The 71,419-nt window shown below is 44.4% G+C and overlaps 3 protein-coding genes and 1 pseudogene across 6 annotated transcripts; 1 reads left to right on the forward strand and 3 right to left on the reverse strand.

Annotated features, from left to right (window-relative positions):
• The first annotated feature begins 9,131 nt into the window (after nucleotides 1-9,131).
• LOC136468530 (cycloartenol synthase-like) lies at nucleotides 9,132-15,292 on the forward strand. The gene is made up of 12 exons (XM_066467068.1): nucleotides 9,132-9,192; nucleotides 9,670-9,692; nucleotides 9,778-9,891; nucleotides 10,055-10,177; nucleotides 10,265-10,319; nucleotides 10,377-10,387; nucleotides 10,510-10,569; nucleotides 10,722-10,820; nucleotides 11,400-11,446; nucleotides 11,525-11,668; nucleotides 11,743-11,921; nucleotides 15,267-15,292. The coding sequence occupies exons 1-12, from the start codon at nucleotides 9,132-9,134 to the stop codon at nucleotides 15,290-15,292; spliced, it is 942 nt and encodes a 313-aa protein (XP_066323165.1).
• A 3,311-nt stretch (nucleotides 15,293-18,603) lies between these two features.
• LOC136475645 (aspartate--tRNA ligase 2, cytoplasmic-like) lies at nucleotides 18,604-21,604 on the reverse strand (annotated as a pseudogene).
• A 2,275-nt stretch (nucleotides 21,605-23,879) lies between these two features.
• On the reverse strand, nucleotides 23,880-28,949 carry LOC136475650 (squamosa promoter-binding-like protein 3). 4 transcript variants are annotated; one of them, XM_066473231.1, is made up of 6 exons: nucleotides 28,709-28,836; nucleotides 28,332-28,560; nucleotides 27,269-28,003; nucleotides 26,983-27,125; nucleotides 26,121-26,381; nucleotides 23,880-24,606 (listed from the first exon to the last, which is right to left on the reverse strand). In XM_066473231.1, exons 3-6 carry the CDS (start codon nucleotides 27,946-27,948, stop codon nucleotides 24,239-24,241), a joined length of 1,452 nt encoding a protein of 483 aa, XP_066329328.1. In that variant the 5' UTR covers nucleotides 27,949-28,003; nucleotides 28,332-28,560; nucleotides 28,709-28,836; the 3' UTR covers nucleotides 23,880-24,238. The 4 variants fall into 4 exon arrangements, with proteins under 4 accessions (XP_066329328.1, XP_066329326.1, XP_066329325.1 ...); XM_066473229.1 differs by lacking the exon at nucleotides 28,332-28,560 and having other exon boundaries at nucleotides 26,989-27,125; nucleotides 28,709-28,949; XM_066473228.1 differs by lacking the exon at nucleotides 28,332-28,560 and having other exon boundaries at nucleotides 28,709-28,949.
• Nucleotides 28,950-31,146: 2,197 nt separating this feature from the next.
• LOC136475651 (glucan endo-1,3-beta-glucosidase 6-like) lies at nucleotides 31,147-35,847 on the reverse strand. Its single transcript, XM_066473232.1, has 3 exons — nucleotides 35,241-35,847; nucleotides 34,767-35,161; nucleotides 31,147-32,778 (listed from the first exon to the last, which is right to left on the reverse strand). Exons 2-3 carry the CDS (start codon nucleotides 35,114-35,116, stop codon nucleotides 31,662-31,664), a joined length of 1,467 nt encoding a protein of 488 aa, XP_066329329.1. The 5' UTR covers nucleotides 35,117-35,161; nucleotides 35,241-35,847; the 3' UTR covers nucleotides 31,147-31,661.
• Nucleotides 35,848-71,419: the final 35,572 nt, after the last annotated feature.

Consider the following 71,419-nt stretch of genomic DNA (forward strand, 5'->3'; position numbering starts at 1 on the left):
GCAACTATCTTCCGTAATTTTGCAATTTGCAACTACAACTCATGTTGCAACACGGATTACACACTAGTTGCAATTGAACAGTAATCAGTGTTGCAACTAATTATCATTGTAAGTTGCAACTCGGGTGGACACACCGCACATGGGTCGTGCGCGAGTACATAATATATTCTCTCTCACACACACACGCACACGCCCACACGCACACCCACCCCCACCCTTAATACACATATCATTCTATAGCTGGCCACAGAATAACTTATTCTATGGCTACTTTGAGTTACGATAACTACTATACTAATTTATGATATTATTATAACTCTCTCTTAAAGTGGTTTACTATAACATTATGGTAAATATCATCATGGATTATAGTAACACACACTCCTCCTGCCTAGCCTATTTTCTTCTTTCTTCTGTAGTCTGTGTTTCAGTGCTCTGCTTCCCTATAAATTTGGAATATTTGCTCTCTCCCTACATACTGCATGCAGTTCGCCAAAGAAAACCCTCTTGAGTTGGACCTTCCGACGATCAAACTAGATGAACATGAAGATGTTACTGCTGAAGTTGTGTACACTACCTTGAAAAGGGCAATCAACCGTTTTTCTACTGTCCAGGCACACGATGGGCACTGGCCTAGGGATTATGGTGGTCCTATGTTCCTCATGCCAGGCTTGGTACCTCCTCTAACTCTACAGTGATATGCAACTTGTTTACTTCACTTGGATATGCATTCCTAGGACTAATTCTATGATTAATCTTGTCATGTGTTTAAAGCAAAGTTGTGCTATTTCTTTTCTTTCTCACTTGTGCATTATGTTGTCTGTGACCACCAATACTTTTTTGATTAAATGTGAATACCAACTTAGATGCTTTCTAAGAAATGTTTAGATTATATGGATGTTTCATGTTTGTTGGTTTACAAAACAGCTACTAATTGTGTTTATCCTTTACCCAGATCATAACATTGTATGTGACTGGAGCACTAAACATTGTTCTGTCACTAGAACACCAGAAGGAGATCCGTCGGTATCTTTATAACCATCAGGCAAGGATTCAATCCTAAATTTATCATCCGTACAGTAGCTAAATGTGATCTATTTTTTGTCAATCCAAGTGTACGTAGAATGAGGATGGCGGTTGGGGCTTGCACATTGAGGGTCCAAGTGCCACATGCTTGGCTCAGCACTGACCTATGTTATTTTGAGATTGCTTGGAGAGGGACCATATAGCAGAGATGGAGCCATGGAAAAAGGTTGAAACTGGATATTAGACCATGGTGGAGCAACATATATAGCATCATGGGGAAAGTTTTGGCTCTCGGTGGGGAATTAACTCTCATTTATTTGTTTATTATCATCAGCTTCTACTTTCTTGGATCTGCTTTAATTCATTTAATTACCTTGCTTATTAAAGGTACTAGGTGTATTTGAATGGTCTGGTAACAACCCGGTCCCACTAGAACTATGGCTACTGCCATATCTCCTGCCATTTCACCCAGGTTCTGCTTTTTTTCTCGATGTGCATAAATTTAGTATGTTATAGGTGTATATATCAATTAATCTAAATCTCGTAATATTTTTTGATCTATTTGATAGTCGCCAATTAAAAGGAGACATTTTCGCAATTTTTGTTATAGCCCTTGCGGCTGCTGAAGCAGCTATTGGACTATCCATTCTTTCTTCCATCCATCGTAACAGGAAATCAACTCGTATCAATCAATCCAATTTTTTGAATAATTAGACATAGAATCCTCTAAACAAAGGCACATATATAATAATAAGAAACATTAAGATGAAATCATCTTATTTTCTTATTAGTGTTTAATAATATCCATTTTTGAGTAGGTTACATTCTACCACTCAATGGTAAAGATTGATAATTGATCATAAAGGTTAAATATAATATGCCTTAATTGAATATTCCAATCACCAACGATCTTATATCATAAAATTCATCATTTATCTATCATCCTATTTTTTCATTTTTAATTGGCCAATTGGCCAGCAATCAAACTACTCAATGGTATAAATGTTGCCATGTTTTTTCTTGCCGATATGCTAGTGCACTTTGCAATGTCTTTGTAGGGAGGATGTGGTGTCATTGTTGAACGGTGTATTTGCCTATGTGCTACATTTATGGGAAGAGGTTTGTCGGCCGAATCACACCACTTGTGTTGGACTTGAGAAAGGAAATTTTCAAAGACCCTTACAACGAGATTGATTGGGACAAGGCCCGCAATCTATGTGCTAAGGTTTGTTAACTTTTTGCTTAACATTTTTTTATGGGCATTGATGCACATGGACCAAATTTTTCACGAGTTCATTGCATGAGGTGCCACAAAGTTATCTATTAGTCTGCAAGTTGATCTTGTTTAACCAAGGTTGTCCTTACTTCTTGTTCAGAAATCACACTACCAAAAAAGTATGTTTAGTTGCTGGCACGACCTTGCTATAACACTGTCTATGCTAAGGGCCTTTTTGGCAAAGCTTTTGAGTGGCTTCCTTGTGGCTTGAAGTGAGAAGCCGTGCCAAACAGCTTCATGAGAAACGACATTTCACGATCAAAGAACTAGAGAGCAAAAGCCATTTTTCACATGTAGAGGTGAAGCCAGCATAACATGGTTTCTCTGGCTTTAGTGGCTTTTTGGGCTTATGGGATGAAGGCCCATTTTGGCTTCTTTTCCCAAAGAGGGTCTAAATAATATGTTTTCAAGAAACTTTGTGGGTAAACAAGCCTTTTTTGTTCAACAGAGGAGAAAGGATACTTTCCCCGGATGATTTTTTCATTGCATAGGAGTGCGTACTAAATAGCGCCACTCGAAAGAGTAACAAACCATGGAATCTAGAAAGAGTTGCCCAAGATACAAGCTGAGGTGGATTACATATTTGAAATTATAGGTAAACATCAATCTTCACTAATAGTGACTTCATTTACTGAACATTGCTTTGACTCATACTAAGTATTTAGAATATATAAATTGCAAAAAGCTTAAAGAGGTTTCTTTCAATGTATTCTCATACTTAGAAACTCTCTGAAGGACCGAATAGGTGACCATAGGGGGTGAATGGGAGCTTCAAAATTTTCTCACTGAGGACACGAGTGATATTTAAGCTATGTCATAAACACAAATCCAATCCTCTAACTCTCGCCAAGGTCACAGTCACAATAGACCTACTAACCTTAGGAAAGAGACTAGGAAAATGCCAAGTCGAACGAGCAAAGAATGTCAAAATTGGCAAATTCTTTAGAAAAGTCATCTAGTCCGGTTTCATCAGCCCAATGGAAATGCCAAACATGGCTAGGCCGGTTTTCACATATTTTAGTCTGGAAACTTTGTGCAAAAAGGCAAAACCCAATTAAATGAACTCTAAAATTCTTGATATTTTGTGCATAGTTTGCCTACCTATTGGAAAGATATTTCCAATAGATCTTGCCAAAAATATCAGGGCTTCACCATTGAATTTAGAATTCTCTCTCGATTTGTGGTTTTCAATAAAACTCAATTTCAAGAAAATAAAGTTCTCATGAAAAATCAATTGAAGGCAAGACTAGATATGTTCCCTTGAGGTCATAGCACCAAGATTGAGCACAAGAATCAATAAAAGATGCCCAACTCAAATAAATCACGAAAACAAGGATTTTAGCGAAGAAAATGAAGGATTTTTGGAAGCCAATCATGGGTAGTTTGGTGCTAGGGTTAACCATATCATGTACTCATGTCCAAAGGCTCTAAGAATCACCTCAAAACCATCCAAGTACTAGATCCATTGCTCCTCAAAAAATTACCAAGAAAAGGTGACAAAAATCCACAAAGGGGCAAAACCAAAGTATTCAAAGGGACGGGGGCACATTTCAAACAAGGTTTTTTCACTTGAAATCAGCCATAAATTCATATATACAATAGACTAGCCTTCCTCCCAACATTCTCCCACTTTTGTGAGAATCTAGCCTAAGAGGGAATTACACCTCTCTAGCCTAGCTCCTCTAATCTTTAGAGCACTTATCTAACCAAGGAAATGAGCAAAATGGTAGAAGGATCATTGTCTTGGGCAGCCTCCCCTCTTATTTATAGAGGGCTATTACCATTCAAGAATACACCTCTTAGACATGACGCACTTAGCCACTACGGGCAAAATGGTCCAAATTGGTCTTCCATGCATCGAACGGCCATGGGACCTTCATGAGGTCGCCTTGCCTCGATGCAAGCTCTCTAATGATGCCTCGCTTTGCCTCCTAAGTTTTGAGGCTCAAACCCAAAAACCACTCCACCATCGGTTTTGAAAGAGAAACTAACAAATCCTCTAGGGCCATGTACCTGATACGTAGCCCCTCCAATGTCAACGTGTGTCCTCCATGTCCTCTACCCAGCAGTCCACCAAGTGCTTCAAATGCCTCACCTTGATTTGGTCCAACTCTGGCCTCCACTTTGGTCACTGATGCCTTCATCACCATCTTGCACATGCTCTTGTTTGTCACCGCTCCAAGTGCTAGTCCTCCTTAGTCCATCCTCCTGCCTCTTAGTCCCTTGGTCTAAGCCTTCATGCTCAGTCTTCACCACCCATGTTTCATCAACCCAAACCCCTCGCTTGACCTTCTCGATTATTGCTGACTATCTTGATGCACTCAACACCTGCACATTCATAAGCCAAGAGACATGTTCCACAACACACACCAACTCGACACCTATGCTAGTTCAAATCATGCTAGAACCAACTGAACCAAAGCTCAATCATCTTGCCTTAACAATCACTCATCATCCATGACACGGGCACATATCCACCATGTCATCTTGCTCTCTTCCTCCTATAAAAACCAAAGGGCCTAAGAGGAGGGTGAATTAGGCTCTAAAAATTTAAAGCAATAACATTAGTCTATGCAAAGTCTAAATCCCCATAGCACTGTGGCACCTAAGAATACTACAAAAGCACATAGGACACCCTTAGGGCCATCAAGCTAAACAAGTCCTTACCAAGAGTTTGCACTAAGAGTACTATCCTTAGTAGCAGGAAAGAAATCTATGCTAATCAATCTATCATGCAATCCTAGTTGTTACTCAACAAGAACTTGCACACAACAAGCTAAACAAGAGCTAAACAAGAAGTAATGCAAGAATAAGTGAAAAGCGGAGAGACAACCAGATTTTTCCCATAATATGGGGTTGTTGCCACAACCCCCTAATCCATGTTGGAGCACCAAAAGTCGCAAAAACTTGGTTACGCTCTCTTCCACTAGTCAATACCCTTTCTTCACTTGGAAATGGTGAGTTTCAAACTATGTAGACATTTTGGAGCCTCCTCAACAAGAAATCCATAAATGAAGGTCACCAAGTCCTCCATCGAGGCATCTAGGTGATGTTAATCACCAAGAGTAACAAATATTTATCTTTGACTTGAACAAATCCAAACAAGAACACCAATAGAACTTAAGGCTAACTCTAAAAAATTCGCTACTTGGCTTGGATGGCTCTTCAATTGCTTCACTATCATCTCTATAAGTGCTAGCAATAATGGGGTGGAAGAGAAGCTCCAAATGAGCCAGGGGTTTCACTTATATAGTGGGTGAAGGGGCTACTAGCCACTAAAAAGTAGACCGACCTAGACACTGCCGATGATCCATCGACCACCACTACTGATGCCAAATTATATGGTGTTGTTGATCTGGCCTTTTCAACTAACAGCTAGTATGAAATATACTAGATTTTTCCCTAACGTACGATGCGATGGTGTGTCATGGAGGAACACTTGAACATATGGTGCAGTCTAGAGACCTGGCTAATCTTTTCAAAGAGTAAATGTTGGACCGCGGATGATTCGCTTGATAGAGTTTTCATTAGATCATACAGCGTACTCTAGTAACCTGGACAACTTGTCACGAAGTCAAGTTGTACTCATCGGATGATCTGTCGAGGTGTTACACAGTCACCAATGGGTTGTACGACGCACATTAGAGAGGTAGCGACTTAACCAAAGTTAAGGAATAGGCCATGGCATATGATCTACTATGTGTCACAAAGTCACAATGAATCATACGGTGACCACTTAGTACTGAGGCTAAGTCATTAACTGACTAGGGTACAAGGCCATCGGACCATCCATCGAGTTTCAACCCTATCATCCAGCCCACACTCCGGTGCATTTTTTTAGCATATTTCAAATCGGATTTCAACCAATTTTACATCTTTGAGATCCTTGACTTGAAACCAATCAATGGGGCCACTTATGCCTCGGTCTTGAATGAGAGTAAGCCTTTTGTGCATACAAAATGCTCTAACTTGAACTTCCTCAAGATGCATGCCTTGGACCCCTGCCTTATAGTATAGCCAAACATGAAACAAAGCCCTAATACACCCTATGTCATGTGTCTATGAGCATCAAGCATACACATGACCCTATGAGTCCTTAGTCTTCATGAACATCCTTTGCTTCATACAATTCACAAGTCTCCAGGGCGAAAACACTGTGGCCATTTGTGTGACTAACCAATGTGAATATCCACTACAAAACACACATTAGTTCACAAACACTTGTGCTCATCAATCACCAAAACCCCAAATCACCAAATTGGGGCCTAGATGCGTTCACTTCCCTTATTTCTAAATAGTAAAGTCAAAATTGATAATTAATTTTAAATGAACGTAGTAACTTCATGAGAGCATGTAAGGTACCACCATGATGGGGCCAATTGGTATGGATCTGTACTTATGTAGTATGTATGGGATCCATCTTTCACATAATGTATCTTGAATTCCCTTTTTTTATAAAAGTTAAGGATGAGTGGCTACCCAATGGTGTTTTGTGGGTCAGCTACCTTAGTTCATTTCTCCTCCTAAATTAATTATGTAGCATGCCATTCTAGTTCATTTTAGTAAGTTTTGAGTTGACCCAATTAGATGAGAGCATTTTGAGGACCGGGCTCGGGCCAGGCCAAGAAAATCCTAGCTATTTTGGGCTAAAATAATTTCACCCATGACCATCCCACTGGGAGTCTGGGAGAGTTGGTCCTATTTTTTTGGGCTGAGCCTAGGCTTGGGCGGGCAGACCGTGTAGTTTATATTGTAAAATAGCTAAAATAAACATTTTAGGCTAGGCTTGGGCCAAGATTTTTTTTTGGCAGCGGGATCTCTGTCCAGGCCCTATCCACTAAGGCTCATGGGTGGGCTAAATCCCGTCGGGCTCGGGCCGGACTCATTTTGCTCAAGTCTAGACCCAATGACCCACACCATGTGGAACTTACGTCCCTAATAGCACTCATTAACTGGCAAGTGATGCTATTTGAAAAGTTGCTTAGTTTTGCAAGCTTAAAGGAATTTTTATGTTTATCTTCCTTGTTCTATGAGGAGCCCATTTGGATCCTGATTGTTCTGTCTGAAGGAGTTTTGATACATTTATGTTGCAGGAAGATTGTATCATCCGCACCCATTCGTTCAAGATGTCTTATGGGCAACTCTCCATAAATTTGTTGAACCAGTTATGATGCACTAGCCTGGTTGCAAATTGAGGGAGAAAGCTCTAGAAACTGTAATGCAACATGTTCATTATGAAGATGAGAACACTCGATACATTTGCAATGGTCCTGTAAACAAGGTAAATTGAAGGCTATGTTTGCTTGTTGAATCTTTGCAAAAGAAGATGGAGTTTTATTTTGCCATACTCTTTCTCACAACATGGCCATATCCATATGCTAGAGACTTTAATATAGATTTATTTACTCTTCAATCAGAAATAAGAGACGAGGCATTTTGTGATTTTAGTGCTTCCTTTAACTTTTAACTTCTACGGGCTTAGACAACTATGTCATTACAATAATGAACCCCCCATACCACCTTCACTTTTTTTCCACGTTACTTCCCTCCTGAATTATCTAGGAGAACTAAAACAATTATTGCTGATTCTGTGATTTGTCAGTTCTTCCACCACCTCATGCATTATGGTTGTCCTGTGATCTATGTCATGTAATTAGCGAAAATGTATTATGTGACACAAGCCCACAAGTACTCATGATTTTGCTAATTGTACCCACTACATGTAAAAACTATAGTGCTTTGTAACATAATAGGATTATGCCAAACAAGATAGTACTTGAGTGACTATTGAAATCATGGAATTACTTTTTCTCTTCATTCTCCAACATTTATGTAATCCCACCGTCCCAAAATAAATCAACCTTTAGAATTCTCCTAAGTCAAACTATCTTAAGTTTGACTAAATTTATAGAATTATGGCACCAAATTATGTCATGTGATAAACCATAGAATTTATTTTCATACTTTTCTTATTTAGCGCCATAGATGTCGGTAGTCTTCTCCATAAATTTGGTTAAACATTGAATTGTTTTACTTAGGACAACTTTAGAAGTTGATTTGAGTTAAATGCACCAACAACCCTTAAACTTATAAGGGCGTGCTACTTAGATCCATGAACTCTCAAATCGCATTTCTAAGCCCGTTCTATAGTGTGTTAGTGGTGCCAGAAATAAAAAGTGATCCACCGTAGAGAATGGACATCGCTCCTCTTGAGCTGCAGTAGTAGGCATCACTCTAATAGATGCAGCAGTACAAGTGATGAAACAAATAAACAATAAGGCAATGATGGCTTGAGCAAGAGGAGAAGACAAGGACATGCAAATTTTCTCATTTTTTAGTCAATGGGCATCGGCGCCTGTAAGTTCATCGCTCCCAATATTTTTGGTTTGGGCATCGATAGTTGTAGTGTGTAGAGTGATGTTTAAACCCTGTATTTCTATTTGGAGCACCACTTCAAGCCAACATGTTGATTTTTATGTTGATTTTTGGTTCATTGTAGGTCAATACCGCTTCATCAATGGTACTTCACTCACGTGGCATGCCAACATGTCAAGGGCCGACGTGGGGCATTGCGGGTCTAGGCTAGGGGCGGGTGGCGTGTGGTGGCTCTAGGTGCGTACGTGGGTAGCGGCTAGAGGCATGGCAAACGACGATTGGTGGTGCGAAGAAGGGCCAGGCGGCAGGAGACGCATGGAGTAGGAGGCACGCAGCATGGAGCGGATTAGGAAGTTGTGTGGGAGTCTCGAGCTACCGCATAAGGGCTACAAGCGGGCGTGAGCTCAGCCACAGGGGATGGTGTGACCTCGGCCACCGACGTGGATGAGCCGCCATGGGTGTGGCCTTGGGCGATGAGCCATCACGGGCGGGCATGAGCTTGGCCGCTGGCGTGGGTGAGTTGCCATCGTTGTGGCCTGGCTGTGGCGCAGGCAGGTAGGGGACGACGAGCTTGTGCAGTCGTGGGAAAAGAAGAGAGTAGGAGAAGAATGATTCCATTCTTAAGAGACGAGAGAAGAGGAAGGGTTAAATGCAATAAACATGACATGTTGGTGTTCCACATGAGCACAGTGATGAAGCAATATGAACCTACGGTGAACCAAAAATCAACATAAGGGGCTCAGAAATGCAATTTGAGAGTATGTGGACTTAAGTGATACTCGCTTACAAGTTCAAGGGCCGTTGGTGCATTTAACTCTTGATTTATTTTTGAACAGAGGGAGTACTCTAACAAAAAACAAAATCCTTAGTGCCTTGATATGTCCAGGCTGGATTCCTCAGTCTTAAGTATAGTTTATTTCTGACTATGTTAGCCACTTCTGTTGACTTAAATCACTTCTGCAAATTTGATGATGTGTGATTTATGCTTGTAGGTCGTGAAACTTTTATGGAAAGTGTATACCATGTTATTAAATAATCATATTATTTCTTGATTATATCTTAATATTATTCAGCTGATTGCAGCAAGAAATTCTATGCAGGTATTAAATATGCTTGCTTGCTGGATTGAAGATTCAAAGTCAGAGGCATTCAAACTCCACATTCCACGAGTCTATGATTACTTGTGGCTAGCTGAAGATGGCATGAAGATGCAGGTGATTATTGCTGTTCAGTGGCCCATTTCCTTTTTACTTATTTAACTTCCTTTTAGGCAGCCACTGCAACAACAAACCTGTCAGCATATAATATTTTGTTGTGTCTTAATGGGATTGGCAATTGTTTTGGCATCTTCAATCCAACCCGCCCTTTCTACTGTAGGGCTATAATGGTAGCCAACTTTGGGATACAGCTTTCGCAGTTCAAGCCATTGTGGCTACTAACCTTATTGAAGACTTTGGTCCCACCCTTAAACTAGCACACAACTACATCAAGAATTCACAGGTACATTTGACGTGCCTTTTTGTCTATATATATGGATCAACCTTAGGTCCATTTACAGTACTGATAAATGGCTATTCATTACAAAAGGTTCTTGACGACTGCCCTGGTGATCTGAATGACTGGTACCGCCACACATCTAAAGGTGCATAGCCATTCTCAACTGCTGATAATGGTTGGACTGTATCTGATTGCACTGCAGAAGGATTTAAGGTGAACTCGGTCACTAGCATTACCAATAAGGAATTTTACTTTAGGTGTTTAAATTTTTTTCTTTTAAGATTTAGGATCCTTTGTTCTTACAACATCTATAAACTCTTTCCATATTAATCAAGCTATATGGCAATGCTGAGAGTGACAAATTTGCAAATATTTATGCTCACATAGCTAATAAGGTTTAGTTTTGTTCCCTGGCATGTATGTGCTAGTATTCTTGACAGTATTATAGTACAGTGTCTAGCATGTTGTCATAATTATATGGTTTAAATATTTAATTACTTCTTTTCTTTTTTTCGAAAACCTAATTGCTTCTTTTCTTTGACTACAGGCTTCATTATTGTTATCAGAGATTTCTCCTGAGATTGTTGGTGAACCGGTGGAAGCTAATAGGTTTTATGATGCTGTCAGTTGTCTGATGTCTTATATGGTAAGTATCCTAAATTTTTTCTTTATGAAGAATGAAGAACTTCTAGAGTTCTCTGTATTGCTTGTATTGTTATATACATATACATTAGGTTGGGCTAGGCCCATTACACAAATATGGCCCAACACTTTATCTTCACACAATTGTTGCAATTGAATCATTTTTTTAACAAAATGGTAGGTGTAAATTTGTAAACATTGTGTACATTGTGGAAAACAAGACTCTTGAACTGGCAGCAGCCCTCTCATTTAAATTCTATGTAGTTTTTTTATCTCCATTGTTCTTGGGTGTTTTGAATAAATCCATTAGAGGGACCAAGTCTCATCTGTTTGTGCTAACCTTTGCAGAATGATAATGGTGGTTTCGCGACAAATGAACTCATAAGATCTTATGCCTAGCTGGAGGTAGGTGGATGAACTTCTTCGACCCCTCAGGCCACTTGTGGAATTCTTAATTGTTGCCATTGAGTAGAAATACATGATAAGATATTAGCTTTGTTTCAAAATAGTATATATAATTCATCAGCATTCCTTGAATCTTTCACATTTCATCTATATTGACATTCTTTCTTCAATTATTCAGCTTATCAATCCTACTAAGACCTTTGGGGACATTATGATTGATTACCAGTAAGATGCAGTAACTTTTTCATTGTGCTGATCGATTCTTATAAAACAAACTGAGACAACATAAAACTCATTTTGTAGGTATGTTGAATGTACATCAGCAGCAATTCAGGCCCTAGCATCATTCAAGAAACTCTACCCTGGGCATTGTAGGAAAGAGGTGGACAACTGTATCAGCAACACTGCCAATTTCATCGAGGATGTTCAGAGAAGCGACAGTTCATGGTTAGTATCTGGACTCCATGCGAACAAAAAATACCAATTAATCCTCTACATATATGTTTATCAGTTTCCAACAGGTATGGCTCTTGGGCTGTTTGCTTCACGTACGGCACTTGGTTTGGTGTGAAGGGACTAATCGCTGCTGGTAAAACATTAGAGAACAGTCCTACAATCAGAAAGGCATGCGACTTTCTGTTATCAAAAGAGCTTCTTCCTTCTGGTGGTTGGGGAGAGCTATTTATCAGCTCAACACCAGGTAAAATTCACTCCTGTCAATTTCTTTAAAATAACAGTGTTAGACTATTAGGATCGTCTAGGTAGGGATTCAGATGGGGTGCATGATAGATCAAAGACCTAGAACTAGTTCAGGGATCCAGACGGGGTGCATGATAGATCAAAGACCTAGAACTAGTTCTAGTACTGCCAGAGGAAAAACAGAGAGGGGCAGTTGAGGTCTTAGGACTTGACACCGCAGAAGGGGTAGATCCATAGGCCTCCATCGGGTTCGCTAGTGTAGGCTACGCACGGGCAGCGACGGTCGGGGAAGAGGGTGTCGGTGATGAAGATGACGACGGCACAGTGCTATGGTGGAGGTACTTTCCGTCACTGGCTGCATCCCTCACTTAGATCGGGTTTAGGGTTTGTCGGTGGGGAGGTCGGCTCAGGTCAACCTCGTGATTAGAGCCGCTGGTCCCCACCTCTTTATATAGCGCAGGGTGACAGGGGCCCTCCAGCCATGGTGGGCTGGACGCCCCCGATCAGGGCGCATGATCAAAGGCCCAACTAGGCCGTTGGGTCCAGTTAGGTTAGAGATCAAACTAACAATCTCCCCCTTGATCTCTTTCCATCTTTCACTTTCATTTACTTTTGTTCATCCTATTACAGATTAGCGCATAGAGCATGTCTCATCGTCATGGTCCATTGCTGATAGATTTAACAGCTACAACACACTATTCTATTCTGAAATAGATACTTATCTTTGGGTCTTCTTTTGTCCAAGAGTCATAGGCTTTCCTTTAAACCCATGCCGGCTACATGTTCTCTAAACACGTTGGGTGGTAAGCCTTTTGTAAGCGGATCCGTGAGCATCTTTACTGTACTTATATGCTCGAGACTTATAGTCTGATCCCGGACTTTATCTTTTACAACATAATACTTTATGTCAATGTGTTTGGCAGCACCACTTGACTTATTGTTGTGAGCATACTGTACTGCAGGATTATTATCGCAGTATAACTTTAGTGGTCTATAGATGTCGTCAACCACCTTTAAACTGGGTATGAACTTCTTTAGCTAGTTCACCTACCCCGTTGCCTCATAACACGCTACAAACTCGGCATACATTGTGGACGATGTAGTGACGGTTTGCTTTGAGCTTTTCTATGAAATAGCTCCCCCTACGAGAGTGAATACATATCCAGACGTGGATTTTCTATTATCTCCCGCATAATCAGAATCTGAATATCCAACTATATGGAGTGAATCAGATCTTCTATACGTCATCATGAGACCTTTCGTTCCTTGTAAATAACGCAAGACTTTCTTTACCAATTTCTAGTGTTCTATTCTAGGATTGCTCTGGAATCTGCCAAGTAACCCGGAAACAAATGCCAAGTCAGGGCACGTGCACACTTGAGCATATTGCAGGCTTCCGACAGTCAAAGCATATGGAACCACTTTCATTTGATCGATCTCATATTAGTTCCTGGGGCATTAAAAATCCCCATATCTGTCGTCCTTAACTATAGGAGCAGGTGAGGGACTACATTTGTGCGTACTGAATTTCTTTAAGACTTTTTCTATGTATGCCTTTTGTGACAGTCCTAATACCCATTTTCTTCTATCTTAGTGAATCTCAATCCCTAGAACGAATGAAGCTTCACCAAGATCTTTCATATCAAATTTTGAGGATAAAAACTTCTTTGTCTCCAGTAGTAGACTGACATAACTACTAGCAAGTAAGATATCATCCACATACAGAACAAGGAAGATAAACTTTCCATTCTTAAATTTTATGTAGACACAATTGTCCTCAACATTATCTTTAAACCCAAAATTTTTTATTGTCTGATCAAACTTCAAGTATCACTATCTTGAAGCTTGTTTTAATCCATAAATAGATTTCTTTAGGCGGCATCCCATTCGTTCTTTTCCTTCTATGACAAAACCTTTCGGTTGTGCTATATAAACATTTTCCTCCAAGTCTCTGTTGAGAAATGTCGTCTTTACATCCATCTAATGTAATTTTAAATTGTAATGTGCCACTAATGTCATTATGATTCTGAAGGAATTCTTACATAAGACTGGAGAAAAGGTCTCATTATAATCAATCCCTTCTCTTTGCGCAAAGCCTTTTGCCACAAGTCGGGCTTTATATCTCTCTATATTCTCTTGAGAGTTAAGTTTTATTTTGTAGACCCATTTACAGCCTACTGTTTTGGCTCCTTTAGGAATTATCTCCAAATCCCAAACTTTATTTGCATTCATTGATCTCATTTCATCTTCCATGGCCTCAAGCCATTTTGATGAATGATCACTTTTTATGGCTTCTTCAAATGAGGTGGGATCATCCTCCATTTGAAATTCCTCAGTGTTGTACACTTCATAATCAGCAGGAATAGCTGATTTTTTAACTCTTTGAGACCTTTTAGGGGCCCCCACATTTGGCATATTTTCTGTTTGAGGCTGTTGTTGCCCCCTTCATATGTGGCAATAGGTTCTATAGGATCCTGAAGAACAGGTTCCACATCATCATTCATTGTTGCCACAGGTGGAATAACAACAGGTGCTGGCATCATAGTATCTTATACTGTTGGTGCAGCGACAGCTAGTAGTGAGAAAAATGGCTTATGAATTATCGGAGTGGGCGCATACACCCGCTTCTCTTCAAGGTCAATTTCTCGAGCTACCATGCTCCCCCTCATTATTTCATCCTCTAGGAAGACAGCGTGTCTCGTTTCCACAAACTTTGTATGTCTGTTAGGACAGTAGAAACGAAAACATTTTGACTTTTCTGGGTAGCCAATGAAATGGCAACTCACTGTTTTGGGATCTAGTTTCCCAATGTTTGGGTTAAATACATTAGCCTCAACAGGGCTCCCCCACACACGCAAGTGGTTTAGTGAGGGTACTCTTCCTGTCCACAACTCATACGGTGTTTTGGGCACCGACTTACTTGGTATTTTATTGAGGATATGAATGGCTGTTTTTAATGCCTCTATCCACAGACTCATCGGTAAGGTGGAGTAACTTATCATACTACGCACCATATCCATCAGGGTACGATTGCGCCTTTCAGCCACTCCATTCTGCTAAGGTTCGTCCGGTGTAGAATACTGGGCTACTATGCCATTTTCCTGTAAGAACCTTGCAAAAGGTCTAGGAACTTGGTCATATGGGGTATGCCGACCATAGTACTCCCCTCCACGGTTGGACCTGACTATCTTTATCTTTAAATTATGTTGGTTTTCAACTTCTGCCTTGAATATCTTAAATTTATCGAATGCTTCTATTCTTTCTTTGATTGGATAAATATAGCCATATCGGGAGTGATCATCTGTGAATGTTATGAATGAATCATAACCATCCATACTCTTTACAGGAAACGGACCACAGATGTCCGTGTGAATGATCTGTAGAATTTCTGTGCTTCGTTTGGCATCTTTCTTAATTTTCTTTACATACTTTTCTTTTATGTAATCTCTGCATTGTTCTAAGTCTGTGAGCTCTAATGGAGGAAGAATATCATTATTAACTAGTCTTTCTATTCTCCTCCTCGAAATATGGTCTAAACGACAGTGCCATAATTTTGACAATGCATCGTGAGCTCTCTTTCATTTTCTGTTTACATCCATAGACGAGGATACATTCACATTGTCGCACGCAACATTCCCATTATCGCATACAACATTCACATCATCATATAGTGATAACAAATAAAGCTCATTCTGTAAGATAGCAATACCAACACATGCATCATTAAATATTATCTTACATTTGCCATTTCCAAAATGGCAATCATAACCATCGTTGTCCAAACATGACACACTAATCAAATTTCTCTATAGGGAGGGAACATAAAGAACATCTCTCAGTATAAGTTTGAAACCATCAGCAAGCTCTAGAGCAACATCGCCAACGGCTGCAACATCTGCTTAGACTCCATTTGTGACTTTAACGTGTCTTTCGCTTCTTTTCGTAGTCCTCATCGAACGGAATCCCTGTAAAGAATTAGCAACATAAACAGTTGCACCTGAGTCAATCCACCAAGTAGATTTTGAATATTGTACATACATAGATTCATTAATGAACGTAATAATGTTCTCACCTTTCTTTGCCATAATCATCTTTAGGTAATCAGGATAATTTTTCTTATAATGTCTCGTCTTTTTACAATAGAGACATTGGTCTTTCTCTACTGTAAACTGGTTTTGCTGAGGCTGATGCAGCATGGGACCCTTTCTCTTTGACTTTGAGGAGAAGTTGGTATTCTTTTTCTTATTATCTTTTAGATAATTAATAGTGCCACCATTGGTAGCTTTCATTCTTTTCTCCTCTTGCACACACATAGCCATGAGCCTCTCCATGTCCCATTTCTCGGGCTGAATGTTATAGTTGACAACAAAAGTGTCAAACTCTTTTGGCAAGGAAGCAAAAACCAGATGAATAAGGAACTCATCCTTGAGAGCCAGATCTATTGGTTTGAGCTTGGATGCCAAATGGCTCATCCTCAATATGTGCTCTCTTATGCCACCATTACCTAAGTATCTCTCTGTCACCAGCTGCTTTATCAGCTGGGTAGCATATGTCTTTGAAGAGCTAGTGAACTGACTCTTTATTCTTTCGAGATACTCAGTGACAGTGTCGCACTCTGGGATTGAGCCCACAATAGCAGGCTCAATCGTGTTCTTTATCACTGCCAAACACTTCTTGTTGGCAGTGACCCATTTCTTATGTTCAAGGTCATAGGACATTCTTTAGGATGCAAAATCCCTCTCTCTGGTTGCCCAGCCAGCATCAGCCTCGTTTGTCTCCCGCACCGATGCCACAGGCTCTGTGGGACACGATGTGGTGACTACCCAGTCCACCTCAGCGAGGATGAAAGCCAGGTTGATCTTTTTCTTCCACTCAATATAGTTATCACTTTTTAGAGTGGGTATTTCTTTGATACAACTCATCAAGTTGTATCCTCCTGAAAACACAATTCAAATGTGTGAGAACATAAATAATTACAATAACAATTGCATGTCTTATTTCCAACGTTGGTTAAAATTAAAACATACAACTGTTCTCTACACTAATTCTACATCACCGTTGAGCAGAAATAGAATTAATGGAAGACAAAACATTATAATATTGCCAAACAATATTATAATCAATTAAAACATATCTATTTTTAAAATTAAATTCTCCCGTTGGTTCGAATTTAATAATGAAAATTATATCTTTAAATACGCAGCAGAAAATCATTCAATTTGATGAATTTTACCCACAGGAAAATCCTCTTTTCTATTTTCTTTTGAGCCATTTTCTATTTTCCATGGAATAAAACTTTTACTGGAAAAAGAAAAAACAAAATTAACTCAAAAAGCATACTGTTCTTCAGCCCAGCCATTGAAAACGGCCCGGCCCACTGCCTTTTACCGCGCGCTGCCCGCACCCAGGCCGCAACCTGGGCCTAGGCCGGCGAAGCCGCTCGGCCGCGCACCCCGCCTGGGCCGCGACGCTGGCCCATTCGATCTGAGCCGTCTGTTCAGATCCGACGGCCGAGCGGTGATTTTGGACGATTAAAACCTGCCACGACCGCCCCGATCAGAAACCCTAGTTTCATTCTCATTCGCGCTCTCTCTCTCTCTCTCTCTCTCTCTCTCTCTCTCTCTCTCTCTCTCTCTCTCTTCGCCTCACAGCTCTCTCTTCTCTCCTCAGTACCACATCACCAAGTGACGAGCTTCGACGGCGAGAGCGAGCAGCGAGCCCCGGCGCCGTCGCCGGCCCCCTCGCCGACGTGCGCGCTCCCCAGCGGGTGAGCGCGCCGCCGTCGAGCGGCCTGGCCGCGGCGCCCCTGTGGCCTGTTCCGGTGAGCAGTTCACCCTCGGCCGACCCTTTCTTTTCCCCGCGCACCGACGTGACTGCAGTGCCGCGCAACGGCGAGGTAGGCCACCCCATTCCCTTTTTTTGATTCGTTTGTTCGGATTTCATCCGATTTCCCGATTAGGGTTAGGGTTAGGGTTTGGGATGGCCATTGTTTTTCTTTTTCCCGAATCGCTTTTGGGTTTTAGGGTTCGGTTTTGTCATGAAAACGAGCCCTCAATTTTTCTTTAACCCAGTTAGGGTTAGGGTTTATCCGAACCCACTGCTTTTCTCAGATCCGAAAGGATCGGAGTTATGGTTCAACTGAACGTCGGCCGAAACCCTCTTTTGCTTAGATCCGCACTGGATCTAATCAACTTTTTTTCTTTTCTAAACGGTTCACCCGTTCTAAACCAAAACCCTAGAAAAAACCATCGCTCTGGTACCATTGTTAGACTATTAGGATCGTCTAGGTAGGGATCCAGACGGGGTGCATGATAGATCAAAGACCTAGAACTAGTTCTAGTACTACCAGAGGAAAAACAGAGAGGGGTAGTTGAGGTCTTAGGACCTGACACCGCGGAAGGGGTAGATCCAGAGGCCTCTATCGGGTTTGCTGGTGTAGGCTGCGCACGGGCAGCGACGGTCGGGGAAGAGGGTGCCAGCGATGAAGATGACGACGGCGCAGTGCTGTGGCGGAGGTACTTCCCGTCACTGGCTGCGCCCCTCACTTAGATCGGGTTTAGGGTTTGTCGGTGGGGAGGTCGGCTCAGGTCAACCTCGTGATTAGAGCCGCCGGCCCCACCTCTTTATATAGCGTAGGGTGACAGGGGTCCTCCAGCCACGGTGGGCTAGACGTCCCCGATCAGGGCGCATGATCAAAGGCCCAACTGGGCCGTTGGGTCCAGTTAGGTTAGAGATCAAACTAACAAACAGCACTTAACAGCATTATGGGTATACTGGCAATGCTGCTTGCTGCGATATGTGGTAGCAGTTGAAATGGTAACATGCTAGTGAGCAAAACAGGGGTGCAGTGTTGATTTTTGGAACCGGAAAGACCTTTGCATTAACCATGCATCTTTTTACACACTGAATCAGGTTTACACCAATCTCAAAGGCAACCGAGCTCATGCAGTGAACACTGGTTGGGCCATGCTGGCACTGATTGATGCAGGACAGGTCTGCTACTTACTTAGCCTGTGGCTTTGGATACTCTGATTCGGTGTGCGCATTCAGAACGGTACTTAAATCTCGTCACATACTGCAGGCTGAGAGAGATCCAACACCCCTACACCGAGCAGCGAAGGTTTTGATGAACTTGCAATCAGACGACGGAGAATTTCCTCAGCAAGTAAGTAATTTAACAACCGGTCCACAGATCAGAGATACTAACATTAGTTCACTCTTCCAATAACTCATATAATCTAAGTTCAACTTCTCACCCTTTTATTATTTACTAGCTATAATTGCACTGCCTAACACATACAGGAGATCATAGGAGTGTTCAACAAGAACTGCATGACCAGTTACTCCCAGTACAGGAACATCTTCCCAATTTGGGCTCTGGGTGAGTACCGGTGCCGCGTCGTGGGAGCTGGCAAGCAGTAGTGCCCTGTGCCCCCACATCAGGAGTTGCGCTCCTAGTAGTTCCAATAATGTATATTGAAGGAGGTTTGTAATGACAGATTCAGGTCGCTTGATAGACTCTTTTTGTTCGTGTGAAAACTGATGTAGTCTGTCGAGTTGCACTTGCGAAATCCAATCGGCGATCGAGTACATACATGTTTGCTTATTCATTACAACAGCATCAGATCATCAGATGGGTGTCTCTGTCAGGGCGCCAGCCTCCTGGGGTCGCGCGGGAACAGCGACGTCTTCCTGCTTCCTGATGTTACCGAGGCCGCAGAAGAGCATGACGACGCGCTCCAGCCCGACGCCGAACCCGCCGTGCGGCGGCGCGCCGTACCGGAACGCGTCGACGTAGGTGGCGATGGTGGCGACGTCGATGCCCCGTGCCGCCGCCTGCGCCGCGAGCAGCTCGGGGACGTGCACCCTCTGCGCGCCGGAGATGATCTCCTCGCCCCGGACGAACACGTCGAAGGAGCAGCTGTAGCGCGGGTCCTCCGGGCACGGCATGGTGTAGAACGGCCTCACCGCCGACGGGTAGCGGCACAGCATGTAGAACTCCGTGCCGTACCTGTCCCGAACGAGGTCGCCCAGCTTCTTCTCGGCCTCCGTGTTGAGGTCGCCCATGGGGTCCACGTGTACCCCGGCTTCCTGCAGCATCCGGATGCCCTCGTCGTAGTCCATGCGCAGCGTCGTCCTCAGGTACTTCACCGGCTCGAAGGGGTACTGCCTCTGGATGGCCTCCAGCTCCTTGGCACACTTGTCGTTCAGGTGGTCGAACATGGCCACGAACAACTTGTCCACGACGTCGCACACCTGCTTTCCACAAACAAGAGGAGTAGGAGGAGGAGAAGCGTGTCAGTGTACATGTGAATAGCTAGCAGCTTTACCACAGACAGGCAGCAGAGACGGCCGGCCGGGCCGGGCAGGGCCGGCAGCAATGACCCTGACCTCGGTGTAGTGGTCCCTGAGCGCCATCTCGACGTCGAGGCCGACGAACTCGCACAGGTGGCGGTGGGTGTTGGAGTCCTCGGCCCTGAACACGGGGCCCACCTCGAAGACGCGGCCGAAGCCGCCGCACACGGCCATCTGCTTGTGCAGCTGCGGCGACTGCGCCAGGCACGCCGGCTGCCCGTTGTAGTCCAGCTTGAACACGGCGGCGCCGCCCTCGCTCGAACCGCCGATCAGCTTCGGCGTGTGGATGCCCACGAACCCTTCCGACAGCAGCACCTGCCTGAACACCTGTACATCGATTTGTGGCATGCAGCGGTGTCAGTCTGTCAGAGCAGAGTTACATACAGTACATACGTAGTATATCAAGAATTGGCTGAATTGGGCATATATATGCATCTTGGATCAAGTTCGTCTCCGGAGCAGATCAGCTTACATTTTCGACCTCGCATTGGATGCGGAAGATGGCCTGGTTGGCGGCGGTGCGCAGGTCGATCACCCGATAGTCCAGCCGCTTGTCCTGCCCAACATGAACCACCTGCTCCCCTGCCTATATGAACATAGTAATCCATTCATGCATGTTTCCAGTAAACCATTCATCTTCATCGCGCACATATATAGCTGACAGAAATCAGAATGTACATGAACGGCAGCAAGAGCAGCTTACAGCTTTGGCTCTGGCGACGTCCTCCTCGCTCCGCGCCGCGTCGTCGACGCCGATGGGGAGGGCGGGGACGGCCCTGCTGACGCAGTGGAGCTTCTCCACCTTGATCTCCACGAGCTGCTGGGTGGTACCGCGGACGGGCTCCCGCGGCAGCGACACGGCACCGGCGACGTCCACCACCGACTCCCGGCTCAGCCCGGCCGCGAACCGCGCCATCCCGCCGTCCCCGCCCGCGCCGCCGCCGGCAACCACGCACTGCACGGTGGCCCCGCCCTGCCGCAGCACGAGGAACGCCACGCGCCGCCCCACGGCGCGCACCGCCTGCGCCGCGCCGCGCACGCGCACGGCGTGGCCCGACGACTCCGGGCCCAGCGACGCCACGTCCGCCCAGGCGTACCCCGCGTACAGCGGCCGCAGAGCGCCTATGGTGGCGGCGTCGCCGTAGTATTCCTCCTCCTCCTCGTGGTGCTCGCCTCCGGACGCCATGGCGTTCTGCGTGCTGCGTGCTCTGGCTGGCTGCGGTGCAGGCCGGGCGGTGCCGCGCTCAACTGGTGGACGCTCTGGCTCTGGCTCTCTTTGACAAGCTCAGCGTCCGTCAGTGCGCGGAAGCTGCCTACGTTTGAGGGCAGTTGTATTGTAGTGCTCGGTGGGCGCCGCCGCTGGTAAAGTAGTAACTCCACTTGGCCGCCCATGTGACCGCGCCGTCGACGTCGTCCATGGTCCTTGACTTCAAAGGCTGACGGGTTGTTAAGAAAACGGGGGTCTTTTGCAAAAACAGTAAAAAATAAGTACGGCACTCTTCTTGTCCATGTGAAACTCTCGGAGGCCCGGTTCGCCGGGAGGAATTTGGAAGAATCTAGATATATTCGGAGGAATTTGTGAGAACATAAACAGTGTTTTTCATCCGCGCACATAGCCTCATAAACATATTGCTTTGCTACTTGATGGTGACGAAATACTAACATGACACTCCATGGGAGGAAGTGGAAAGCGGACAACAGGGGGTGGATAACGAGCCAACTACGTACACTTTTTTGAGCTTTTGTTTTTTAAAATTGACAACCGCCAATAATAAGATGTGGATATGGCCAGACAGACGTATCGCCACACGTGCGTGCTTTGCCTTCGCAAGTCCCTATGACAGCTCATAGGGACATCTGTATCATCGACCTCCTATGAGCTGGAGGAGAGGAAATGAGAGTACAAAGAATGACATATGAGCACAACCCTCACGTGGGACCCACTGGTCAAGAGTCAAGCCATGGGGATCTAGCATGGTATATTGGCATGTATGGTATGCGGTGCCGAGGTGTGGAGTAGGTCAGAGCTTGTTCGGACCGCATGACACTCCATGATAAGTGTGGGGAAGCCAAAAACGATACTTTAAGAGTTTTGTTGTCTAAATGATCCTTTAGCAAGTTTGGTGACGTGAAAAATGTGTTTTGAGTGTTTAAAGGCCTACTTGGTTGGGTTGCAAAACTCGCATAACCAAAATTAAGACAAACCTATAAAATTTGGCTATTGATTAGTTCAAAAAATTGGCACACCAATTTTTATGGCCCAAATCATGGGAAAACCACTAAAAAAAACTTCTTCACTCTAATATGAGGAAAAATGATCACTACTATGTCATGACACTCAACTAATTGTATTACTACATTTTTTGCCCTAACTTTTACAAGCCTTGATTTTGGCTTGCCATGATTTCAGTAGGGCAACCCAGGCCCTTTGACACCATGAGGCAAGTTCAGAAACCGTTCGTTTGTGTATTTTACTCTTGTGTGGGCAAGATTGCCGCCCGTCGCGATTAATCTCCTTCCAACAATTTGGGACGTGCTTTTAGAAGGTAAAAGCTAAAGCTCACTCGTGTGATTTGAGCCTTTCCCTCACTTGAATTTTTCTACCCAACCCAAGGACACCACGTGGTCTTCTCCAAATCCGGCGACCTTAGAAGGGGCTCGGGGGAGGCAAGCTGGTCAAGCGATGGGGACAACGGGAGGGTGACGTTAGGGTTCTTGCGACGTTCGAGGTGGCCAGGCAAGGGCGGGGCGAGGGTGCCCATGGCCATGGCGGCGGCGGGAGGGAGGAGGGAAGAAGGAGGCTGCTGTGAGCGTGGTAGGGTCTAAAGCAAGCTCCTTGGCCACGGTCCTACTGGGCACGGCGGGGCGGTGGGCATTGGGTAGCGACGGAGGGAGTATGCCCTCAATGTTGCAATCAATTAAAAAAATAAAATAATTCTGGTTGTACCTACTGTACTATAGGGATAAGAAAGTCTTTTATCAAACTAGTATCCTCTATTATCTGGTTGTAGATAATACGTCCAGCACTACTTTTCAACGAATAAATAGTATTTTTCTCTCACAGTAAATCATCGTCAGTCAAATTTCAGCGAAACAAACAGGGATTCTGGTTGTGGGATTTTTATTATGTCTCCCATTTATCCATCCCGTTTTGAAAGAACGCGGATTTTTTTTATCCAGTTTGCAGAATCCCAAGGGCATTAGAAACTTCTCTGGTACGGAGTAGGTTGCAGTTTGCAAAACTTCCTGCGACAGTTGTCGATCCGAACCGCACAGGAATAATCCAAAATTAGAGCGAGGGGTCCTTCGTTTGGCGGCCGCCGCGGAGGAATAGGAGTCTGGGTGGGCGGCCGGCGAGAGGTCGGCGCCGGGGTTCCTCGACGCTGATAGCTAGGCCTGATGCATCGCAGTTGCCAGTTGCGGGAAGGAAAGCTCCAAGCACGACCGCAGCCGGAGATGGGAGGAAGGCCGGTGCCGGCCCGCGGGCAACGAGCGAGGCGGGGCAGGGAGAGCCGTGCCCGCCCGGGTCCAGCGCCGCCGCCGCGGCGTCGTCCATTTGTTCTCCAGCCAGCAGTTAACGCCCTCGTTGCGCAAACAACAGCGGTTAAGAACTTAAGATCATCAATCATCATTCATCAGATGCAATAGTGTTCCATCCAACGCATCGAGAATTTGAGACAGGATCCGAACAAAAGCGTCCACCATCACTCTTCTGAAGCAATCAAGTTACATTACACAAATAAATAGCTAGCGTCACAAAACTGTGGATTATTCAAGCACACGGAGTTTCCATGGCGACAAGGCTCGGATCCAGATCGATCCGAGCCTAGGTTTGCAGGCCTTTTATTCTGTTCGTTCAGAGCAAACATGCACATTCAAAACTCCGAGTTCCAGAGTTCCAGAGACTCCGAAGCCGAGTCCGATCCCGCGCGGACCGTGCGCTCTGCCTGACGGAAGAAAGCATCAGCGCATCAGGTCATAGTGGGACGAGGAGCTGTCGTACGAGGACGGTGGCCTCGGGAGCTGGAGCAGCTCCTGAGCCGTTGCAATGGCGGCGCCACTGCTGCCCAGGGCATCGAGAGCCTGAAACCGTGCATGGGCATGATGGCCCAGGGCCACGCCGCCGTCTTGCCAGAGCCCTGGTGATGAAGCTTGCATCACAGAGCTGGAGCTGGCGGCGAGGGTGCTCAGGCCAGTGTGGTGGTGGTGCAGCTGAGCCGTTGGCTGCTGGTTGGTACCAGCACCAGCCGAACTGTTTGACAGAAGAGAGAGAGCACGCTGAAGATCCGGGGCTCCCTTCGGGTTGGAGACGACCGCAGAAGCTTCAACGCCTGGAAACACGTCAAGGGAAGGATGCATGTTATGTTACTAGGTATGTTCAGCGATAATCAAAATCCTCAAGTTTGTTGAAAATGCATATTTATTCGATACGATAAATGCCATGTATGCTACTGCAACTGTTGTCCAGTCTTAGTTGTTTATTTGGAAACAACCATTCCTGACAGGAGTATATGACTTATTATGAGATAAGAGTGCAGTGTTAAGTTCAGTTAATCTTATAGTTCATACTCCCTCCGTTCCAAATTATAAGTCGCTTTGACTTTTTTTAGTACATTCATTTTGCTATGCATCTAGATATAATAATATGTCTAGATACATAGCAAAATGGATGAGCCAAAAAAATCAAAACGACTTATAATTTAGAACGGAGGGAGTAGTAATTAAAACTAAAGCATAGTAGGATCAATAATTTTCCATATAGAGGATATCATCAATACCAAAATCAATGATGATTAGATCATTTACAGAAAAACAACATTCTGGCTGGGTGCCTCTCGAGGCTTTGCCTGCATGTGTAGCATTAGGAACCACAAGTTTTGAGCAGCACAAGCAAAAATCAATCAATCAGTTAAGTTATTCATGGAATCTGGAACCCAAGCATATTGTCTATGAGGATGACACTGTTGGCTACTTACTAATTTCCCCAACAATACAAGAAAAGGAATAACAAAAATTGGCAGTTGGAATCTACTTGGCAATGTACCAAATTTCAGAACCAACCATGAGTGCCATCTATCACAACATGCCAAATTTGGGAACCAACCATGATATAACCCCCCCCCCCCCACCACCACCTTACACAGAGATCAATACAAACCGTCCTAGGTCCCAATTATGGTGCAGTGAGGCCTGATTCTGAAAAGTTGGCTTAGCATGCTGTATCCTTTGGCCATGTTATGAAAGAGCCGAATCAAGGTTTAGGTGGCAGCTACTGATGTTGGCAATTCAGTAAAGTGGACAAGTTTCAGATGAGCCTGCAGGTCTTTGCTGACTCAGCACTTGCAAAACATAAATCATATGCTAGTGTGTTCAAGCCTTGAGTAAAAACGCTCAATCATGTTGCAATAAGCTAGTACAAAGGCAAGAAATAGATTACTTGGATGTTACTAAAAAAATGGTGACTGATGGTCATTAACTGACCAAGATAAAAACATGGAAAATATGGCCTAGCAGTCAGGCTCTGATCTCGTCCCTTCCAAAGAAAGGTTCTCAGACCGCAAATGCAAATTCAGAAACATGCTATATTCTAGTGTGATGCAAACGTATATGAATGATACAGGTACACAATATAAGTCCTAAACTTCAAATCAGGCGGTAACAAATTATGTACACTAACACAGAGACAGAAGAATCATCTAAAAGATAAATTTTATGAAAGGCTCCTATAATAATAAACACTATAGGTACACCTATCTACGAATTTTCCCTGGTTTGGAATTTCAGGAGAAACAGTTTTTCAAGCAAGTGACTGACCATCGGTTCATAAGTACAGATGAAAAATTACCTTGATCAAGGACCTTTGCACTAGTTCCTTTTGAAGCCATGAACCCATCAAAATCTTGATGGACACCATGTGGCATAAAGTTGTTCCACACCTGCTGACTTGATAGCTGCAACCCATCAACATCAGCAGCTCTTAACCAAGGAGCTTTTGTTTCTGCAAATTTGAAGCCTCCTACTGGGTTATCCCATGAAGAACTTGCACAGCTTCTCATTTGACCATAAGGACCTTGACCAAACAGAAGGCTTGTCTGTTGTCTTGTGTCTGTTTAAGAAAGGCAAGACAAATTCAGTGCTAAAGCTAACAGATTCAGCAATGGAACAAATTATTTGCATAGTATTAATGTTGAAGCTGCTTTCGTACAGACCACAAAGTGCTGAAAATATAGTGGTCATGGCATGGACTTAATAATTTGAACTAAGGCTTACTCAGCTTCCTAGTATCTCCAAAGCATCAATTTGTTTGTGCAAACGTAAATTGGGTTTTCCTGAAGTATAATGTGGAACATAACCATATCGAGAGATGGCATCAAGGCAGACAAAACTGAATCATGTGTTAGATATCTAAATTGAAAAGAACGGAGCAAATGTGCCCCTCTATACAAATCAAAATGGCACTCCCTCAGATGGAGTTCATCAGTTACCAACACTGCCAGAGTAACCATGTCATCTAATATCGTAAGTAAAAAAAATTGAATCACACCTTAAAAATCATGACACTGAATTGTGAAATAACAAGGAGATCAATTTCACAGATAAAATATGCAGCTTTGCATTCCTAAGATTCTTAAACATAATAGTTGCTAGAAGAAGAAAAATAAATAATGTGTTGGCTTCACAAAATGACAAGGCAACCAAAGGCTTACTACTACCATAGAACATTGCGGACAGCCTTGATGAGCCAGAAGAAAGTGCTTCAGGCTGTGGCTTCCGTCTGCGGGCATTGTGATCATTGAGGCGCCTGCGGCAGCTTTTTTTCTTCTGGTCAAACTCAGATAATCCATGGAACCTGTAAGAAATTGGATTTTCAACATAGCAGAACATTTTTCCTTCCTCTCAAGGATACCAAGACATGGATCCAAGCAAACGAACAGAAAACGTGTTTCTCCACAGAAAAGTGAGGCTCGGTTTATTACAGGCTAAAGAACTCACCGGCTACACTGTTGACAAAAGCGCTGCTCCAGACCAGCAACAACCACCTTGGGAGCCTTAGAATGAGGTTCACAGACTCTGTGCTTCCGATGGTATTCTTTAGCAGAAGAGAGATCAACCTTGCAGCCTTCAACCTGACAGTATGATTTATGCGTGTTTGGAGCCGGCTTTGCCTTCTTCACAGAAGCTGGAGGAGGAGTCACTGCACTTGTATCTGACGGCAAACTCTTGACACTCTGGCCTCCACTGACATCTTCAAAATATGTTCTCTTGCCAAGCTTCAGGCTAAGCACCGGCTCTCCACTGCTGATGGCAATCACCAACGACGGAGAGGTTCTGGCGTCATCAACCTTCCCCGAATCAGTGTTCTTGTCAGGCACTTTGGCAGGAGCAAAATTGAGCTCCATGCTGTTCCCCTTGGCCTTGGGCGAAGAATCAGTCGACGCGGATACAGAGCTCTTGGATGGACCATACCCCATCTCCGAGCTGGAAGAGAAGGTGCCGCAGGAAGAATGCACTGATTCATGCCTTGTGGCCTCAAGGCCTGCAAACTTGGCCTCACCCTGAGGCGCAGCAGTCATCCTGGGGTTCTCGCTCCCGTTTGCGCCTATGGGCAGCAAATTCTCCCAGTCCCACAACACGGAGGCCTTCTGGTTCCAGTCCATCCCAAAGGAGCCCATGCCAGGATCCAAAATCTGAGCCGCTGCTCCTACTTGTCTGCCGAAGCAGCTACCTCTGAAGCAACAAAATGGAAGAGGGAAGCAGGTTAAGAACAGAGAGAGTTCGGCTCATGGAAGTTGCAGAAACTGGACAGATTTGCAGGAGCATATCTGGGCCACTCAACTATGCTGCTATGCACCATCATTAAATTCACAGAGAAGTACGCAAGGTGATATCAGAACGGAGGGTGGCATGTTCCGGAGAGCAGCTGAAGTTTTACTAGAGAAATCGTCAATCATGGCAAGAACAGCAGCGCCATCATATTCTAGTCTAGCACCAAGAAAGGCAAGGAAAAAACCCACAAGTACGCCAATCAAGGTGCAGCAAAAGGCCAAGTACTCACCACTCCGCCGCTCCAAGAAAAAGGAAACGGACAGGACAACCTGCCCTCTCAATCCGCATCAGCACGCTGGACAGCCATGGTGGAGCTCGAGCCGTGGCGGCGGCGGCGCATCGATGAGCTCGTGGTGGCAACAAGCAAGAAGCTCAGCCCCGCGCACCGGGACACAAGCTCACCTTCATCAAGCCTCCTGAGATCTACACCCTATTCCTCTCCTCTCCTCCCCCTCAGCCTGGAAACCACAGCATCGCCAAGTCGTCAACAACAACTCCGGCGGCTGGACCCTACGCACATCATGGCAGGCAATTGGGAACCACCACTGACCACCCCCCGCACCGCAATTTTACTCCCTCCGTCCGATCTTTCAGCAAGAATCTCACCTCCTCGCTGTGGATGATGGAGAATCTGTGCCTCGTTGCAGCTCTTGCACAGCGACCGGCAAAGGGGGGCAAGCAGTGGGGAAGGGAACCAGGGCCTCGGAAACCCAAAAGACAGCAGCAGCGAGGAAAGGGGAGCAGATAAGAAAGACAAGACTCCCAATTATCGATACAGTACGCACGATATGGCCAGCCTTTTTATTTTGCATCCATCATCTCTCTCTCTCTCGCTCTGCAGTCTGCACGGCTCGGGGCTTCCCCAACGCTCCGCACTCCACGTTAGCAACTCATGTACTCCGTACACATCAGTCTGAATGGTAGCTCCGCAGACGGCCAGAGAGACCTGCAGAAGCACTGCTGCTTGTTCTGACAATTGGCCTTGTTTAGTTGGGTGGAATTTAGTAATTTGGTTACGGTAGTATTTTTGTTTTTATTTGATAATTATTATTTAATTATGGACTAATTAGGCTTAAAATATTCGTCTCGTGATTTTTAATCAAACTGTGTAATTAGTTTGTTTTTTTTTTACATTTAATGCTCCATGCATATATCGTAAGATTCGATGTAATGAATACTGTAGCACTTTTTGGATAAACTTTTTAAAACTTAAAAAAAAAAGGCCATTGTGGAAAAAAGTAAGGACCCGGTGACAGATTAGTACTGTACTGGAGAGAGAACCCGTGAATCCATGACGATACGATGCAACCATTAGCCTGCGTTGGGCAATTGGTGGTTTGAAGGCTGCCTCCTCCGCAACCACCACCACCGAGGTCCAAGGCAGAAGGCACATGGCCGTCCCTGACCCCCAAGCACAAGCACAAGCAGGGCTCACCACCAGTGACTGCTGTTTACTGCTGCTGCGGCTGCAGCAACCAACCACAACTGCCTCTGGGCTTCTTCCAGCTACTCCTCGCCGTCCTACGGCGTGCGGCCACTACGCCCGCCACGGGTGCCCAGTGCCGAGCCGTGCGACGAGCCCAGTGCCACGAAAGGACCCTCCTTTCTGTGCCGGATTTCCAGGACCCTGGTGGCAAAGCTCGTGTTGCCACATTTGGAACTTGGAAGGATGGTAGAATGGCCTCTCCGCACTGTACCGCTGTACTCCGCCAGAGCAAAAGAGTGGCGAACATGAGTGGATCGGAAACAGTGGCGCCCTCTCTCTCTCTCTTGCACTCTCACTGCGGATGTGGTGCCCTTTTCAAGTCGTGCTGCCATGCTCCGTTTGGCATTGCACTGCACCGTGCCACAGTGGTCAGTGGATAAACAGTGACAGCAACGGCCGGGCTGCTGGCGCCCTTCTTCTTCCTTTGTGTGCTCCTGATCGGCGTTGCACTTGCTGAGCAGCCGCCGTGCCGCCGCAACTTTTGCTGCCGCCGGCCGGGCAACAAGTAGTAGTGTAGTTGCAGCCTTGCAGCCTTTGCTAGGTGCTGTTGTGTGTGACTTCAGTACAGGTCTGGATCGAAGTATCGAACTGACCTTCGTGTTCGTGTGCTTGCTCTTGAATTGGCCGGACGCCTCTGCACGAATTTGGATCGAATTTGACCCGTCTCCATCCGTCCGCTGCGCAGGTCTGGATCGAAAAAAGAACTCGGCGTGTCGCCATCGCCCATCGGACACACACACACACACACAAATGCGAGCAGGAGAAGCCGCCGTTGTCGAAAACGACCGGGAAACAGAACGTATAAACTCCGGGACAGCCACACGGGTGACTGTCTCCTAATAAATCCGGATTCCGAAACGACAGCAACCACCAAACAGCGAAGCCCCCGTTTTTGTCTTCGTCTCCATCACACAGCTGAACAAATCGCAGGGCTTTGTACGGCTGATCTAGCTCACACCACCAGTCACCAGGTGAACAACTGGTTCAGTTTGACAGCTTCATTTCAATACTTTGTTATCATAATATGCATTTGAGGTTGGAATTGTTTGAGAGATTTTTTTTTTAATTTTGTTTCAAGTTTGAATCACATTTTTGGAATTTAGATTTGAGTCCCAGCTATCCGGATGGCTCACTGTATCCTTGGGTCTAGACGGAATAGGAAAAGGTTGCAGAAACTTTAGGATCTACCATGTGTGCTTAGAATCTTGGACAAAAGGGAGACGGTTTGCTGTCATTGTTGGTGCCATGAGGCCACTTGCGCATGTAATGTGTACTGCAAATTGACGTCTTGGAGTACGAGATGCTCCTGGCCCTGCATTTTTATTATTAATTAATGGTTCAGCAAAGGGCTGCGACCTGAAACCTTGGACACCATGAAATCTAGTGCCCCGAAATCTAGTGCCCTGTTCGTTTGAAGCAGAAAGTAATGTTGGTTGATTTGTCATGAGAGAATAATACTGTTCGTTGACTGAAAAAATACGACTTATAAGCCAAGCGAACAGGACGAGGTGGTCAGGTGCAGTACCACCCCAAAGGCACAGATCTGAAAGACTGAAACTGTCTCTGACCTGGCGGTGCTTTGTGGCCCCGTTGCCCATTTGAGTGACCATATCACACTTCACCCAACAAGAATGCCTGTGAAAACATGTGTGAAGCGCTGAACAGAATTGCCCTCCATGTTGATTCCATGCTGAAGCAGAACCAAACTCTTTTCTGGTCATGAAAGCTTCTGAAGATTATGACAGTACGTGGAAGATGGATCACAAATATGCTGCTGAGAAACCTGAACTCACCGAAGTTGCAGAGGTTCAATAGCAATGCCCACACCCTGCTAGCCAGTGGATGGATCAATGCATCATTCATTGCTACCACAACGGAACTGATGAATCAAAGCTAACCCTAACAATAATCAAGCATGCCCGAAACCGCAGTCTGCGATTTTCTTGCCAAAGAGAAGAAAAAGGGTTATAGAGGAAAGAGTTTCTAATTGAATGATACTGACAACATACATCTAATATCCTCAAGCTGTCAGATCACTTATGCTCTCATTGTCATCTCTCACGAAACCTGCATCTAAGAGAAGGACAGGAATAGCTGGAGAAGCACAAGCAGGAGGATCAAGAGGTTGTTTCCATGCCCCTGCAGCCTCCATGAGAAGGCGGAGTCAACCTCGATCATGATCCCGAACCTGCATGTCCCAGTGCTGGGGTCTTGGCCTGTGGTAGTCGCGAGATTCTGAAACCCACAGGCCACATCATCTTGGTCATTCTTCTGGAAGTAGTTGTTGAATGCATATGAAATGTTGCCGCGGGTGTCCAGCATCCCACATGATGTCTTGTAGCCAAGGCTGGTGCAATCTGCCATGGAACATGCATAACCCACGTTGTCTGCAAGCTTTGGGTCGTTGAGGCTCACAGAAGGCTTCAGTACACACCATTTCTTTTCAAGGTACTTCACACCCCTTGCTCTCACAAGACCGCCTGAATTTGATGTCCCGAGATTCAGCTGGTACTTTGACAGGCCATCATAAGTAAAGATCCCCCAGTGCCGCTCGAAATTTCCTGGCTGTATGCTCTTATCGTCCTCATCGATTAGACTGAACAAGTAAGCATCAACAGGTCCAGGCCGCATCGGTGTTCCTCGCCCAGAAGCAATATGGGTCATGAAGCCTTGGTTGAAGCGCTGAGCCAGCTGAGCATTGGCGTTCCTGTCCCCGTCAGTCGGCCATCCAATCTCCCCGACAATGACTGGGAGGTTTTCAAAACCATTCTTTTTCAGAGCCCATATAAGTGTGTCATGGTTCGCGTCGAACATGTTAGTATAAGTGAAGGAGCCATCAACGATGGGCGATGAGGCCCCCTCAAAGAAGGCATAGTCCACAGGGAAGTTTGGATCAATGTAGAGGCTTATGAAAGGGTATATGTTGACAGTGAAAGCTCCACCATTGTCGCTCAGAAATTTTACTATAGTGAGCATCAGATCATGAATATCTGTCCGGAAGTCCCCATCAGAAGGCTTGGAGGTTGACGAGGTATAGACATCAGCGTTGAGAGGGCACGTGACTTTGACTTGATTGCCCAAACCGGCTTTTATAAGTGCACCTTGTATGTTTCTGATGGCAGGAAAAGTTGTTTGCAAAAAGCTTCCATTGTATGTCTCCAAGAAAGGTTCATTCCCAACTGCAACATACCTAACAATGCAATAGGGCAGATAAAGAGGTGAGGCCACAGCATCATGCAGATGGTTGACTGAGTTAACATCAACAACACACCACTGGCAGAACAAACAATGAAGTTGGCTGTGAGATTCAGAACATGAAGCAAAGTACTATCTTGAATATTCATATTTCATTTACTGCATGATGTGCAAATGGAAGTGTCATGCCGTGCATGCAAGTTGCTCAAATGGCATGCTGATGCATATTCCCACAACTCATAAAGCAGGCAGTGAACATTAGAGGTAAAATTAAAGATGCCTGATTCCGATTAAACGAAAGTTTGACTGGTACTGCGTTACGTAAAATTGCAACAGAGTACTTAACAACAATGGCAGAACTTCATGCAACAGAAGTGTTAAAACAGCATTTCCGGAACAACATGTGTATATGGAGGCTCAAAATACAAGATATGAAAGCTTGGTACGTGTGTGTTCTCTGTAACTGCTGGAAAAGAGTATCAATGAATTGATAAGCTATCAGTCACGGAAGGTAAGAAATAAGGAAGTGACCATTGCGGCTGTTACATGTTCTGCTTACTGTTTTAGTGATTAAGAAAATAAAGCTTTGCATTAGTATACGATGAGCTGGTGCTAGATGCATAGAAAATTTTCAAGGCACAAGGTATTTAGCTTTAGCGGTCTATGTATTTTAAAAGGCACTGGCAGTTTGGTGGTCAAATGGTGGATGCAAGTGCGAGCAATAATTTATAAATAAATATAGAGAAGGGCAACAAAAATATCTTGTTAGGATTAATTTGTTACGCAAATTGAGGTACAGATGGTTAGACATACTCTTGACGTTAAAAAATCAACTACGTGCATTTAAAAAAGAGTTTTCCTTCTATAACTAGACATGGTGTTCAAAATTTCTTTGAAAACTGAACCTTCCAACTTCTATAGTAGTACCATGTGGATAGGCCATCCACCTATCAAGCATTCCATACAATCCAGTGGGAAAAGAAATAAGAGGCATAAAGAAGTGACACGATAAAGGCCTGAGGTAAACTAACTAAATTATACAAGTGGGGACAACTATGCTCCATTCAAATAAGGAACACAAATAAACAGGACCAGCCAAAATGGATGTATTTCCTCCAGCGTAAGGTCCACGTCTTTAAAACATATTGAGAAGTCACTGAATGCTCCTGAGTGCCTTCATGGATCAAGTTCATTTCAATGCACACCTTCCAAACAAAAATTATGTTTTCTGAGACACAAAAGGATCATCTGAAACCTAGTAGTAAAAAATGATTGGCACTTCGACAGCTAAAATCTTTATTCAAAATGTAACTCATAAATCTGGCCATGGTCACATGATTTCTAGTGCAGCCAAGCACCACTACAGCTGCAGTGTTCGGTGAAAACTTATAAGATATTGTAGATTTCCATATAACAAAGAAGCATGATTCACAAGCACAACAGAGCTATCAGCAAAGTAGATTCTTCAAAATGGTGCAGGCATTGATTTGGTGGTGCGTGCACAGATTAATGAAACACAGAACTTCCAAATTGGGGATGGAACAAATACGCTAGCTGTTTCTCGCATACAAACAGCGACAGAAGCGCCCAAGCAGGCGTGCAAAGCACAACATGCGCAACCAGAAATGGCAACCGTCCTGTCCAAAGTCCAAATTACAGCATGCGCACAAATGTACTAAATGAGCTACGAAGAATGCCGACCGCTTGTCGTATACGGAGAATGATGATGCATAACTACTTTCCAAGTCAAACATTTAATCAGTCATGAGTTTCAATCATTAGCCATCAATCAAGACAAAACGAGGGTAGCATGAAAATCATCGTATTTCCCCAATATTCTAGGCTCAGAGCTCACCCTAGGTCATCAAAACTGAGATTCCACAGTACAATTAACACTAGCTACCACTACCAAGCATCAGTATCATGAGTGAGCTGAACAGCACCAACGGTAATCAGAAGCAGCACTGACGCAGAAGCAAATACCTGATGCTGACGCCGTCGTTGAGGTAGCTGGAGACGTTGGTGTCTACCCACTTCTCTGCGGCCTTCATGCTGGTGGCCATCGTCGACAGCATGTCGTTCGGGATGCCGACCATCACCTCCAACCCGCTCTTCTTGAGGGCGTTCATGGTGCCCTCCTCGGCGTCGAACAGCTTGACCTTCTGGAACCCATTGTCCTTGAGCATCCGCACCACCGTTTCCGGCGGCAGCGGGTGGCTCGCCTGCGTGCCCCAGTTCGCCCCTATCGCGCCGACGCCGGCCGCCGCGAAGCACAGCCAACAAACCAACACCACGGCCGCCACCGCCGCTCCATCGCCGGACCGGGAACCCATGCTCCAGCTCCAAATCGCGGGGCGATTTGGGTGGATTGCTCTGCTCTGCACCAAGAACTCCCCACGTTCAGATCTTGGAGCCGGAAAGATAAAAAAGGGATAGTGGAAACCAGCGAGAGCAAACCTCCAAGAACAGTTTCAGAAATCTTTTTCTTGAGCTCACGAAACCTCAGGGGGGGAGAAAAGTTGAAATCTCTACTGGAAAGAGCAAGGGCTATATAAAAGCTCTAAGAGGCCAGCCAGATTTTCCCAACAACTTGAGAATTTGTGAACTACTAGAGCCCCCAAAAGCCAAATATCAAAATATTTTGGGAATAAATGAACTACGCCTACAGTGGACCATGAGAGGGGATTTCCTGTGATTGCAAAATGCAGACGCTCACATGATAAACACCTCAGTCAGGGGAGCATTGATGGCATGCAAGCCCTCAGGTGTGAGTAAATTGGGTGACGAGGACGGCAAGGTGTAGATAGCGTAGTAGCAATAAAGAAGGCTGCCAAAAACAGGCGATCCCCAAGGCAGTGGGGATAAACAGGATGAGCTTTCTTGGTTGATTTGAAAGGGTGAAAAAGATAGCAGGAAAAGGATTTGATTTTGAACAGAAAGGTGTATGATCTACTCGCATACAGTACTCCAAGAGCCTCGGCCCTCAGGAGCTGCTCACTGAGCTGTGAACTCACACTGCAGCTGCAAGGAGTGACAGCACTGCCAAGCAGTGATGAAATGCGCTGTGACAGACTAAAGATTGAGGGGGAAGATAACGATGCTCTGCAAGGCTTAAATAAATGGAAATGGAAAAGGAAAAAGATTCCTCACTGAGCATGGCAAACCAAAGATATTTGCACTGTTCCTTGCAGAAAGAGAGAATGGGATTTAAAAGCCCACAAAAAAGATATAACAATAAAAGTACTAAAAGAAAAGCGGTAGCATAGCAATATTCTCCACTGCTCTCCGCTTTATTAAAAAAAACTCTCAAATTGCATCGGTAATCCGCCCACTGCATCTAAAAAGCATCGCTTAGCTGATAAGTCATACCAAAAGTACATTTAATTAATTTAATATGAGAGAAAAATATTATTCGTGCCTATAATTTTTTTTTTTGTTCGCGCATGCCGCTGCTGCTGTCGGTTTTTTATATTTTTCTTTTGCTTGTCTCTTTGCTACAGCTCACATTTGGTTCTGGGACCATTAAAATAAACAGCCGCTTTGCTAAACTCTGTCAGCAAACCAATTAGGAGTCGCAAGCAAACAAGGTGGCGTGGACAGCAGTGCACTGATGGTGACAGTAACCCGTTTGTACGTCGCCTCGTTGGCTCCACGTCAGCAGCATGGACCGAACGGCTGACCACGCTCGACGCGGGACCCACGCTGAGGACAGTGACGGAGAGGATGATGCGCAGCGGTTGGTATGATTGTTTTGGGGGCGCGTTTAGTTCGGCCACCGAACCGGCGCCACCGAATTTGCTGCTTTACTGTAGGTACAGTAGCGTTTTGTTTTTATTTAGTAATAATTGTTCAATCGTTGATTAATTAGGCTCAAAATGTTCGTCTCATAAAGTACAACTAAACTGTGCAATTAGTTTTTGATTTCGTCAACATATAATACTCCATGCATGTACTATAAATTTAATGTGACGGGAAATCTTCTTTTTGCATAATGCCAAATTCTGAAATTTGGAGCAACTAAACATGGCCTTGTAGGGTTTATAGTTGGTACTGTGGGCTGTGGTTGGTGTTTGCCTGTTTGGGATGCTAGGAGACGAATCAATGAACTCAGGTAGGGCATCAGAGATTTTGTTGGTTCATTGGGCTCTTGCAGAGGGGCCAAAGTTGCATTGCAAAGAATGGCGAGTTTTTAGCACAGTAGAAGTGTGAGTCATAATCGTTCTGTTCGCTTGATTTATAAGCCGTATTTTTTCAGTCAACGAACAATATTTTTCTCTCACAACAAATCAGCCAACAGTACTTTTAGTCATGGCTTATTTGTTGAATATAATATGGGCTTGGCCCATATAATATTTAATGAATCAAATAAAACTCTATGGTGTGTAACATTAAGCGTTGCATGGTTTAATACCATATGGGGTTTTTACTGAACGTTGACTCAGCTTATATGGTTGGAAATTATTCATCTAAATTGAGAAGCTGAGAAAAGGACAAAGGCGTGCAACGCGCGCGCGTCGCCGCCACCACCGGCCGGGCCGTGGGCGCGGGCGCGGCCAGTCTTTTGCCACTTAATCCACATAACAACGGGAGTTACTCCCCTTGATGGTGGAGGCGAACTGATCACGACAGTTACTGTCTCTTCCGCTCCCGTCTCCGTCTCCTGAGATTCTTCGCTGCCTCTCTTCTTCCTGTCCATATATCCGAGTCCTCCGTCAGTCCAGATCCAGTTCTTCCGCAACCACTCCAGAGAGAACCACAGATCATCAGCTTCCTGGCTTCCCCGTCCCGTAACTCTGCGCGCACGGAGTAGCGGAAGAGCAGGTGCCTCCGGAACCCTCGTCCACCTAAGAACCCTGCACGGGGTGAGCGGCGATTAGGTTTTTGGGGAGCGATCCGCGACTGCTCGTCCTCATACATCTTCTTCCTAGTGATTGCCTGCGGAACATCAAGGCGACGTCTTCTTCCTGGTGATCCGTTCGTAGGAATACACTACGAACATCGTCCTACACCGACTGTGGTCTACGACTTCAAGCAACGCATTATGTCGACTAGTGCGAATAGAGCCTCCGATGCCCTCGGCATAGGGCCCTCTGCTGGGTACACTCTAATCTCTATGATTATTGTACTCGCAGCTATTGTGTTCATCTGTATGTTATCACTACATGTTGTAGTATTCATTAGAGATATACACATGCACATATATGCCGTCACGAACCTGCTGATGTTACTTTTCTAGATTAAACTGATAATGAAAATGCCTAAATTTCTAACAATCCAAAAACCTAATAATAGGCAATTTTTCTGTCAGTGGTTTTGCTGCTGCTTTGAAGCCAAATAATTTTGATGGTAAGAATTTTATGATATGACGTGCCAATATGGTATTGTGGTTGACTACGATGAACTGCTATCACACCGCACAGGGGAAGCCTGAACAGTTTACTCCTAAGGAGGAGCAAAAGTTCTTGGCTACCGATAACCTGTTTCGAGGCGTCGTGATTAGTGCACTTCATCCTAAGTATGAGAAAAACTATATATCTTGCACATCAGGCAAAGAGTTATGGGATGCTCTTAAGGCAAAGTTTGGGGTTTCTGATGCTGGCAGTGAGCTGTACCTTATGGAGAGTTGTATGACTACAAAATGGTTGAAAACCGTTCTGTGGTCGAACAGGCTCATGAGATACAGGCGCTGGCAAAGGAACTAGAACATTTCCCATGTCTGTTGCCCGACAAATTTATGGCCGGCGGTATAATCACTAAGCTGACACCTTTTTAGAGGGATTTTACTACTTCTCTAAAACACAAGAGACAAGAGTTTAGCATGGCTGAGCTTATTGGATCTCTTGATGTTGAGGAGAGGGCGAGAGCAAAAGACAACCGTGGAAAAGGAGTTGAGTCTTCCGCTACTAATATGGTGCAGAACAAAAACTCATTTGCATCTCATAATAAAAAGAACAACAACATGCAAGAGAACAACAATGCAAAGTCTAAGCAGACTGCACAGTTTAAGAAGAAAAACAACAAGAAAGCTGGATGATGCTTTGTTTGCGGGAGTGATGAGCATTGGGCAAGTGCATGCCCAGACCGTAAATATAAGTAAGAAAAGAAATCAGCAAACATAGTAATTAGCGAGACTGGAGGAGGAACATCTGGGTATGGTAATTCTTTACCCTTTGTTCTTTCAGTTTGTGTTTCACCTGAGTGGTGGATGGACAGTGGTGCTAATATTCATGTGTGTGCTGATGTTTCTTTGTTTATTTCCTATCAGGCCGGCAGGAGTGGAGCCTTGCTGATGGGAAACGGTTTGCATGCGTGTGTTCTTGGTGCTGGTATGGTCATTCTGAAGTTTACTTTGGGAAAGACGGTGCTATTAAAGAACATACAGCATGTCCCCTCCATCAAGAAGAATCTTGTTAGCGCTTCTCAGATGTGTCGCGATGGCTTTAAAATTATGCTTGAGTCCAATAAATGTGTTGTATCGAGACATGGAACATTTGTTGGAAAAGGTTATGATTGCGGAGGCTTGTTCCGCTTATCTTTGCTTGATAATGTGTGTAATAAAGTGGTGAACAATGTTAATGTTTTGGATGAGTCGAATATATGGCATTCACGACTTTGTCACATTAATTTTGGCTGTCTCACGTGGCTTGCAAATCTAAATTTAATCCCAAAATTTAACTTAGTCAAAGATTCTAAGTGCCAGGTGTGTGTGCAATCGAAGCAACTGCGCAAGCCTCACAAGGCTGCTGAGGCGAGGAATTTAGCACCATTAGAACTCATTTATTCTGATTTATGCGAAATGAATGGCGAATTGACTAAAGGCGGTAGACGATACTTCATGACTTTTATAGACGATTGCACTAGATTTTGCTACGTGTATTTGCTAAAAACAAAAGATGAAGCGTTGCATTATTTTAAGGTCTATAAAGCTGAGGTAGAAAATCAACTTGAGAAGAAAATCAAGCGTTTGCGGTCCGATCATGGGGGAGAATATTTCTCAAATAATTTTTTTGAGTTTTGCACGGTGCATGGAATTATTCATGAGAGGACGTCACCATACTCACCACAATCCAATGGGATTGCAGAGAGAAAGAACCGCACTCTAACTGATTTGGTTAATGCTATGTTGGAGACTGCGGGACTATCTAAGGAATGATGAGGTGAGGCTACATTGATGGCATGTCATGTCCTAAATAGAGTGCCCACAAAGAACAAAGAAATTACACCATTCGATGAATGGGAGAAGAAGAGATTAAATCTCTCTTACCTACGAACTTGGGGTTGTTTGGCAAAGGTGAATGTGCTGATAAACAAAAAGCAAAAGCTTGGACCAAAGACTGTTGATGGTGTCTTTCTTGGTTATGCTATTCACAGCACGGGTTATATATTTTTAATTATAAACTCTAGTGTTCCTGAGATGGCTGTTGATACAATCATGGAATCTAGAGATGCTACATTTTTTTAGAATGAGTTTCCCATGAAAAATGCACCAAGCACAGCTGGTCATGAATTTATAATTTCCCATGAGCATGAAAATTTTATTCCGATAGAACAAATTGAGGAACCCTATGTGCAAAATCCTAAGGAGGATGACACTATAGTCACCAGGAAAAGCAAGAGACAGAGGACTGCAAAGTCTTTTGGTGATGACTATATTGTGTACCTTGTGGATGACACACCAACGACCATTGAAGAGGCATATTCCTCTCCTGATGCTGACTTATGGAAGAAAGCAGTACAGAGTGAGATAGATTCTGTTATGTCTAATGGAACTTGGGAAATAGTTGATCGTCCCTATGGGTGCAAGCCTATAGGTTGCAAATGGGTGTTCAAGAAAAAGCTTAGGTCTGATGGTACTATTGAGAGGTACAAGGCAAGGCTTGTGGCCAAGGGTTATACTCAAAAGGAAGGTGATGATTTCTTTGATACTTATTCACCAGTTGCTCGATTGACCACAATTCGAGTTTTGCTTTCCCTGCCAGCCTCTTATGGTCTTATCGTTCATCAAATGGACGCTAAGACAGCTTTTCTAAATAGAGAGTTGGAGGAGGAGATCTATATGGATTAGCCTGATGGGTTTGTAGCAAATGGTCAAGAAGGCAAGGTGTGTAAATTATTAAAGTCATTATATGGCCTAAAATAAGCTCCTAAGCAATGGCATGAGATGTTCGATAGAACTTTAACATCTGCTGGCTTTGTTGTGAATGAAGCTGACAAATATGTGTACTACCAGTATGGTGGGGGTGGAGTCATTTTGTGCTTATATGTTGATGACATACTGATCTTTGGATCTAGCCTCAAAGTGATCGAGGAGGTGAAGGAATTTATATCTAAAAATTTTGAGATGAAAGATTTGGGAGAGGCTGATGTTATTCTTAATATCAAGCTTCTAAGAGAAGATGATGGTGGGGTCACTCTATTACAAACCCACTATGTGGAAAAGGTGCTGAGTCGCTTTGGGTTTAGTGACTGTGCACCTGCTCCTACACCTTATGACACTAGTGTGCTATTGAGGAAAAATGGAAGAATAGCAAGGGATCAGTTGAGATATTCCTAGATCATTGGCTCGCTCATGTATCTTGCTAGTGCAACAAAGCCTGACATCTCATTTGTTGTGTGCAAGCTGAGCCGGTTTGTGTCAAACCCGGGAGATGATCACTGGTGTGCTCTTGAGAGAGTGATGCGCTACCTAAAAGGGACCATGAGCTATGGTATTTGTTATACCAGACATCCGAAAGTGCTAGAAGGCTATTGTGATGCTGTCGATAGAATATCATCGGCAGTCCACCGAGGGGTATCCCACGATGGTAGATTTGTCAGAAGGGGTGCGCGTAATCAGGAATCGGATGGTGACACAAGGCGCAAAGACAGCAATTTAGACAGGTTCGGGCCATCTGATCGACGTAATACCCTACGTCATGTGTCTTTGGTGTATTGTATTGATCTGTACGACCAAGTAGCTTGATGTAGCCTATCCGCTAGGGGACCCCTACCTCTCCTTATATAGTCTAGAGGGGCAGGGTTACAAGTAAAGTATTCTATTTGGTACTATACAATGTCTTGCGGTGCACGCCGAGTAGCGCCATGCATGCCTTGATCTTATGGGTTGGACCACCTTCGATGGTGCGGCCCAAGTCTTGGGGGCCATACCCCCATAGTTAGTCCCTGAGCCTGATAGTAGGTGACGCAGTCATATGGTGCTAGGGTCATAAAGTAGAAGACCAGCTGAGCAGGCAGCCAGTTCCCGGGCGTAGCCTTGAGATGAGAACAAGCACATTCACCGCAAGGTGAAGTGTGCCCACTTAGTCCCCGAGCCTACTAAAAGATGAAGAATGAATCTTGTAGCAGGGTCAAAGAAAAAGAAAGCTTGCCGACATCGTCTGACATGCGCGTATCAAGACCCCAGACGCGCCGCCCAAGATCAGCACCCCGATCCAAACAGCATGGAGTAGCTTGATAGCACACCGATGAGACATAGCAAGATCCGAGCACCGAGGAGTCCCAGCGTAGTTGGCGATGACCGAGCACCGAGGAATCTCCGATGTAGGCGGTGATGTCCAAGCACCGAGGAATCCCCAACGTTGCTGGTGATGATCGAGCACCGAGGAACGAGGAGTCCCCGACGTCGCTGTCGATGACCAAGGAGCGAGGAGTCCCCGGTGTCATTGGCGATGACCGAGCACCAAGGAGCGAGGAGTCCCCAACTCACTGGTGATGACCGAGCACCGAGGAGCGAAGAGTCCACGGCATCGCTGGCAATGACCAAGCACCGAGGAGCGAGGAGTCCCTAGCATCATTGGCGATGTCCGAGCACCAAGGAGCAAGGAGTCCTCGGTGTCGCTGGCGATGACTGAACACCGATGAGCAAGGAGTCCACGGCGTCGCTGGTGATGATTGAGCATCGAGGAGCAAGGAGTCCATGGCGTCGTTGGCAATGACCGAGCACTGAGGAGCGAGGAGTCCCCAGCGTAGGCGGCGATGTTCGAGCACCGAGGAGCAAGGAGTCCTTGGCATCGCTGGCGATGACCGAGCACCAAGGAGTGAGGAGTCCCCAGCATCGCTGGTGATGACCAAGCACTAAGGAGCGAGGAGTCCCCGGCATCGTTGGTAATGACCGAGCACCGAGGAGCGAGGAGTCCCCGGCGTCGCTGGTGATGATCGAGCACCAAGGAGCGAGGAGTCCCCGGCGTCGCTGGCGATGACCGAGCACCGAGGAGCAAGGATTCCCCGATGTAGGCGGCGATGTCTGAGCATCGAGGAGCGAGGAGCCCCCGGCGTCACTGGCGATGATCGAGCACCGAGGAGCGAGGAGTCCACGGCGTCGCTGGCAATAACTGAGCACCGAGGAGTCCCCAGCGTAGGCGACGATGTCCGAGCACTAAGGAGTCCCTGGCGAAGCTAGTGATGTCCGAGCGCCAAGGAGCGAGGAGTCCCCGGTGCCGCTGGCGATGACCGAGCACTAAAGAGCAAGGAGTTCCCGGCCTCGCTGGTGATGACCGAGTACCAAGGAGTGAGGAGTCCCTAGTGCCGCTGGCGATGACCAAGCACCAAGGAGCGAGGAGTCCCTGATGTCGCTGGCGATGACCAAGCACCAAGGAGCGAGGAGTCCTCGGTGTCACTGGTGATGACCGAGCACCGAGGAGCAAGGAGTCAACGGTGTCGCTGGCAATAACCGAGCACCAAGGAGCGAGGAGTCCCCGGCGTAGGTGGCGATGTCTGAGCACTGAGGAGTGAGGAGTCCCTGGCATCGCTGGCGATGACCAAGCACGAAGGAGCGAGGAGTCCCTAGCATCGCTGGCGATGACCGAGCACCGAGGAGCGAGGAGTCCCCGGCGTTGCTGGCGATGACCGAGCACCGAGGAGCGAGGAGTCCCTGGCGTCGCTGGCGATGACCGAGCACCAAGGAGCGAGGAGTCCTCGACGTCGCTGGCGATGACCGAGGAGCAAGGAGTCCCCGGCGTAGGCGGCGATGTCTGAGCACCGAGGAGCAAGGAGCCCCCGGCGTCACTGGCGATGACTGAGCACCGAGGAGCGAGGAGTCCACGGCATCGCTGGCAATGACCGAGCACCGAGGAGTCCCCGGCGTAGGTGGCGATGTCCAAGCACCGAGGAGTCCCCAATGAAGCTGACGATGTCTGAGCACCGAGGAGCGAGGAGTCCCTAGCGCCGCTAGAGATGACCGAGCACCGAGGAGCAAGGAGTTTGCGGCGTCGCTAGCGATGACTGAGCATCGAGGAGCGAGGAGTCCCTAGCATCGCTGGCGATGACCAAGCATCGAGGAGCAAGGAGTCGCTGGCGATTATCGAGCACCGAGGAGCGAGGAGTCCCCGGCGTCGCTGGTGATGACCGAGCACCGAGGAGCAACGAGTCCATGACGTCACTGGCAATGACCGAGCACCGAGGAGTGAGGAGTCCCCGGCGTAGGCGGCGATGTTCGAGCACCGAGGAGCGAGGAGTCCCTGGCATCGCTGACGATGACCGAGCATCGAGGAGCGAGGAGTCCCCAGCATCACTAGCGATGACCGAGCACCAAGGAGCGAGGAGTCCCCAGCATCGCTGGTGATGACCGAGCACCGAGGAGCGAGGAGTCCCCAGCATCGCCGGCAATGACCGAGCACCAAGGAGCAAGGAGTCCCCGACGTCACTGGCGATGATCAAGCACCGAGGAGCGAGGAGTCCCCGGCGTAGGCGGCGATGTCCGAGCACCGAGGAGTGAGGAGCCACTAGCGTCACTGGCGATGACCGAGCATCGAGGAGCGAGGAGTCCATGGCGTCGCTGGTAATGACCGAGCACCGAGGAGTCCCCAGCGTAGGCAGTGTTGTCCGAGCATCGAGGACTCCCCAACGAAGCTGGCAATGTCCGAGCGCCGAGGAGCGAGGAGTCCCCGGCGCCGCTGGCGATGACCGAGCACCGAGGAGCAAGGAGTTCCCGGCATCGCTGGTGATGATCAAGCACTGAGGAGCGAGGAGTCCCTAATGTAGGCGGCGATGTCCGAGTGCCAAGGAGCAAGGAGTCCCCGGCGTCGCTGGCAATGACCGAGCACCAAGGAGTGAGGAGTCCCCAGCATCGCTGGCAATGACCGAGCACCAAGGAGCAAGGAGTTCCCAACATAGGCGGTGAGGTCCAAGCACTGACATAGCTGACGACATCCATGCGGTGAAGTGTGCCCACTTAGTCCTCGAGCATGAAGAAACCGAGCACTGAGGAGTAACCGATGTAGCTGGCGATGAAGCACAAGCAGCGAACAGTCTGGTCAACTGGTCGGCGGCGAAGTGAGCATTGAGTAAAAGCGACCGGCGAATAGTCCGATCAACTAGTCGGTGACAGAGTCCATGAACCAAGCAGTACAACCAGTTGATCGGTGGAGAAGCCTAAGCACCAGGTGATCTGATCACCTGGACGACGATCCTGCAATACAAACATGTAGAATGGGTAGTACATGATGTAAAAATAAATGAACTCTGGAGGAAAATCAGCAATGGTGATGAAACAGCGTATGCAGTTTGATGATCAGTTGGCGTGAAAATATATTTATGTTTAATATAAACCACCTAAACAGTTAGTGTGTAGCTGAGTCTCCAGCCCTAGCTAGCTCATAGTCCATAACATCGAGCGCGAAGCCCGTGCACGTGTAGGAGGAATAGGCGTGACCAAGAAGCCACTGCCGACCACCCATAACATAGAGGGCAGACGCTCGTGCACGTGTAGGGAGGAGCCGAAGACAGGGCCATCTCTAGAGGTGTTCGAGCATCAACAAAACTATTCGAGGGTTTGGAAAATCGTTTGGAGAGTAAATATGGAGAAAACAGTTCGGAGAAACATTATGGCGATATACGAAGATCAGAGAATATTTGGAAGAATATTAAAGCATGACTTAGCTTTGGACGGAGCATCTGGTCGGCGGCGTATGGCATTGTCTGGTCAGCGTTGATGGCGAGCACCTGGCGGGCGATGAGTTGTTGGTGAAGACGACCTCGGAGGTGGTTCTGAGATTGGATATACTATCGTAGGGGCTAGTGTAGCAGCGATGAATCATTGTCGTGGACCGACATGGATCTCCATGAGATTGACGACGATAACACGTTGTTGATTTGAGGTCCATCTGGCTCGCTATGGGATCAAGCGCAGACCCCTACCTGGCGCACCAACTATCGATAGAATATCATCGACAGTCCACCGAGGGGTATCCTGTGATGGTAGATTTGTCGGTGGGGGTGCATGTAATCAGGAACCAGATGGTGACACAGGGCGCAGAGACAGCAATTTAGATAGGTTTGGGCCGTCTGATCGACGTAATACCCTACATCCTGTGTCTTTGGTGTATTGTATTGATCTGGATGACCAAGTAGCTTGATGTAGCCTATCCACTAGGGGACCCCTGCCTCTCCTTATATAGTCTGGAGGGGCAGGGTTATAAGTAAAGTATCCTATTTGGTACTATATAATGTCTTATGGTGCACGCTGAGCAGCACCGTGCACGCCTTGATCTTATGGGCTGAGCCACCTCTGATGGTGCGGCCCATGTCTTGGGGGCCATACCCCCACAGATGCCAACTAGATTTCTGATGCTGATGAGCTTTATGCCACAAGTGGATATGTGTTTTCACTTGGAGGTGGTGTTGTTTCCTAAAAGTCTTGCAAGCAGACTATCTTAATAAAGTCTACAATGGAAGCAGAGCTCACAGCATTAGACACTGCTGGATCTGAGGCTGAGTGGCTTTGTGATCTCCTTATGGATTTACTAGTTGTTGAAAAACCCATACCGGCTATTTCTATGAACTGCGATAACTAGACTGTGATTACAAAGGTTAATAGTTCTGTTGACACCGTTTTTTGCATGTGTCAAAATGATCAGAGTGGGCTAATCGGCAAAGGAAAGTTACTGTGTACGCTGATAGCCGATGAAAATCAGCTTGTAAAGATGGTTGCCGATGAATGGTGGTGATCGATGGAAAGGTTGATTTAGACTCGGGCGTTGCCGATAAGGTTGGAGATGTTATTGTCGATGCCGATGAAGGAAGGCTTGAAGACTACTGCCGATGAAACAGGGAGTATGCTGATGGAAAGGAGGACGGTGAGATTTCCATCGTAATTGAGGCAGACAGGGAAATAGATAGGAGTTGATTTCCTTTTCTATATTTGTTAGAGTATGATTCATGTAAGAGTCACGTGTTTCCTTAGATATGGGCTTGGTGTCCTAGTTGTGTTTGGTTATGTCTCTTTAGATCAGGGTATAAATATAGAGTGAGGGGCAATGTAATAAGATATATCAATCAATATCAAAATCAATTTTTACTCCTATTTGCATCTACTTACTTTTCGGCGACTTCGTCAATTTGCATATTTTTCCTTTTTACGAGTTCTCATTGATTCGGCGAGTTGCACAGTAGTGCGACCTTTGGCGATTCTCGAGTTTCGCGTGAGTACCTCTTGGCCGTGACTTCCGGGCATATCACTGTTGTCAGGACCAAAGTGCTCGTATCTTTATCCTTGTCGATTAACAGGTCAAATTGACTGGCACGCTTTGGATATCAATTCGGGTATTAGCCCTTTGTGTTTGTAGATCCACTTTTACATCAACACATCTTTTGGCACGCTCGGTGGGACCAATCAATCCGATCAAAATGTTCAATTCCGAGATCAATTCAGAGAACATTATCGCAGTATCAGAAGAATATCTTAAGGAAGAGCAGAGGCAGGCTATGGAAAAGGCTGTAGAAGAATATAGGCAGCTTTGTCTGAAATCGTTTAGCCTAAACAAGAGTGAACAAGTCATCCAGAAGCAAGATTTGCTGTTGCCTCGGCAGGTTACCTTTGACTCCAATCCTGATAAACTTCAAGAGATGGTTAATTCTGCAGTAAATCATGCTTTGATTAATCATTCCAATGTGTTGTCCAATACTGTTCATAATGCTATGGTTCAAACTCTCAAAGAAGGACAAGCGGCACCGCATTACGTTGGGCCTGCCTATCACCAACCAGAGCCGGCATCTGTCAATACTCCATCGGCTCCCTCGGCCGTTGTGGGTACAAAAGTTACTTCCCCTTCAGTATCGGCAGGCTTACCTAATATTCAATCTACACCGATACGATCAGATCCGGTACTACCAGGAGGATGAGTTCAGCTTAATACAGATCTATCGACATCAGCTATGTCAGGCCCTGTGTCTCAGAATAGCCAGATTCCTGCTAATTGGTGGGGATATGGTATGCCTCCGAAGTCATCTGCTTTCAATCCTGGGTTACCTCAAGTGTTTGATGCAGTAGGAAAAGCTCCTATACCTTCAGCTATTTCGTCGATGGCTCAAGTGCCTCAATATGCCACAGCAACTACTGTGCAACCAACTCCAGGAGGTTTCTAGATGCCTTTGGTTTAAACACCCAATTCAAGTCCATCGGCAAGTTTACTGCCGATGTAGCAGAAAGCCCCTGCTATGAGTAAAACTAGGGTTCAATTCATGCCTCAAGCTGGTTATAATTATCCAACAATGTCAGCAAATTACCAGCCATCGGTAAGTTTTGTACCGATGAGTTCTAATAATGGTTGGTCAGTACAGTTACCTGTTCAACATACAGTTCAACAAAATCAGCAGGTGGCAGGGATTCAACAAGGTCATATGCAAGCTGGTTTCCAGAATCAAGCATCGGCAGCTCAGCCGATGAATCCTTTCCAACAGGTTAATGGACCACAAGTAATGGCAAATATGCCAATTGCTGGAGATCGTGGGCCACAAAGATATGTGGAGGGATATCAGCAGGCACCTCCCGTAGAAATTCAGCTAGTTTGTCAGCAGGAGGCTGATGCTTTTTGGGCCGATAAGATAGCAGAAATTATGAAGGATCAGTTTGGGATAAAGCCCAAGGTCAATACTTATTCTTATCGGACTCCATACCCTCCTGCATATGATTTAATTCCTCTCCCAAATCGGTACAAGGTACCAGATTTCACTAAATTCTCTGGGCAAGATGATACATCAACAGTGGAACACGTCAATCGCTTCATTATTCAATGTGGAGAGGCAGCTAGCAGAGATGAATTAAGAGTTCGATTATTTTCATCATCTTTGTCTGGATCAGCATTTACATGGTTCATTTCATTACCACCAAATTCTATTATTACTTGGGTTGATCTAGAAAAACAATTTCATAAGTATTTTTTGCTGGAATCCATGAAAAGAAGCTTACCGATTTAGTAAAATTGAGACAGCTAATGATAAATCGGTAGAGAGCTTTGTGCAAAGGCTATGAGATGTAAAAAATAAGTGCTACAGTCCAGTGCTGGATGATCGGTAGCTTGCCGATCTGGCTTTTCAAGGATTATTGCCACATCTTAAAGACAGATATGCTTCTCAGGAGTTTGAAAGCCTCAGTCGTCTTGTGCAAAGGATCTCTAATCAAGATACTAGGGTCTTTGAACCTAAAAAGAATTGGTGTAAAAAAGTATCATTTGTTGAAGAAGTAGGAGATTCTAATTCTGATGAAGAACCAGTTATCGGCTTAGCTGAGTGGGTTAAGAATAAAAAGCCGATATCTTGTCCCTTTGGTCAGAAAGAGCCAGAAAAGTTTATCTTTGATATCACCAAGGCCGACAAGATATTTGATCTTCTGCTTCAAGAGGACCAAATTAAGCTGTCACCTAATCATGTTATCCCATCGGCAGAAGAGTTGAAGAAGATCTTGTACTGCAAATGGCACAATGCAACTTCACACAGTACAAATGAGTGTAAGGTGTTCAGGCAACAGTTACAATCGGCTATTGAATCTGGGAGAATTAAGTTTGGTACTTCTAAGGCCCAGAAGCCGATGAAAATTGATCAACACCCTTTTCCAGCAAATATGTTGGAGGCCAAAGGGAAGACCAAGGTATTGACGTCAGAGGCTGCTGAGAAAAACGCATCAGTGGATCCCCAACATCGGATAACTACCGATGATGCAAAAAGTAAGGGTTTGCTGGGAGAAAGCAGTAGTTCCAAAAATCCTCCTCGACCTGGCATTGTGATTGCTCATCGAAGGCAGCAGGAGAGTTGGCATCAGTGAAATGACCGATATCGACAACAGCAAGAAGAGAGACGTCGGGAAGAATGGTATCGGCATAAAGATCATTGGAGGTGCCCGTTTTTCATCCATTGCTGGGAAGAAGGTATTAAATTGCCAACTGTTGAAAATTGCCCTGAGTGCAATGGTTATTATGGGGTCAATCGGTCAGAAAGGAGGTTTCAACCTAGCGATCAGGGTTTATTTATTAATGAGCCGATCAGAGGCAGAGCATCAGTGCATGATCGACTGGGGGGCAGACTTAGTGTACATGAGAGGCTTAGTAAACGCGCTGGATATTTTCCAAGGAATCAAGAGGAGCTTGAGGAGATGGCAAACGCAAGAGTTCCCGATGAAGAAATATTCTATAGGGACCCTAATATACGCCGTGTGGAATCAACTAAGACCCGTTATCAGCCGGTGTGGAAAACCAAGTTTCCTCGATGGTGCCCGGAGGGTCTGACAAAGACACAGAGAAGGAGGATGCAACGTGAGCATTAGGAGGATTTATACCGAGAGGAAAATTTCTCCAATGAGAGGTTCGGTCATCAGCAGTGGTAGGTAAAACACAAAAATAAGGGTCCATCGGCAGATGTTAATATGGTATTCATGTTGCCGATGGAGTTTCTGGCACTATCTGATAGTGAGGAAGAAGTTGATCTCTCTGATCAAGTAGCTCAGTTGACACTAGATCCAATGATGGCTGTTTTTGAGAAACCTACCAATGACGAGAGACAACATCTTAAGGCTTTGTTTGTGAAAGGCAGAGTTAATGGGCAGCCTGTATCTAAGATACTTATCGACGGAGGAGCTGCGATTAATATTATGCCTTATGTGATGTATCGGAAACTCGGTAAGGGAGATCAAGACTTGACCAAAACCGATATGATGCTGAAGGATTTTGAAGGCAATGTGTCACCGGCTAAAGGGGTAGTATGCGTTGAATTGACTATCAGCAGTAAAACCTTGCCGACGACGTTCTTTGTTATTAATGGCAAGGGTGCATATAATTTGCTTCTAGGGAGAGATTGGATTCATGCTAATTGTTGTGTTCCTTCTACAATGCATCAATGCCTAGTACAGTGGATTGGGGATAAGATTGAGTTTGTCCCTGGTGATTCTTCTTATATCATCGCATCGGCAGAATTAGATACTTATAAGCGAACTAAATGCATATCAGGAGAAGTTTGGGAAAAAGAGTTCCTTAGAGTTGTTGATTATGAAATTCCACCGATCCAAGCAGTCGGTTCTGAAGAAGAGTTTTAATGGATAGGTTTGTCGATGATGGAAAGTTAGGTCAAGGGTTTACATCGGCAGATGATTTAGTAGAAGTAGATATTGGTAATGGCGATAGGCCAAGACCTACTTTTATTAGTGCTAAGTTAGATTCCAAGTGTAAGCAGCAAATAATTGATTTGTTAAAAGAGTATAAAGATTGTTTTGCTTGGGATTATACTGAGATGCCTGGATTAGACCGATCGATAGTTGAACATCGGTTACCTATCAAATCTAGATTTCGGCCACATCAGCAGCCAGCGTGCCGATGCAACCCTAATATACTTCCCAACATTAAGGCCGAAATAACTAAATTAATTGAGGTAAAGTTTATTCGGCAGTGTCGATATGCAGAGTGGATCTCTAATGTGGTTTGTGTTTATAAGAAAAATGAAAAACTTCGTGTTTGTATTGATTTCAAGAATCTTAACAAAGCCACACCGATGGATGGCTATCCAATGCCGATTGCTGATTTGTTGATTGATGCTGCAGCCGGACATCAAATTATCAGCTTCATGGATGGTAATGCAGGTTACAATCAAATATTCATGGCTGAAGAAGATATTCCCAAGACTGCTTTTAGATGTCTAGGTCATGTAGGGCTGTTTGAGTGGATAGTCATGACGTTTGGTTTGAAAAATGCCGGTGCTACTTATCAAAGAGCTATGAACTTTATTTTTCATGAATACATCGGCACATTAGTGGAGATCTACATTGATGATGTAGTAATTAAGTCTGGAGATATCACAAAACATCTAGCCGATCTACGAAAGATACTGGAGTGCACAAGGAAGCATGGATTGAAGATGGATCCTAATAAATGTGCATTTGGTGTATCGGCAGGTCAATTCTTGGGTTTTATGGTGCATCAGCGGGGCATCGAAATCAGCAGGAAGTCTATTGATGCAATTAACAAGGTGGTTGCTCCTGCCAATAAAACTGAATTGCAATCTTTGATCAGTAAGATTAATTTTATTAGAAGATTCATATCTAATCTGTCGGGTAAGATCAAGGCTTTCAGTCCATTACTTAAATTGAAAGCCGATCAGGAATTTGTATGGGGAGCTGAGCAGCAGTTAGCCCTAGATGAAATTAAGAAATATTTAACAAATCCTCCAGTGCTAGTTCCACCTCAACACGGGAAACCTTTCAGGTTGTATTTGTTAAATGATGATACCGTTATCGGTTCAGCTCTTATTCAAGAATTTGAAGGGAAAGAACATGTTATTTATTATTTGAGTAGAAGATTAGTGGATGCTGAGACGAGGTATTCGGCCATCGAAAAATTATGTCTGTGTTTATACTTTTCTTGTGTCAAATTAAGACATTATTTGTTATCTACCGAATGTATGGTCATATGCAAAGACGACGTAGTCAAATATATGCTGTCGATGCCGATATTAAGTGGTAGAATCGGCAAGTGGATTTTAGCATTATTAGAATTTGAACTACGTTACGAATCAACTAAGGCAGTTAAGGGGCAAGTTATGGCTGATTTTGTTACTCAGCATTGTAATACAGTGGACTCTCTGGAGGTTGCTCCTTGGACACTTTTCTTCGATGGGTCCACATGTGGTGAAGGAGCAGGTATCGGCATTGTATTGATTTCACCTCAAGGAAGGAAGTGTGAGTTTTTATTACCGATTGTTGCTACATCGACAAACAATCAGGCTGAATACCAAGCCTTGATAAAAGGGTTAGAATTGCTGAAGGAGATACGTGCCGATGCTGTTGAAATCTTTGGTGATTCTATGCTAGTTATAAATTAATTGGCTGGGATTTATGAATGCTGAAGTGAAGTTTTGATTTCGTATTATGAAAAGTGTTTGCAATTGTTGAAAGGATTTAGAGATTTTCGTCTTGAACATATTTCTCGACTGCATAATGAGGAGGCTAATCGACTAGCTCAGCATGCTTTAGGGTATCAGCCTATGCAGGAAGTGCTAACATCGGCAGTTGATACCGATGATTGGAGGAAGGAGATTGTCGATTATTTAAAGGATCCATATAAAAAGGTTGAAAGACGTATAAGGTTCCAAGCTACCAAGTATGTGCTCCTCGATGATGAATTATATTATCGAACTATAGATGGAGTTTTACTTAGATGTGTTAGCAGTGATGAATCAAAAAGCTTGATGGGTGAAATTCATGAAGGAGTGTGTGGGGCGCATCAATCGGCTTTCAAGATGAAGTGGATGATCAGAAGAAATGGATACTATTGGCCGACTATTCTTGAAGATTGTTTTAAATATTTTAAAGGATGTCAGGGGTGTCAAAAGTTTGGTAATATTCAAAGAGCGCCTGCATCGGCTATGAACCCTATAATCAAACCTTGGCCGTTCTGGGGATGTGCTATCGATCTCATCGGTCAGATTTATCTGCCATCGAGCAAAGAACATAAATTTATTCTGGTTGCTACCGATTATTTCACAAAATGGGTTGAGGCAATTCCTTTAAAAAAGGTGACATCGGCTAATATGATCGATTTTGTGAAAGAGCATATTGTTTACCGATTTGGTATTCCTCAGACTATCACTACCAATCAGGGTACTATGTTTACATCGGGAGAATTTGATGAGTTTGTTGTAGGTATGGGAATTAAAGTTTTAAATTCTTCTCCATATTATGCTCAAGCTAATGGTCAAGCTGAGGCTTCTAACAAAGGGATCATCAAACTCATTAAGCGCAAAATTGAAGAAAATCCTAGGAGGTGGCATACAGTATTAAATGAAGCCTTGTGGTCGTATCGGATGTCATGTCATGGTGCAACCAAAGTAATGCCTTATCAGTTAGTATATGGACACGATGCAGTATTGCCTTGGGAAATTAAAGTTGGCTCTAGGCGAATACGTTCTCAAAATCAGCTGACAGCCAATGATTATGATACTCTTATGAAGGATGAGTTGGAAGATGTGGTGGGTCATCGGTTAAGGGCTTTAGTTAGCATCGAAGAAAATAAGAAAAGAGTAGCCAGATGGTATGACAAGAAGGTGAAGGTAAAGGAGTTTGCCGATGGAGATCTGGTCTGGAAATTGATTTTACCGATTAGGACTAAAATTTCAAAGTTTGGAAAGTGGTCTCCTAATTAGGAAGGTCCATATCGGATAAATCAGTCTGTTCCTGGTAACGCACATGTTCTAGAAACCCTCGAAGGGGTTGTGTTTCCCAGAGCATTAAATGGAAAATATTTAAAGAAATATTACCCTAGTATCTGGATGGATGCATAAAAGTATAAGTGCCGATAATAGTCCTATCGGCTAAAATTATGCAAGGATATCAATGTCTCATAAAGTGCCGATGCAATAAACAAGATTTACAAGTTTAACAAGGATTGGATAGCTAATATCACACGCAGGCGAATCTGGTCGGCTTCCTCCATTTCTTTGATGTCTTCATCGGCAGCACCCTCCACAGGCTTGAGTTTTTTCTTCATGGCCAAAGCTTTGCGAGCCTAGATGTCTCTTTCTTGCTGAAGGGCCTTGATGGCATTAGGTAGCTGGCTTTCTTCTTGTTGAGCATGAGTTAAGGCTGCCTCGACTTCTTTCAATTCAGCCAATAGAGCCATCTTGTTTGCCGATAAATCTAAGATTTTCTGCTTAAGTTCAGCGCCCGAAGTCTGCAAGTTGCCGATGCCCTTGTGCTTCTCATCGGCAATTTGTTTCAGTTGTAGCAACTCTTCTTTGAGTTGAGTTTGAGCTGCTCTATCGGCAATGCATTGAGTAGCCCGTTGATATTGCAGTTGGTGGCTTTCTAAATGGGCTGCTGGGAAGAGTACTTCTTCAACATCGGTAGGGACCTAGCCACGGATTGTTTTGAAAATTGCCTTTGCGGGGTCCGAGTCATCCACCAGTTGGGCGGTATCCTGCTGTAGCAAGTTTAGGAGAGCTTCCAACTTGGACTTGATTTCTGCCGATATTGTTCCCAGTGCAAGGGAAGAACTTGTTTCTTCTCCATCATCGTTAGAAACATCATTGGCAAAGGAAAATAGGCTGTTTGGGGAGTCTTGTTCCTGAGGAAAAGAAAAAGAGGTCAGTTAAGAATAAGTATGAATATTATAAATCGACTAGGTCAATCAGGTAACCTGTTTCAAGGCAATTTCCTGTGCTTGGCTGGAGGAAGCAGCCTGGAGTATGCCGTGTGGAGGATCGGCTGAGCTTGCCAATGGGATATCCTCTATGGCCTCATCAGTGGTTGGCTCTTGGGGTATGATGACCGATGGTATGTCCTGTACAGGAGGATTAACTGCTTGCTCAGCTGCATCGACTGATTCTGGCTAGATTGCAGACATTGGGGCAGATGTGGGGATCGGCATGGACTTCTGTCATTTTGGCTATGCCTCAGCATCTGTTAAGGCTTTGCGCTTTGCTTGGGCCTCAGCAATGGTTGGCTAGGGGGCATTGGCACTTGTTGGTTGTGGAGCTTGAACATCTAGTACGCTTGCCGATGTACCCGTTTGTTGCTGCAAAACAAGTGTAAGGTATGATATTTAATAGATAAAATGTAAAATCACAGGAATACCTCTGAAGGTTTGTCAGAAGTAGTGGTGCTTGATATCGGAGGGATTGTCGATGATGATCCAGCAGCGGCTCTTACACCCTGATGATTAATGTTAATACAGTTTGTGATCGGCATGAGTAGAAATAAATAGGGTTGTTACCTTGAATGCCTTGATCAGGGTTGTAGCAGTAGCCGATGGAGTGGCCCTAGCTATAGCCAATTTGGACTTGGAGGTGATGGTCTTGGCACGGGTCTTCTAGTGAGTCAAAGTAGCTAAGGTAGGGGCATTGTAGCCGATCGGTGATATCGGGGAAACAGGCTGAAGATCGAAGAGTTTCCCACTTTTGCTCATAAATGGTGCTGGGTTGTTACCTATCATAAGAAAGTCAGTTACCGATATATGAAAGGAAAAAGCAGAAGGGAGTTAAAAGAAACTTACTGCGTCATCGGGGATGGCGTATTTAGGGTCGATCATGTGCCGATATGTGTGAGCAGATGTTGCAAATAGTTGTTCCTTCTACTCTCGCCACTATTGCTTATATGATTCGGTGATGAAAGATACTGGCGTCCAGATGGATATATCGACATCTGTAGTATCAGCATCGGGGGAGAGTCGCACTACCTTGTTCCAATCTATTCCGCAGGTGATTGTTTCTCTGGGTTTGATCACATCGGTAAAACAAAGTTTGATTGGTAGTTGCCCAAAAGCTAATTGACGGGATACTGCCGATGGGTTGTAAAATTCATACGTGATGTTGGTGTTTTTCCCGCTACTGAATGTGTTTACTGGAATTGCCCTGGGAGTAATGATGGCCATCATGAGTTCATTATCCTGATTCAGAGTATCATCGGCAAAGTTGAAAAGAAGGGGGAATCTATTTTCTTCGTCAATATAAGGTACCCAGGCCCTATGATCACGAGAAAGACCATTGTAGAAGCTTTGGAAGAATCTGCCGATCTGGTCTTCATTGGCCTCTGTTCTAGGAAGGACAATTATGGCTTCACCAAAATTGAGGGGTGAGCGTGTTGCCGATTCCTCGTCCCCAAGCACATGGTCTTCAGCAATTTCTCGTGGGAATTGTTGGGTAAAGAAGTCCCATTGCAAACGTTTGTGCATATGGCATTCAGCCACATGTTGATAAACCACCATGGGCCTCCTAAGTTGCTAATGGGTTCACCAAGCAAAAGTTTCTAAGACACTTGATGAAGAAGATGATAGGTGGAGCTCAGAAGGTATCGGCCAAGAGGGAACCTTACACCATTAGCCAAGAGTTCAGCTGCAGGGAGGAAGGCGTTGGTTGGTCCTACTGATCGACCACAGAAGATAAATTTTTCTAACCACATATTCAAGAATATGGCATGTTCCCTCTGGTTAACTGTCCCGGTCTTCTAGCATTCTTGAATGTATCCCGTCCAACCACCGATGTTGCGGGTATTCACCCTATATTCAGATTTTCTGCCATAAATGGAGCCTTCATCGGCAGTTGAAATATCAAAGCCAGTGAGCATGTGGACATCGGCAAGTGTAGGAGTAGCTGGGCCATGTCCAAACATAAAAGTGTTTGTTGTGTCTGACCAGAAGTAAGCAGCTGCAATCATCATTGACTCGTTCTTTTGCATATCGGCAATAGATAGCCTAATGCATTGGTCTAGCTTCCGTTCTGCCCAGTATACTTGTATCGACCTATTGACCCTTAAGTACCAATCTTTCCACCCTTTGGTGGTTTTGGGCCAAGATCAGAATGTATCTTTCCATAAATTCAGAGAGAAATTTTGGGCTCTAAAGGGGATTCTATTGACTTCTGCATTAATCAGATCAGTTGGATCTGGGTTACCCATTGGTCCTAGGCACTGGACATGTGGCTAATCGGTTGGAATAACTAATTTGTTGCGCAGTTCCTAAGTTTAGAGAATCTGAAGAACAAAAGAAAAGAAAAAATTACCAACTGTATGAACTCGCAAAGACTAGAGGAATCGAGGTAAAAGGTAACGGAAGTGGAACAAACTGTAGGGACGTCGAAGTTGATTGCCATTATCTTGAGGAAGATGGGGGCACGAGCCGGAGACTCGAGGTTGACGCTGGAGAAAAGTTCTTATTCGTTGAGGTCGCACAGTTGTTCGTCGGAGTCGCCGCCGGAAAGAGAGAATGTCAAAGATTGGGGTCTGAGGGTAGAAGACGAGCGTTTCGGAGAAATCTATTTATAAGCCGTTTAGAGTAGGGGTATTTTGGACTTATCTCTATACCGCGCGCATGTAGGTTGAGGTGGTTCAGATGGATGTGGTAACTGCTCGCACAGTAATCAAGGGATTGTACAGATGATTTGATGGCAAGTAATCATGACTTGGAAGAGATATCGGTACAGGATATTTTAATTCTGAAAGTGGCAGCATTATTATGTTAGGATCTTGCCAATGGATTATTGTTTCGGTATCTTAACCATAATCAAGGAAAAAGTGGTTGGCAATTGTGCGATATTTACTGAGGTGCGTGAATCAGGATTAGATTTGATTAGATTTGATAACAGATTAAGTTTTGGCTTGAAGGATGAGTTACGGTAATTGGGCGAAGGCAAACATTATTTGGAGTAAATTTCGGAGCATTAATGGTTTTATACTCTAAAATTAGGGGGCATGTGTTGACACCGTTTTTTGCATGTGTCAAAATGATCAGAGTGGGCTAATCGGCAGAGGAAAGTTACTGTGTACGCTGATAGCCGATGAAAATTAGCTTGTAAAGATGGTTGCCGATGAATGGTGGTGATCGATGGAAAGGTTGATTTAGACTCGGGCGTTGCCGATAAGGTTGGAGATGTTATTATCGATGCTGATGAAGGAAGGCTTGAAGACTATTGCTGATGAAACAGGGAGTATGCCGATGGAAAGGAGGACGGTGAGATTTCCATCGTAATTGAGGCAGACAGGGAAATAGATAGGAGTTGATTTCCTTTTCTATATTTGTTAGAGTATGATTCATGTAAGAGTCACGTGTTTCCTTAGATATGGGCTTGGTGTCCTAGTTGTGTTTGGTTATGTCTCTTTAGATCAGGGTATAAATATAGAGTGAGGGGCAATGTAATAAGATATATCAATCAATATCAAAACCAATTTTTACTCCTATTTGCATCTACTTACTTTTCGGCGACTTCGTCAATTTGCATATTTTTCCTTTTTACGAGTTCTCATTGATTCGGCGAGTTGCACAGTAGTGCGACCTTCGGTGATTCTCGAGTTTCGCGTGAGTACCTCTTGGCCGTGACTTCCGGGCGTATCGCTGTTGTCAGGACCAAAGTGCTCGTATCTTCATCCTTGTCGATTAACAGGTCAAATCGACTGGCACACTTTGGATATCGATTCGGGTATTAGCCCTTTGTGTTTGCAGATCCACTTTTGCATCAACAAGTTCTAAGGATAACATGAAGTCCATAAGGCATGTTAAGAGACGACTAAAATCTGTTAGAAAATTGAGAAACTCTAGAGTAATAGCGTTGGACTATGTCCACACGTCTAACAATCTGGTAGATTAGTTCACTAAGGGTCTGTCACGCAATGTGATAGAAAGTGCATCGAGAGAGATGGGTTTGAGACCCACTTGAAATTTACTATAGTGGTAACCTGTTCTATGTGATCGGAGATCCCGTGAAGTAGGACGGTGAAATAAGCTAGTAGTAAATTGTGAGGAAAGATCCTTAGTAAGACTCATTTCTGATGCATATCTTTCCTTTCTATAAGGCAGACTGGCTTTTGCCTTAATATGTTCCAAGTGGCTTGTCAAAGCAAAGATGTTGTCCTACAGAATATCTTTTGAGGAACACATCTATATGAGTCAGACTACTGGTCATAGTCTATGAGATTTGGGTGATCTCTAAATACTCATGAAAGGCACTGAAGTATGACATATGCTTCAAATAGAGGGGATGTCTTTTGCTGCCCAGTATCAGCTAAGGACTTTAGTGACATTCACCTCACACAAAACTGTTAATTCAAGGCTTAGTCCATTGTTCAGTTGTGACTGAGTGAAACTATTGTTCTAGATGGATGTTCAACTTAACAGTCTCCACCGAAACACTGGTATATAAAAGAAATGTAGTTCTGAGACTACTTTATTACAAACCCTAGAGTTTGGTGGGGATTGTTGGATATAATATGGGCTTGGCCCATATAATATTTAATGAATCAAATAAAACTCTATGGTGTATAACATTAAGCGTTGCATGGTTTAATACCATATAGGGTTTTGACTGAACGTTGACTTAGCTTATATGGTTGGAAATTATTCATCTAAATTGAGAAGTTGAGAAAAGGACAAAGGCATGCCACACGCGCGCGCCCCGCCGCCGCCACCGGCCGAGCCGGACCGTGGTTGTGGGCGCGGGCGCGGGCTGGGCCAGGCCGTGGGCATGGGCGTGGGCGTGGCGAGGCGAGGTAGGCAGGCGGGCGGGCGGCGAGCGAGCAGGCATGGCTAGTCTTTTGCCACTTAATCCACATAGCAACGGGAGTTACTCCCCTTGATGGTGGAGGAGAACTGATCACGACAGCTACTGTCTCTTCCGCTTCTATCTCCGTCTCCTGGGATTCTCTGCTACCTCTCTTCTTCCTATCCATATATCCGAGTCCTCTGTTAGTCCAGATCTAGTTCTTCCGCAACCACTCCAGAGAGAACCATAGATCAGCAGCTTCCTGGCTTCCCTGTCCCGTAACTCTACGCGCACGGAGTAGCGGGAGAGCAGGTGCCTCTGGAACCCTCGTCCGCTTGAGAACCCTGCATGGGGTGAGCGGCGATTAGGTTTTTGGGGAGCAATCCACGACTGCTTGTCCTCGTACATCTTCTTCCTAGTGATTGCCTGTGGAACATCAAGGCGATGTCTTCTTCCTGCATCGACTGTGATCCACGACTTCAAGCAACGCACTATGTCGACTAGTGCGAATAAAGCCTTTGATGCCCTCGGCATGGGACCCTCCGCTGGGTACACTCTAACCTCTATGATTACTATACTCGTAGCTACTGTGTTCATCTTTATGTTATCACTGCATGTTGTAGTGTTCATTAGATATATACACATGCACATATATGACATCACGAACCTGTTGATGTTACTTTTTTGGATTAAACTGATAATGAAAATGCCTAAATTTCTAACATTATCAGCCAAGTGAACAGGGCAATTGTTTCAGCGGAAACATAAGATGATGGAAAAATAGATAAAATGAAAAGTTGTAGATAACTAAATACAAGCCCCTGTAGCAAGAGAAAGAAGAACGACGGGCTTGGCTTGGCCACGCAAAAATATCACTACACATAAAAGAATTCCTAGCTCAGAGCAGTCGATCCTAAGACAAAATTTTAATTTTGTTTATTTAAAACTTGTGGGTAGTCTTCGATCAAGCCAGGACTTAACCTAAAATGACAGGCCCAAACTTGCCCGCTTAACGACTCTGGTCATGAAACCTAGGTATAAATTCAACCATGCTTTTTGTAGACCCTACGCGACTTTTGTTCACGTCTATCCACACTTGTTGGTGATAAAGAAGTTAACATATGTCCTTATGTAGTTATGTGTTGTAGCTTGTACCCAATCACCTAATATTTTCCATGCGTGTTGTAATCTGTACCACAATTACCAACAATAGTTTTCTCAAACAACGCTAAAACCATATATTTATATGTGCCTTCAGAGCTTTGTGGGCACCTTTGCATATAAACTCCATGTCTCTTCTCTACTTGAAGTTAGCATTCTATCTTCGCCTCATGTGCCATTGATTTTTTCATGTATTTCAAGTACATATTGTAAGAATTATGATATTGTAATGTTCTTTATCAGGTAATATGTCAAAACTCTCACCTTTGTGTAGGATCTCTGGTACGCCTAGAGGGGGGTGAATAGGCCTGTAAAAATTTAACTCAAACCAAAGTCAAATTTACCCATGGCACTGCCACTCTGTGAGCACGGCACTACCACACAGCGGCACTATCACACCTACAGGAGAGATTAGTTCACAGTTCAAAATCTACCCAACAAAATTTTGATCAAGTAAATTTCTTAGCTTCCTGTAGGGTAGTAGATCATAGATCGACAGCTGAAAGTGGTGGGAACACCACACACAAAGTAGATCAGCCTCAAACCCTAGAAATCACCTTAACAACAATAAGAACACAAGTGTAGCAACACAAGCATAAGATGACACAAGGATTTATCCCATGGTTTAGCTTGTCACCAAGACTTGCCTGAGTCCACGTTGTTGAGGTATACCACTAAGGCTTAGAGCTTTGCAACCCTACCTCATTCTCAAGTCAAGAGAGTGAGCTCTTGAGTTAAGGTATGATTTTACTCGCTGCAAGAGGTGGTTATAAACCTCCTGGGGCTGCCACAAACTTGGCAAGCTCACCGAGTGATGCTCTAGCCGGCTAGGAGCCAAGCTCCAAGAGTAATAAACACAACCACCGGCCAAAACATGAACCAAATGCTCTTTAGGCTTTGGGAATCAGTGGAGCTACTCTCTAATCACTTTTGGTATCTTTTCTCTCAAGGATTGATGGGGAAGTCAAAGAGAAAGCTTGAGAGCTTGAAGGGCACCAATGGAGGAGAGAGAGGAGATGAGCACCTACTGATTTTTGTCGGTCTAAACTGTTGGGGAAGAAGAGAGAGTTGTTATGGAGGATAGGGAAAAGTATAAATAGCCCCCTGTCTCCCAACGGTTACTTAAGTGCGGCAGTGCCGCGGTGCGGTAGTGCCTCTCTCCAGGTGCGGCACTACTGCACCCAGCAAGACATCAAGGGTGAAGGAGTTGTGAAGTTGGCTATCTTGGCTGAGGTGTGAGAATGTTTTGTGTAAAGATTGAGTATTTGGTTGCACACTTTTAACTAGTTGTAGTATCCCCCTTTATAGTACGGCTTTTCCCATACTCAAATTCAAAAGATAAAAATTCAAAACTCCTTTGAGCGCGATGCCGTCCTTATTTGTAATTGGGGGCTCCTTCTTTCCATGTAACATCCTCTATAATGAATTCCCTGCTTGTCATCTTAATAAATCTCATTAGTTCTCTAATTAGGTGGTCATCAACACCAAAACCCACATTAGGGCTTGATTGCACCTACAATCTCCTCCTTTTTGGTGATTAATGACAACCAATTAGAGCTTACAAAAGATATAAAATGAATAACTAAGATTTTTTTAGCCATGGGTGTAGAGCCTCCCCTAAATATGTGAGAATTGAATTCTCAACTTGGCATAAGAGGCCAAGATTCACACTTTAGTGAAGTGAAAATTGGGGCTCCCTCTATATCCATGCCTTTGTGGAGTGTTGCACACAGTGTCAAGAAAATATATATGTGATGCATATGACAGATCATGCACACATGTGCTTGCTGCTGTAGCTGAGTGCGGCACTGCCGCACCTAACTGTATGAGCAAGACAGAGTCAAGCACCACACAGCTAGCTCAGATAAAAAAAGATATGCAACCTAGCATAATAAGATGACTTCCAATCCACACAAACAGTACATGTCCATATTCGATACACAAAGAGTCAAATAGTAGCATTATTTCACAATTTAGAGTTTTCTAGCGAAGACTAACACTCATCGAATAGGACATGAAGCGTAGCTGCTGACCATGGCATCAAAAAGTTATTGACCCCTCTAATTTTCTCCCCCTTTGGCATAAAGCACAAAAAAAAGAAGAAAGATCAACACCTACTCGTCATCTATCTGGATGTCCGTCCAATCAATATCATCACCTCCTACAGCCCTAGCACCTCTTGCAGCAGTCCCAGCACCACCATCACCATCATCGTCATTAGAGTCAATACGTGCACGGCCCTGATGGTGAGTAGTGGTGGTGTAGCAAGTGGAACGAGTGGAACGCCTCGGCTCCTATCTCTGATGGTATCCCTCTAGGGTCTCATCCCAATCTGCTGCTCGTCCCTACTGCTCCTCATCAACCTCATCATCTGAATCTATGTCGGAGAGACTCAGAAGGTCATACTGTGGAGGAGGTGGAATAGGAGGAAGTGGTGGAAGGTCATATCCACGCTGCTCAAGCTGTGTCTCATATGCTCTGTTAGCTGCATAGGTGCATTTGCCAAAGATTGCCTTCAACCACTTGCCAAACTTCAACTTTCCTCCTCTATGAGACCTAGAGCGGGAAGACTCAGGGATATCTACATGAGCATGAGAGCTCCCCACTCCCTGAGTAGCTACAGTTGGCTGGGTCTTCTCAATTTTGTAGACGATGTGCATCTCATCCTTTGGAAAATAAAATCTAGTGACCCTCTCAATCATGAACATGAGGTAAGGGGCATAGGGCAGCCCCCTCCTCCCATCCTCCCCTACAAATCTCAACTCGGTCCACATGAATCTAGGGACATTGAACCTGTCCCCACCTAGAGCAAATCTAGCCAACACATTTCTCATATAGCCATTAATATTTGAGGCTGCTCCATCCTTTGGGTTGATGGTGTTCCTGATGAGGTTATTGAGGATGTAATAGAAGCTGTGTAGACCACTCCTCTTGCCATTTACAATCCTTCTATCTCTCCACATGTAACTGATGTCATGGATCTCGGCTCGAGGCTCATCATGAATGTAAGTGTAACCTCTGTGCTCCTCCCCAAAGCCAAGAATCCAGCTGAAAGTGACAAAGTCGACTCGGTAGTGCCAACATCAGTCATCCAGTGAGTCTCATCAGAGGTCTAGTCATAGAAGTATGTGGCATTAAACTGTGCAAGGACCTCCTCATTCCAGTTATGCTGGAAACCTGAAAGCATCTAGGCCCCTAGTTGGGTTTCGGTGATTAATGATAATATATGACTACTATGACTAACGTGTGTTTTATAGAGGCAATTAAGTTAGGTCACGGTAATGGAGATCGATAGGGCTATCATGGTGGTCATGCCCCTATGATGGAAATCGTTTCGGTTTTTAAAGGATGGATGACAAGGTTAAGGATGGGCTAGTTCTAAGTGTCGATTAGAGTTGAAAAGACACTTAGAGTAATTTAGGACTTTGTTTTCCTTTGGGCATACTATTAAGGGGGGTATGGACGGGTAGCTTGACCTAGGTGAGTCTAGTGGGTTAAGTGTGGTGCACACTTGCTAAACCTAGCACTAGGTATCTCCTAAAAATCCCTTAGACCCATTGGAGCAAACTTCATTCACATATGATCGAAAGTTAGAAGTGAATAGAGGGTCAAATGCTGACCAGACGCTGGCTTTGGTTTGACCGGATGCTGGCACAGAGTCCGGTCAGTTCATTTGATCAAGGTGAAGTCATCTAAAAGTGACCGGATGCTGAGAGGTGAAGTGACTGGACACTGAGTCCCAGTGTCTGGTCGACTACAGTAAGGTTCTAGAGAGGGAAAATCATGACCGGAAGCGTCCGGTCAGTGTTGACCGGACGCTGAGTCCCAACATCTGGTCGACTCCAGTAAGGTTCCAGAGAGGGAAAATCATGACCGGACGTGTTTGGTCAGTGTTGATCGGATGTTGTCCAGCGTCCGATTACATTTTAAACACTGGAGTTTAGGGAGAACTGACCCGAGCATACGGTCAACATGACCGGAACATCCGATCACCCTACAGAAGCACATAATGGTTCGTTTTTCAACCATGGTTATAAATACTTCCTCCATTTGTGTGTGGGGGTACTTTGGCTCATTCCAATAGCTAAGAAACATCTTTGAGAGTGCTAAGAAGAGCAAGGTCCTAGTGAGGTGATTGAGATTTGAGAATCCCAAAGAGAGCCCTCATTAGTGAGATCAAGAGTAGCAAAGTGTGCATCCACCCTTCTCATTAGGCTTGTCATGGTCAAGTGAGAGTTCGTGCTTGTTACTCTTGATGATCGCCATCACCTAGATGGCTTGGTGGTGATTGGGAGTTTGGTGATCATCCGGTGGAGCTTATGAATGACCCAACTCAAGTTGTGAGCGGTTGGGGGTGATTCACCATGATGGAGTGTTGAAGAATCAACCCATAGAGAGCACTTGATCCTTGCACGGATCAAGGGGGAGCTACACCCTTACGCGGGTGCTCCAACGAGGACTAGTGGGGAGTGGTGACTCTTCGATACCTCAACAAAACATCGCCGTGTTCCTCCTTCTCTATTTACTTTGAGCATTTACTTTGAGCAATTCAATTCTTGTCATTTACATTCATAGAATTGCCATGCTAGAGTAGGATTGGAACATAGATTGCTAAACTTTTGTATGGTAGATCAATAGATACACTTTCTAGGCACAAGGGGTTAATTGGGCTAATCATAGGACTTAATTATTGCAAAGAAATTTAAAATTAGCCCAATTCAACCCTCCTCTTGGGCATCTTGATCCTTTCAATTGGTATCAAAGCCTCATGCTCATGTATTTAGGCTTAACTACCTAGAGAAAGATGTCTCATCAGGATGGACCTCCTCCTATCTTTGAGGGGATGATTTTCCATATTGAAAAATCCACATGGAGGCGTATTTAGAAGCTCTAGATGTTGGAATACTTAGAGCCGCCTCACAAGGCTTCCCAAAACCTTGGGATGCTACTCACCTACAAGGCGATGAGGTGAATTACGAAAAATGGAATGCAAAGGCTCGAAACACCATCTTTAGAGGTCTTTGCAAAGATGTGTTCAACCGGGTGAGGAACCATAAAGATGCGCATGCATTATGGTCGGACGTTTGTGCGCTCCATGAGGGAATAAAGAGTGAACGTGAGGAACGCTATCATCTTGTCATGAAAAAGCTTAACTCTTTTGAGATGCTTCCCAAAGAATGTGCTAATGAAATGTATTCACGCTTGAATATTCTTGTAGAGAAAGTCAATGGGCTTGCACTCACTCAAATACAACCATCCGATATTGTAAGAAAGATCTTGAGTGTCCTCTCCATTGACAAATATGGGCATATTATGACAGTGCTTCATCAAGGTGATCTTTCCACCACTACACCAACACAAATCTTGGGAAAGATTAATGCTCATGAGATGTACATGCACATCACACCACAAGATGGCTCATCCTCTACTAAGAAGAAAGAAAAAGACTTAGCATTCAAAGCTAGCCAAGAGAAGGGCAAAGCAAGGCTTGAGTATGAGAGCTCAAGTGATGATGAAGTTGATGATGCAAGCCTTGCTCTCATGGTGAAAAGAACCACTAAGATGCTAAAGAAGCTCAACAAGAGTGGCATCAAGTTCAATGGCAAGAAGAAGTTCTTCACAAGCTCTAGAAGGAAGCCAATCTCTGAGATGGATTGCTACAATTATGAAGAACTTGGTCATCTAGCACATCAATGCACAAAGCCCAAGAAAGACAAGTACAAGAACAAGTACAAGGGCAAAAAAGATGACTCAAGTAATGAAGAAGAAGATGAGAAGAAGAAAAACAAGCCATACAAGAAGAGAGATGGAAAGAAGAAGGACTTCCACAAGAAGAAGAAAAGTGGAAAGGCATACATCGTCGGTGATTGGCTCACGGACATTGATTCATCTAGTGGCTTATCCGATGATGATAGTGACAACGAGAAGGTGGTCGCCATTGTTATTGACTCTTCATCATCTTCACTGCCACCACCGCCATCATCCCCTACACACCTATGCCTTATGGCCAAGGGTGATCGCAAGGTATCAAATGATGATAGTAGTGGTGATGAACATGCTAGCAATGATGATAGCAATAGTGATGATGATGAATATGAATCATCTTCTTATGATGATCTTGTTAAATTACTAAATCAATATACTAAGATCATTAGAAAGAGTAGAGCTAAGAATGAAAAACTAGAGGCTAAGAATGATTCACTTTTAGCAAAATGTGATATAACCGAAAAGGCTAGTGTTGAGCTTAGAGAAGCAAATGATGCTATATCATCCAAACTCAAGGAGCTCAAATCTTCTAAGAAAGAGCTTAAAGATAAACATGATAAACTTGAGGGGATGCACAAAGAGCTCATCACTAGCCACAATAAGCTAAAAGAAGAATATACTACTCTTAAGATTAATCATGATAATCTTGTCATTGCTCAAGAATTTCTATTCAATGAGCCACATGATGCTACTAACAATGTTGTTAAGATTGATATAGCTACATCATATGATGAGTTGATCATTGAGAGCATTAAGCAAAGTTCTAGTAGCAAGGGCAAGCAAGTGGTTGAGGCCAATGATTATGATGAGTTTATCAAGCTTAAGAATGACAATGAAAAGCTCAAGAAAGATCTTGAAGAGCTCAAGACCACCAACACCATAGTACTTGAAACTAGTGATCATGATGGTGACTTGATTCTTGAGAATGAGAAGCTCAAAGAAGAGAACAAGAAGCTCAAGCAAGAGAAAAATGATGATGCTCTCAAGGAAGAGAACAAAAAGCTCAAGTTGGAGAAAGAGCATCTCAAGATTGGATTGAGCAAGTTCACAAGAGGCAAGCATCTTCAAAATGAGCTACTAATGAACACCGTCATGAAGATGGATAGAAGTGGCATTGGGTACATGGCAAACAAAGAGAAGAAGGCTCAAGCTCAACAACAACAAAAGCCAAAACCAAAGAAGTGTTTTGAGTGTGGACAAGAAGGCCACTTTGCCCATGAGTGCCAAACTCTACCACCACAACCCTTGCCCAAGCATGCTAGACCTTTTGCCTTCAATGCTCATTACATGCTTAGAAAGGATTCTAGTGGAAAGATGAAAGTCATGCTCTTAGGACCTCCAAACAAGAATATGCCTAAGAAAATTTGGGTTGTAAAGTCACTTGTTGAGAAGGTGAAGGGCCCTCAACAAGTTTGGGTTCCTAAAGCTTGATCTCTTATGTGTAGGTGAACTACAAGATCGGTGGAAGTCATTGGGTTATTGATAGTGGTTGCACACAGCATATGACCGGTGATCCTCGTATGTTCACCTCACTAGATGAAGAAGTAGATGGACAAGAAAGAATCATATTTGGAGATAATTCTAAGGGCAAGGTTAAAGGATTGGGTAAAGTAGCAATATCAAATGATCATTCTATCTCAAATATGCTCTATGTTGCTTTATTAAGCTTCAACTTGCTATCTGTTGGACAATTATGTGATCTTGGCTTTCAATGCTTGTTCACCGAGAAGGAAGTTGTTGTATCTAAGAAGGATGATGATCAAGTGATATTCAAAGGATTTAGATACAATAACCTATACTTAGTGGATTTCACCTCCGAAGATGCTAACTTGAAAATATACCTATTCACCAAAACAACACTTGGGTGGCTATGGCATAGAAGACTTGCTCATGTTGGGATGAGCTCACTCAAGAAGCTAATGAAGAATGATTTGGTGAGAGGGTTGAAGGATGTGAAGTTTGAGAAGGACAAGCTTTGTAGTGCATGTCAAGCCGGCAAGCAAGTTACAAATACTCATCCAACAAAAGCTTTCATGTCAACCACAAGAGTGCTAGAACTCCTTTACATGTACTTATTTGGACCAACAACATACAAGAGTTTGGGAGGAAATCTTTATTGTCTTATGATTGTTGATGACTATTCAAGATACACATGGGTATTCTTCCTTCTTGACAAATCTGAAGTTGCATCTTGCTTCAAGAAGTTTGCCAAAAGAGCACAAAATAAATTTGAAGTGAAGCTCAAGAAGATTAGAAGTGACAATGGGAAGAAATTTGATAATACAAACATTGAAACCTATTGTGATGAAGTTGGGATCAAGCATGAGGTCTCCACAACATATACTCCTCAACAAAATGGTGTAGTTGAAAGAAAGAACCGGACATTGATCACTCTTGCAAGAATAATGCTAGATGAGTACAACACCCCCGAAGCTCTATGGGCGAAAGCTATCAACACCGCATGCTATACATCTAACTGCCTATTCCTTCAAAAGTTTCTTGGCAAGACACCTTATGAGTTGCTCAATGGGAAAAAGCCGGACATCTCCTTCTTTAGGGTGTTTAGTTGCAAATGCTACATCTATAAGAAGCGACAACACCTAGGGAAGTTTCAAAGACGTTGTGATATTAGTTTTCTTGTTGGTTACTCATCAAAGTCCAAAGCATATAGAGTATTTAATCATACCACTGGCTTGGTTGAAGAAACATATGATGTGAAATTTGATGAATCTAACGGCTCCCAAGGAGCACATGAGAATCTTGATGATGTAGGTGATGAACCATTAAGGGAGGCTATGAAGAACATTCTGGTTGGAGACATTAAGCCTAAAGATGATGAAGATGATGTACAAGTAATTGATCCATCTTTTTCATCAAATGTGCCACAAGATGGTGATAAAGATGGGAGAATAGAAAATGAAGACACTCATGTCTCCCATGATCAAATGGTGGTACAAACACAAGATGTTGATGCTCCACAACCTCCTCCTCAAGTGGTCAATAGAAGAAACACACCTCTACTATAAGATCATCCACAAGATCTCATCATAGGGAGTCCATCAAAGGGTGTAATGACTCACTCACAAAAACTTGCTTCATTTATTGCACATCACTCTTTTGTTTCTTGTTTTGAGCCTACTAAGGTAGAAGAAGCTCTTCGAGATCTGGATTGGATAAATGCCATACATAAAGAGTTGAACAACTTCACCCGCAATAAAGTTTGGACTCTTAAAGAGCGGCCAAAAGGTACAAGAGTCATTAGAATAAAGTGAGTGTTCCGCAACAAGCAAGATGATCAAGGCATAGTTGTGAGGAACAAGGCAAGACTAGTTGCAAAGGGGTTCTCTCAAGTTGAAGGTTTGGATTTTGGAGAGACCTTTGCACCGGTTGTAAGACTAGAAGCCATCCATATCTTCCTTGTATATGCATCACATCATGACATGAAACTATATCAAATGGATGTGAAAAGTGTGTTTTTAAATGGCTTTATTAATGAACTAGTCTATGTTGATAAACCTCCTGGGTTTGAAGACCCTAGATATCCTAATCATGTTTATAGGTTGTCCAAGGCGCTATATGGGCTTAAGCAAGCCCCAAGAGCTTGGTATGAGCGTCTTTAGGACTTCCTCATTGAGAAGGGCTTCACCATTGGGAAGGTCGACACCACACTATTCACCAAGAAGCTTGATGGGCACATCTTCATTTGTCAAGTGTATGTTGATGATATCATCTTTGGATCATCAAATAAAGATTCTTGCAAAGAGTTTGGTGAATTAATGTCGAAGGAGTTTGAGATATCAATGATTGGAGAGCTTACATTCTTTCTTGGTTTTCAAATCAAGCAAATGAGAGAAGGGATTTTCATCTCTCAAGAGAAATATACAAATGATCTTCTCAAGAGATTTAAGATGGATGAATGTAAGCCAATCAAGACACCAATGCTAACTAATGGACATCTCGACCTAGATGAGGGAGGTAACACGGTTGATCAAACTCTCTACCGCTCTATGATTAGTAGCTTGTTATATTTAACCACATCTAGGCCCGACATCATGTTTAGTATGTGTATGTGTGCTAGATTTCAAGCTAATCCTAAGGAAACTCATTTGATTGCCGTTAAAAGAATCATTAGGTATCTTAAGCATAAACCAAGCATTGGCCTTTGGTATCCCAAAGAAGCTATATTTGAATTAGTTGGCTATTTTAATTTGAATTATGCCGGTTACAAAGTGGATAGAAAAACACATCCGGAGGGTGCCATTTGCTTGGTAGATCACTTGTGTCTTGGTCCTCCAAAAAACAAAATAGTGTGGCTTTGTCCACCGCCGAAGCAGAATGCATTGTCGCGGGTGCTTGTTGCGCACAAATTCTTTACATGAAACAAACATTGCTAGACTATGGTGTAGTTCTAGAAAAAGTACCTCTTTTGTTCGACAATGAAAGTGTGGTAAAACTTGCAAATAATCCGATTCAACACTCTTGCACCAAGC

Source organism: Miscanthus floridulus, chromosome 8, assembly GCF_019320115.1.
Source record: "Miscanthus floridulus cultivar M001 chromosome 8, ASM1932011v1, whole genome shotgun sequence".
Classification (NCBI taxonomy): Eukaryota; Viridiplantae; Streptophyta; class Magnoliopsida; order Poales; family Poaceae; genus Miscanthus; species Miscanthus floridulus.

What these genes read in the sequence shown, in the direction of transcription:
- LOC136468530 (XM_066467068.1), top strand. Translation starts at nt 9,132, where the DNA reads ATGGGTGTGGCCTTGGGCGATGAGCCATCACGGGCGGGCATGAGCTTG. An exon ending in AAGATGGCATGAAGATGCAG is followed by an intron (nt 9,892 to 10,054) that starts GTGATTATTGCT and finishes TTTCTACTGTAG; the next exon opens with GGCTATAATGGTAGCCAACT. An exon ending in ACTACATCAAGAATTCACAG is followed by an intron (nt 10,178 to 10,264) that starts GTACATTTGACG and finishes TCATTACAAAAG; the next exon opens with GTTCTTGACGACTGCCCTGG.
- LOC136475650 (XM_066473228.1), bottom strand. Translation starts at nt 28,914, where the DNA reads ATGCAAAATAAAAAGGCTGGCCATATCGTGCGTACTGTATCGATAATT. An exon ending in CCATCATCCACAGCGAGGAG is followed by an intron (nt 28,004 to 28,708) that starts GTGAGATTCTTG and finishes TTGTTGCTTCAG; the next exon opens with AGGTAGCTGCTTCGGCAGAC. An exon ending in TGCAAAGGTCCTTGATCAAG is followed by an intron (nt 24,607 to 26,120) that starts GTAATTTTTCAT and finishes ACGTGTTTCCAG; the next exon opens with GCGTTGAAGCTTCTGCGGTC.
- LOC136475651 (XM_066473232.1), bottom strand. Translation starts at nt 35,116, where the DNA reads ATGGGTTCCCGGTCCGGCGATGGAGCGGCGGTGGCGGCCGTGGTGTTG. An exon ending in AACGACGGCGTCAGCATCAG is followed by an intron (nt 32,779 to 34,766) that starts GTATTTGCTTCT and finishes TTGCATTGTTAG; the next exon opens with GTATGTTGCAGTTGGGAATG.